Here is a 72,089-nt window from a genome sequence, read left to right as displayed (position 1 = left end):
ATATTCCCAAACCCGATGCCAACTCTGGACACGATGAGCACATGCGCCTGGCAACACGGACCGTCAGTCACTTCACCTACCACTGAGCCCGCCAACGGCGGGGCCGGATATAAACACCGACCGTCGACGATTCCAGTCGGGCACGACACCGCTGCTAGGATGGCCAGCTCACGCCCACTGTTTTTGCAGGTTAGTTATTTGAAGGGCGCTGCGTCTTTCAAGACCAGCAACTACTGCTTAATTGAGGTGTCGTGCCCGACGGATCTCGTTGATGTACTTAAACGAATGCTAGCGTTTTCGGGTGATGTGTTTTCCGCTCTACCTGTACTTTTGCTTGTACTTTCTGGGGATGTTGAGCTAAACCCGGGCCCAATCTCCAAGACGGAGGCGGATTCCTTTGCTATTATATTGGAAACAATACGCAGACTAGAGGCAGCTGATGTCGCTACTACGTAAAAAATACTTAAACTTGAGGAAGGGCAGGCTGCTTTAGTTGCTGAACTAAACTACGTCAAAAATGACCGTGCAGCTGCTTTAGAAACGGTGCGTCGACTTCAAGAAGCAAATGCGACTTTGCGGGCCGATCTAAAGGCAGCCCACGACAGGCAGTCTGCCGCAGATGGCGAGGTCAAGCTGCTGAGTACAAAGCTTTCTGCAGTGGAGTCGAGGACTTCACTCGAATGCCCAGGTGGCCCAGACCCTGGCTCTCATTCATTGCGTAAATTTTCTGAGCAGATCGAAAAAATTTCTTCGAGGTGTGATGAAAACGAAAATAGAATGAGACGCTCAAACTTGCTGTTCTTTGGCATAGAAGATAATGCTCGAGAAGACTGGGCTGCATCGGAGCAGAAGATAATTTCTTTCTGCTCAGAGAAACTTGGTATCACTGTAACGGGCGCCCAGTTTGACAGAGTGCATAGAATGGGTAAGTTCGCTGATGAAAAGCGCAGACCTATCATTGCTAAGCTAACATATTTTAAAGATAAAGGACGCATCTTGTCTTCTGCGCACAAACTAAAAGGTTCTGGTTTCTACGTTCGAGAGGACTTTTCATTTTCTACACGACAAGCCAGAAAACAATTGATCGATCACGCGAAAACACTAAATAAACCATTCAAACTTTCAGTTGACCGATTGCGCATTGATAACAAATCTTATGCATATGTTGCCACAAAGCGTTCAGTTGTGGAAATTAGCAGATAGCTAGACCAAGACACATGTGAAGCGCCGCTAACTCATAGCATTGCTACATCGTTAACAATATCATTCACTAATATTAGAAGCCTGATGTCGAAACGCGAACTCGTCTCATCTTATCTTGAAGACTGCAAATGCACTATTCTAGCTCTCGCCGAAACCTGGCTTTCCTCCGAGTTAGCCGATCCTGAAATTCTTCCCGTAAAACTAACCTATAATATTTATCGCTGCGATCGCTCAGATAGAAGAGGTGGTGGCGTCCTCCTCGCTATTAAAAAAAACTATCGCATCATACATTATTGACACATCTTCAGGTCTGGAGATTGTCTGGGCCGCATGCCGCTGCCGTTCTGCCAAAGTTTTGATAGGCGTTTGTTACCGCCCTCCAAATTACAGTCATTGCTTCATTGATGAACTGCGCAGCAGCATTGCTAAAGCCACCCAGCTCTGTCCAACTGAGTTCACATACCTTATAGGAGACTTTAATCTTCCTCTCATTCATTGGCCAAACTTGTCGTCATCCTGCAGTTTTTCATCAGAATTCATTAGCCTAACATTAGATTATAATCTGTTCCAGATCATTAAAGAACCTACCCGTGGCTCTAACCTCTTAGATCTTATACTAACTAACGCCCCAGAAACTATAGAAGAAGTAATATGCTCGGATGGTTTCAGTGACCACAGATTACTGAATGTATCCATCAGTATCCCATTACCATTTACAGGTATCTTAAGTAAGACAATTCGTGACTACAACAAAGGAAATTATGAAGTAATCATCATTGAGCTAGAATCATTTCTTGAACATCATTTCCTACCTTCGTTCCACACCAGGTCTGTTCATGATAACTGGGTCATGTTCCGAGATAAGTTATGCGCATTGGTTGAGCAGAACATTCCTTTAATCAGAATAACTGAAGACAAAAACAAACCGTGGTTCACTAAGTCCCTTCATCTACTCAGAAACAAAAAGACACGTTCATACAGAACTGCAAAACGAACCGGCACCCCGTCAGCTTGGGAAAGGTACCTTAACTGTTTAAGTTCTTACTGCTCCGCTCTCAATGTAGCCAAAAATAAATATTTTTCCCAAGACCTTCCTTCACTACTCAAATCTAATCCCAGAAAGTTCTGGCAAATTTTATCTCCTGAACGCAATACTAATGACATCTCGTTACACAATAAAGAAAACAACATTCCTATTCCTAACAGTGAGTGCGCTCAAGTTTTTAATACATTTTTCTCATCCGTATTCACAAAAGAAAGTATTACTAATTTGCCCATTGTTGCCGACCTAGATTACCGGTACATGGAACCTATTAACATTACTATTGATGGTATTGTTCAACTTATTAATAACTGGAAGGTTTCATCTTCAGCAGGTATTGACAATATTAATTCTAAATTACTAAAAAATACAGTATCAGTATCTAGCAAGTTTTTATTTCACATTTTTCATCAATCATTAATGACAGGTCAGATACCCCAAGATTGGAAAACAGCCAAAGTCATACCCATTTTCAAAGACGCTGACAAGAACTTAACTAACTACCGACCGATATCACTAACGTGCATATGCTGCAAAATGATGGAACATATTATTGCATCTCATATTTACCAACATCTAGAATCGAACAACTTCTTTTTTCATAATCAACATGGTTTCAGGAGAGGTTTGTCGTGCGAAACGCAACTGCTTGAATTTACGACAGATTTACATTTTAACATGGACTCAAACCTTCAAACTGACAGCATCTTTCTAGATTTTTCTAAAGCTTTTGACCGCGTAGCTCATTGTCGCCTGTTTTTGAAGTTATCATCATTAAAACTTAATTCACTAACATTATCCTGGCTTCGAAATTTTCTTTCTAACAGGCAGCAGTTTACTTTCGCTAACAGCTTCTCCTCGCCCCTTTCAGATGTTTCATCCGGTGTACCACAAGGAAGCGTTCTTGATCCCTTACTCTTTCTGATATACATTAATGACATACCCAATAACTTATCATCATGCATGCGCATTTTCGCTGACGACTGCATTATCTATCGTTCTATTAACACCTCCGATGACCACCTTATCGTCCAAAATGATCTTAACGAAATCACTAATTGGTGTGACACCTGGCTAATGACTCTAAACTCATCAAAATGTAAAGTGATGTCCTTCACCCGCAAACGCAATAACTTGGACTATTCTTACTGTATTAAAAATGTCCCGTTATCTCGGACCTCATCATTTAAATATCTAGGCGTTAATCTTTCAACAAACCTCTCCTGGACTTCCCGCATTACTACCATCTGTGCCAGTGCTTCTCGATCACTGGGTTACCTGCGACGTAACCTTCGGAACTCACCTCCACTTATCTGCAAACTGGCATATCAAACATTTGTTCGCCCTCGACTAGAGTTCGCCGCTCCAATCTGGTCTCCCCATCAAAATTACCTAATTACCATGCTGGAATCAATCCAAAATAGAGCCGCACGTTTCATTTCCCGAAATTATAACTACCGTTCTAGCGTAACTCAAATAAAGATTCACCTATCACTTCAGCTACTAAGTAATCGTCGCGACATAGCCCTTTTGTCATTATTTCATAAATACGCCCACCACACTAACAAACATTCCTTACACCTAGAAACGCCATCGCACACGTCGCACAGATTATACAATCATCATAGCTTCACGCGCATCTATGGTAAAACAGAAGCATTTAACTCGTCTGCAATTCCACGTGCCATTCGGCTCTGGAACAACCTCCCCGACAACATGGTTTTGGAAACTGACCGTGATAAATCCAAGAGCTCACTGAACTCGCTTAACCCATGTTAACCATTAATATCACACTCGCTGCTCTGTATTATTTCTTTGCCTTTTTCTTGCAGTGTTATACGTTGTTACTTATATTGTTCCTTTTAATTGTAATCATATGCAGCTTTATGTAGCTAATATGTTTCATGGCTTTTAGGCTGTGCACTTGGCTGCTGTTTTCACTTGTTATTGTTGTTAATTGTATGTACTTGATTGTATGCCCCCCTTACTCAATCCCCAAGAAGGGGCCTTGTAAGGTGTTTTACAAATAAATAAATAAATAATGTACATAAATGACATTGTTGATATTATTAATGAACCAGTTCAGATTAGGCTTTTTGCCGACGACTGTGTATTGCTTAATGATATTAGGTTTTGTGAACATCAAGTCATCCTTAATTCTAACCTACGGAACATTCATTCTTGGTGCAATCGATGGGACATGAAGCTTAACAATGACAAAAGAGTGTTCATGAAAGTTACCAATAAAAAGAGTAGCCTATCATTTTCATATAACCTTCCCTTTCACCCGCTCGAGGAAGTTAACGAATACACTTACCTAGGTGTTACTATAACCAATAATCTTAGTCGGAATAAACATATATCAAACATATGCACGTCAGCTTTTAAGAAACTTTGCCTCCTCAGGCACAAACTAAATACTACCCCTACTAGCGCAAAGCTCTTAGCCTACACCTGAATCATCAGACCTAAACTCGAGTACGCATGCACCCTCTGGGACCCTTACACCAAACATAACATTGAGGTGGTGCAAATGATCCAGAGAAAATCTGTTCGATTTATCTTTAACAAATACCGCTCTACTGACTCCCCCACCACTCTCATGGCACAACATAACATACAGACACTGGAAATACGAAGAAAAATTCACAGATTGAAGTTACTTTTCTTAATCAAAAATAACAAACTCTCCAGAGTCCTGGTCCATTTATTAAGTCCACCACAACGCATTTAACAAGAAATCATCACGCGGAATCCCTAACACCGTACAACGCTAGAGTCAATGTTTTTAAATACTCTTTCTTTCCGCGCACAATAACTCAAAGGAATTCACTCCCGACTGATCTACTAACCAGTCATTGACAAAATTACTGATTGACAGTTGCACAGTTATTGTTTTGTGTTCCTGCTATGTGTCATTGTTTATATATTCTTTACTGCAATGATTTTTGCTGTGTTTTTTTTTTTGCAGTTGTTATTGTCATTCTCTTATTGTTTTGCCCCTCCTGCTAGGACCCATCTATGGTTTGCAGTATCTGTAAATAAAAAAAAAATTCTTGTGCACAGCGCGCAAAGTCGTGCGGTGCGCGAAACTATAACAGCTCGTGCGCAACGCCGAAAAAAAAAAAAGAAGCGAGGAGACAAAAAAAGTGAAGATGGGATCCGTGACGTAGGTGTCACGCGATCTTCGAGGTCCGGTATGGGAGAACGCAAGGAAGGAATTTCGCTTGCGAAGGCTAGATGGGGCGAGTTGAGAGAGCGCCTTGCTCTGCAGTGGAGCCCGCTTCTGAAATCACGGGTTCGCGGCACTGAAATATTTCTATCTCGGCTATTAATGGATCCGATTTGAAACATTTTTGCGGCAGAATGCTCCCTAGAGGACACGTAACGACTTCCAGCCTATAATTAAAATTTGCTATCGGGCCTGGTGAGGGGCCCTTAAAATCACATCGGGGCCAGAAATTTCTATCTTGCCACAAGTCGCGTCTCTAGCATTGATGGCGCTATCAGGCGCATCGCCTTTTCTGCCCGCAACTACAGTGCCCACGACCTGCAAGCCGTGATTCTTACGTTCCAAGGCCGCTGCATGTTTCTTCTAGTTGCGCCATATTGCGCTTTCGAAGGAGAAGTTTCGGAATCCCACTTTGAGCTGACTGGTGACAACACGTATGCGCAGACGCGTGGAGAGCAGGGTTGCCTTTGTATTGTGTTGCTTCATTGCTCCTCAACTTGATATGATTCTATGTCTGAGACAGGTAAAAGAATTGAACAAGACAACGGAAAATCTCAAACGAAGCTGGATTTACTTAGGAAGGAAATCTTTATACCTATTTAAATGGCGCGCCGATCTCGCCGACAAGAAACATCGGCGGCGGCGGCGCAGCGAGAACAGTGGCGGCGGCGCGCACGCCTCGGCGCAGCCCTCTAGCCACGAGACGTTCATTTGAATAGCCACCATAATTTGAGCGATCGCCAGCCGTTTGTGCGCAGGCGCGAGTACAAGCGGGTGGAGGGAGAAAATGTGGAAGCTTTCACTCCTTGAATATCTGATTTTGCCTAGGCACTGCAGAGGAGAAGTTTCTTTGCGTTTCTCCTCTATGCGTGTCGGCATTGTGGAATGGGGTCGACTTTGTTTACGCTCTGACGCTGGCTGCCCGCATGGAGAGGCAGGGGGCCCGGATGCCCCATTTGGTGATCGCTGTGTATAAAGGTACGTCGGATAGACTTTCTCGCGCCTGCGGCAGAGGCCCGGCCTAGGTGCTCTCCCAGTGCAGTAGCTTCGCTCTTGGCAGGCTTTTCATATGCTGCTGTCCCCGACTTTTCAGGGGCATTTTTGAGTGATCCCCTTTGAGTAAAATAAACGCACAGTGCTTTTTCAGCAACCGCGGCTGAACGCCACTGCCTGATGTCACGCCGTGAGGATTATTGGCTTTGCGTCTCGCCCACGTTCGTGTTCGGTTAGGTTAGGTTTAGCTTACATTAGGTTGACGTAAAAGGCGTTAGGGTGGCACGGCGTATTCTCACAGCGATCAGGTCGTCAGGATTTGTCTTTTCGTCTCGGCCACGTCTGGTTATGTTAACGTTAGGTCAGGTTAACCTTAAGTTAGGTTTGGTTAGGTTAGATTAGCGTAAGAGGCGCTAGGACAGCGTGACGTATTGTCATGGCGCTTGCAGGAGTACGTGGAGCGTCACCGGCGGTCTTTCAGCCACTTGCGTTCAACCGAGGGTTGCTGAGGCGCTCTGCCGTCTATATTTTTGATCATGTGGCCCGGGCTCTACTACGGTCCCTACTGTTCCCACGGAAACATCTGCGATGTTATTTTCAAGGTACATCGCCGTAAGGCGCGAGAAAGCTATGATCCGCCACGACTGACAGCACGAGCGCCGCAGGTGCGAGGCAGTCTGTCCGACACGGCGGTCGTCAAATGGGCGTCAGTGCCCGCTGCTTCACCTATTTTACAGCGCCGGCAGCCAGTGTCCGAGCGTAACTCGACCCCGCTCCGCAATGCCGGCACGCCTATGGACGCCCAACACGCGCCAACACGCGCTATGAAACCTCCTCCATATTATATTGCCTTGGTAGAGTGATATAGTCAAGGAGCAAAAGCCTCCACATTTTCTCTCTTGCGCCGGCCGCTCAGTTGTAATTCAAAATGGTAACTTATGAAGTTTTGAAAGCACCACAAATCAGTCGTGTGTGTGTGTTGTGACGATGGTATATTTTTTACAGCCATGATTTAGGCAAAATACTTTTGGAACATTAGTTACTGTAAATATATATTTAAGAGAGCACTGTGAATGCACCTTTCCTGCCCTTTACGTTTACAGTTCTACTGTAGTTTAGAGTTCTGTTTAAAGTAAGTTATATATTATTTTTCCGGGCTGTTTCGTTTACTTGAAAATCTAGTGTACTACATTTAGTGATGCTCTCAAAAAAGCTACTTGGTCCCTGTATGCATTTTATATGTACTTGAATTACCATTTTTATTTTTTGTTGCATTGATAAATAATATTTCGAAGTTCTCTGTAAAGAAGTTGCATTCAAAGGACTTACTGTATAAGTAATATTCATGACAACCACACTGAATCACATTTATATTTATGGGAAAAAATGCATTTTTACTGCTCCATTAAGCATCTATGAGCCATTGTGCGCTTTCATGCATTGTGTTGCTTTCGATATCCCATGTTTCTTTTTTCCTCTTTCCTTTTCAATTCGTTTCTTCTCGCTCTTAAAGTATATATGTTTTAAGCGCATCTCTTCATACAACTCTAAAATTTCTTGACGCGTTAAGCGTTATCTTTCAGTGCGCTCCTAGTTCATGTATATCTGGTTACTTACATGTTGTTCACTGCTAGTATTATGTTAATTAACTGTCATGTGAAAACATGCATTTTTGTTCCTAAACTAAGCTTCCTTCTTGTATTGCCATCCTTGGACAATTGTTTTTTTTCTTTTTTCAGTAAACTGTTCTGCCTAGATGCGTACTGATATACACGTATACTAGAGAGCTTTAGTTTAGGGGACGCAAGCGCCTTGCGTACGCAAGAACTAGGGGCGACGTTACTTCGCATGCGCAAACCGCTACGTCTACTTGCGTCCTTGGGCTGTTTGGCCGGCCGAAAACATCGCTGCCCCTAAGTGGTCACGTTATCCACGTGACTCTCGCGGTGTAGGAGAACTTACGAGTAGCTAGCAGGTAGATACTCTAATAAATATTTCGCCAAGTGTCGACAGGCGTCGTTTTTATATATATATATTAGAGAGGTTTAACGTGTCCGATAAACGCAGTTGGGGCGTTGGGGTGGAGCCATAAACGGGAGCGACCTGCATGGTGCATCTACCTGGCGACACAAAGCTCAAACGGACAAAAGCAGCTAATATTGCTGTAACCAAGTCTATTCTACTTCGCTGCTGGTGTAAATTTTCGGCACTGGCGTAATTGTGATGCTGCCAAAAATTTAAACCCGTAGCAAAGTAAAATACACTTGGTTACTGCAATATTAGCTGTTTTTGTCTGTTTGAGCTTTGCGCCACCAGGTTGCTGCACCATGCAGGACGCTCCCGTTCATGGCTCCGCCCCAAAGCCACAGCCTGCGTTTACCCGAATACCGGACACTCTAAACTTCTCTATTACCTGCTTTTAATAAGAATAGTTTTATGTGCTTTACTTCATATGCTTGATTTCATGTTTTAAAAAATGATAACACAGCAAAGATCAGACGTTGATGGCGCTGCGAGCGCATGCGACCTCACTGCGGCTTGCGTTTGGGGCCGCTAACCTATAACGTGTTTCTGCTTGCGTACGCAAACGCACCCAAGCGCTAGGGGCCCCAACACCTTGCGTCCCCTAGACTAAAACTCTCTACTGTATCGCCCCACAGCCACGCTCTCAAATGAGAGTAGCAGTATTGCAAATAAATAAAAAGTATGTAAGGCTGTGTTTGTGTAGAGAAAGGAAACAGCCTTTCTGCATGCTGTTTTATCTTCCCTAAAATGCACTCTCGACACATTTGCACTCAGTTCGGCTTCCATTAGTATTATATGCAGCCGTTTAGACGACAGTTTCCCTGAGGTGGTATTGGTTTGTATTGGCTGTTTTCAGTCGTGGAAATGGTATATGTGCTTCTTTCATATGGATCCATGCATTTTTATACCAGTGCAACTCTACCGGCGCATAAGATGCGCATAAAGTAGAACCTACTCACTGCCTGTGCAACAAGGGAAAAAGAACCGTACATTTGTTCCACTATGCCAGACAGGCATGCTTATTAATTGCACTGCTGCAGCCCGGTATACATAGTATAGTATACTAATACTGATCCACTAGTATCACAAAACAACGGGCTTTTCTGACTCTAAACATGTAGAACTATTTAAGGGTATAGTGCTCCAACGTTGAGAATGGCTGAACAAAATGTGCTGACTGCAATGCATTATGCACACTCAGTGTATGCTTAGGCTGAACTGCTACACTTGTTTAAGCTGTATCTTAAATTCTCAAAAATAACAGGGCATAATGTAAAGTCGCTTGATTTATTGCACATACATGGCTGCAGATGTCATACTTTGTAAAAAGATCTCGAATAATGTTTCATTAGCAACTTTGGTACACATTAAATTTTGTTAGTGCCGACGCCATTTGGTCACTAGAAATGCATATACTTGCACGAGCTTACGCGCCAACTGCCTTCTTGCAGTTTACATGACGGGGGATAACAATACAAAGAGCACAAATACATTTCTTTGTAAACGTTGGGATAACTATATCGGTACTAGTGCTATGTATTGACAAAAAGTATTTTGTTGCATAGTGTTTATCACTTCTTTAAATGATTATCAATTTGATATTTGCGCGATATTACAGTGGCATGAAGTCGAGGGCTCATCTGGTTGGGAATCCGCACAAGACACTGACCATAGTCAAAGTGAAAATTTTGTAGTGTTTGTGGTGTCATGCAAAATAAAAATGCAAACTTTCTAGGTCGTAAACAAGGTAAGTAGAGCTAGCTATAGCACCTGCGAAGCTGAAGCAAGCCTGGATATTGAATGTCTACCCCACAACTACAGCAGTGCTTCCCAAGGTGGCTACTAGCCGCAAGTGGAGGGAGTATTAGCTGAGCTACCAGCTGGCCTGTAGTGGTCTAGGTCTAGAATACAGCTTGCAAAAGACTGCTACTAGCTGTGGCCTTGGCTAGATCACGCTGGAAAGTAGACGTCTACTAGCTAGCTACGTGCTTGCTCGGTTGTAAGCATGATCGAGTGCGATAAACAGCAAGAACGAAAACGTGATAACAAGAAATTTCCCTCCGAACACCTGCGATCCATCCCACGATACACAGAACCCCTTAAAACGTCTTGAAACGGCTACAAACGTCTATAGACGTCTTGGTCTACAGTAAGACTGAAAACATAATTTCTTCTCAACATAACCTAAGCAACTGGAATATACTACTATACCTATATACTATCTGCGGTAAAGCCCACTACTGGTGTCACCAGAGTCTATTTTGAGAAACGCATTCGGAATGTCTAATTCAAGAACTTTTCAGATGTTTTTGTCTGAAAGTGCATAAAAGGCCAAACGGCATGGTAAAGTGCGGTGACCGTCGGCCGTCGGCGTTAACGAACAAAAGACGCCATAGACAAACCGAACTCGTAGGAAGCAACATAAGTTGGCATCAATGTTTACTAATTGCACACCTGAACTTCAACATGGTTTTCAGTACGGGGTGTGCGCACGACGCCTGGAAACTATTCCGTTCTCGCGCAGCAGACGCTGACAGCAGCAGGAGCGGAACGCCTGTGTCTCAGTATCACAGTGGTGTCACAGTGCTATCCGCCGCGCTGCGATCACTCCGGTGCACTCTATGCTTCTGCGGTAGTTAAGTAGGCAGGCTCTAAATTTGTCAGGCATGCCTTCCGTATACTGGAAACACCGGAAGGAAGGAAGTTTGAAAAAACGGCCACTCCCGCACGCAATGTCTCGGTCGTGGGTTCGTTACGTTATGCTAGTTGTGTGCCACTATAAGCCATTCTGTACACTTACTGGAAATTAACCGGAATCATTTAGCTGTACAGACGCCGTCTGCCGTGTTTGGCATCGGTGTTTTGTGACATCGGCTGTATTGCGTGTTTTCGCCGACGGCTTACTACCACAATGGCGGAATCTGCGTTCGCCGCCTTCGTTCTCGATGCGTTTTTGTACGTTGCACGTTCGGATAGCACTTTTTCCGGTAATTGAAATACTTTGCACTTCGCTTGTGGTCAACAATGTCTGAATATTTTTACGTCTTACCCGTGACAATTCTTGATGGTTGGGCTCTTCTTCAATGCCGGTTTTCGTCACCTTTATTATTATACGAGAGTACTGCTTATTAGTCTTTATGGTTAACGTAGCACCAATCAAGCGAAGGGAGAGCATTCGAAGAGGACGCGCTGGCCGTAATCATGAACCAGGCTGAACCCGCCCTATTTTTGGTCTTTTTGTTCTTACATGGGTTACAGCATTGAGTGCGCCCGGTCGTGTGTCTGTGAAATATACCGCTTGAAGCGTTCCCACTTTATAGGAAAACAAAAACCCGCCGTGGTTGCTCAGTGGATATGGTGTTGGGCTGCTGAGCACGAGGTCGCGGGATCGAATCCCGGCCACGGCGGCCGCATTTCGATAGGGGCGAAATGCGAAAACACCCGTGTACTTAGATTTAGGTGCACGTTAAAGAACCCCAGGTGGTCGAAATTTCCGGAGTCCTCCACTACGGCGTGCCTCATAATCAGAAAGTGGTTTTGGCACGTTAAACCCCATAATTTAAAGAAAAACAAAAATATAACTGCAATGTTTACTTGGCTTATACAATTCCAAATCCAGTTGTCTGCTGATGTAAAAATTGCACTGGTGCTTTGTTCTAAGTAAGATGCAAGGCTTGCCTAGTAGGTGCTTCATCTGGGAGTGCAATCACGACTGCTTGGCGTTTATTAATGAATGGCTGTGGTTCACCTCATTTGTAATTGCAAATCTGTCTTACAACTGACTTGATGCCCTCATATTTTGTTCTTTTCACTGTATAGACGGCTGGACATTACTACCTCTTGGCGCTATAGCTGGATGACGGGGCCTCATCATGATCAGTGTAAGCCAGTAGTGTACCTCTCTAGTCCTCCCAGTGCTTTGTCTGTGCGTTAAGACCAGGAATCACTTCGCCGTAAAATAGCTAGTTGGCCACTTACAAACAGGTATTTCTTTGCACTGATACCTTATAAGCTGCCACCATTCCCAGTTTCTCAGCGCCATCTGTACACATTTTTTTTCTACTACTACTTAGTTTCCCTAAGCCTTACAAAACTTAACTGTAGGTGCACTCTTAGGCAAATGTACACTCGTGAGTAAAAGTATACGGACCACAGGGTCGCCAACAAAACTGAATTTCTTTGTAATTGACATGCATAAACTGAAATTGACGAGTACACTGGAAAGTTCACAATGTCAAGTTTGGACTGCAGTCCTCAATTTCAAGATGTATTCACAGGCAGAGGAAAAATCGGTTTTATCGCGCAATCCCTGGTCCGTATACTTTTGCTCACGGGTGTACACCCTTTGGGGTGTATATCTGCCGCATAACAATAATCGTCATCTGCCTTGCTTGCGTTTCCTTTATTAGAGAGGTTTAGTTTAGGAGACGCAAGCGGCTTGCGTCCCCTAAACTAAAACTCTACGTTTGCTATTTTCCTGTCGATAATGCTCTGTCACGCTGATAACGCGCATGCCGTTCGTGACTTGGAAGTATCGGGCTCGCAGAGTTAAAGAAAGTAAAGGCGGTCAAGACGGATGACGATTATTGTTGTGTGGCAAATATACACCCCAAAGGGTGGAGTTTTGTTTAAGAGTGTATTCAAAACTACGTAAGAACTCGCAAATTAACTCTGTTGTGTCATTTACCAGTATTCCCTAAATCAGTAAAAATTCGCTACAACACTGAACGTTACACCTTGCTTCCCTAATGTTCAAATGTATTCAAAGCAGTATGTGATGAGTTCTGAATTCGAAAATGTTTTCTGTGTGATTTAGTTTCTTTACATGAATTTGCTGTACAGCATCAGCGAGCGATTAAATTTAAGATTTTTGTGTGTGCTGTAAAAGGTATCCTTTACTGCTACAGTGGATGAAACAGGCCGAGGCTTCCATACAAGAGCAAACTTCAATTTGGCTCTACCACCCTCAGCACTTGGCTGGGGTCTGCTGCATGATTCTCATCAGGTTGCTTGTGCGGACTGTTTTTTTAACCTTATTATGAGGAGATCGCACAATGATATGTGGAGGCGCCTACTTCTGAGATAGAGATTGTGTTGCAACATATGTGCATGTAGAATAGGCATGATGTTGAGGGTCGCAGCAGTTTGCAGAGGTGCTTTTAAAATTTTGTAATAACTATAACTTTATCTGTGCTGTTTTTGTCATCTATTTCAGTAATATCATTGGAGGTGTTATCAGAATTTTGCAACTTACGTGTTTGTCTTGGCTTAATTATTACGCTGCCTCATTTGACCTTTCCCCAGGTAGCACAAAAGAGATACGTAACGTTTTCGTAGCGTTTATCCAAGACGATAAAAACGGTTTAAAGAAGACACGAATGAGAGAACTTCGGCGGGAAAACGTCGTATATCTCTGCTAATGTGCGGCTTAATTACTTTCTTGAGACGATCTAGAACAGGTCTGCAAGACGTATTCGAAAAGCTGGTCTAGAAATAGGATTGGGAAAGACACAAGTAATCCCTTTGCCTAAACTATTCGTAACCAATTTCTAAACGTTTTTAGGACGTTATAAAAAAGCTGGTCTAGAAGCGGTCTTGAAAGGTTTACGATCATCTGAAGCTAATTTTCGCGGGTGACGGGCGCAATCAGACGTCGTTGTTCAAAACACGCGTTTAGTTTCGCCTCACGCGGCTGGCCTATGCCGCGCAGACGTCGTCAGCCGCACCCGTTGGCACGGCCTAGGCCAATCGCGTGAGGGGAAACTGATCGGGCGTTTCGAACAACGATCTCCAATCGCGCCCCAGATGAGTAGAAGCGTCGGTGTTGACTGTAAGAGCCATGGCGCAGTGCCAAACACTGTTCCCGCATGGCCGGCGCATCCTCTACCAAGTCGCACGAAAATGGGCCTGTTAGGAATAATAAATCCTTAATACCGCCTTTAGTAAGCTACGATGCTTACAACCACAATGGGAATGACATCCTGCAAAGAACAAATGGCCACGTCTTGGCAGGTGGCCAGACCAAGCCCTTCGTGCCAAGAGTGCATGAAATGAGAACATTGTGACAAAGCAAAAACACTTTATTAAAATGTAATGCTTATGCAAGGTTCGAACAAACTGTGTGAGAAATGCAAATAGAAGTAAAAGTACATCAACAATGACAAAAGTCGCAGAAAGGATTCGTAATGAACTCGAAAGTGAACATTCACTAGCACATAAACAAAATTCCAAGTACACATACAAAAATGAACAGAAAAACCTGGAGTGTACTAAAGTGTCTTATTTATCATAGTAAAGTGCGCGTGCTATTAGATGGACTAGAGTTATGCAGAAGTGACATCGGAGCGAATGGAAGAAGTAGACTGAAAAATGCAAGAGCATGAATTGGATGGTAACTGCGTCCAAGCAATGTTACCAATCATCTATAGAAGCTTGGAAAGAGCACAAAAAGAAATACCACCGCATACCATCATAAAACAATTCTGTGACAGAAATAAAAAAAATGGGAACAATGCAAAATTAGAAATATTGCCTTTAGGATATATCAAAGAACGTAATGGCGAGAAAAAATAACCATACAACAAAAAAGCAATAAAGTGAAATTAGTACAGAATACTTAAACGGGGGATTCAGTGTAACAAGTGAACACTACTGTAGTACATCGAACGATGAGACAGTGATGCTGCATCTTGCCACTCCAGAACGTGAGAAATGAATATGCAAGCCTCATATTAGAAACTTACATAAACATGGAAATAAACTGGAATGCACTGGAAGCTGCATTTGTGTAACAAAGGATGCAATGGTCATAATAAATAGTAAGTGTTTTATCTAAAAATCCCTTTACAAGAGGCAAAGTTGTACCTCTCTGGCAAAAATAAGGTTGCGACGAATAATTTTCAAACCGGCAAATACATTAATTAGCACACTGACATGTCACACTTTGCACACATCTCCAGTCTCCTAAAGTAAAAAAAAGCACTCTGAATGAGAAAAACGTTTAACACATGTAGCCCAGAGCAAATTCTTTGCCAGTTCACTCACACTTTCACATCCAAAAACATTTGCCACAAAGTCCAGGCACAGTTCCACTGATGTTTACCAATTCACCCCCACTTTCACGTCCAAAAATATTTGGCACACAGTCCAGGCAGAGCTTCATAGATAAACAGCTTGAGAGCACCCTACTGAATATTGTGCAGTCCCGCTGCTGGAAATAGAACTGCCGCACATGCTGGTAGTGGTTTCAATGTAGACACACTTGCTGCCCTGGACAGGTATGCTCAGATATCTGCACTGGTGCTCCATTTTGTCGAAGTAGACACATTGATGCACTACGCTGGTAATTGAAATGTTTTGAATGCACAAGTATTGGCTTCACCAGAAAGACTTGCCCACATACCACCACTGGCATATATATGCACTTGCTCTTCACTCAATAGCATTGAACTTAAAGTGTTCCCTATGTGGGAGCCATGTGTAAAACCGGTGTCACACGACCACTCTCGATCGCGATCAAGCCCGATCCGGATCGAAATTATCGATGTGACTGGCTCACTCTCGTAGCTTGCGCAGAGGAGCCATCACGACCGAGAAATTCGATTTGTAACGGACTGGATAGCGGCTAAAAGAGCCCCGTGTGAAACCGGTATCAAATAATGCACAGACGTACACTAGGAAAATGTGTTGCGCAAGGACAAAGAACTGCGACATGCCCGGTTGTGCGAAGCGCGCGAACAGAACACATGTATATATATATATATATATATATATATATATATATATAAAAACTGCGAGAGCGCTTCGCGAACTCCATGCGCACACATGGCACTCGCACGAACTCGGCAGGCCGCCGTAAAGCGCGAAGGGCGCACAGCGTACATTCCGACACATGTCCCAAACTGCAAACAATCGTACTACCTAAAGCATAAGAGTTATTTTATACCAAGGGCATACTCGACTCACGTATGCAGTATCCACAAGCGAGTTATGCAGCGTACATGCTGTATCCATTCGCCAAATAGTAAAATTGATAACAAGCACGAAGCTACAAGGGACTCAGTACATTACTAGCATTTGAGGCGTCAAATAAAATCGAATTTGGCCGTTTCATATATTGGACATAATATATGGACACATGTGGTACCCGGTAATACCATGAAATACCCGTCACGTGGGTAAAGGGGTCGAAAACACAATCGAGAACCTGAAGCGCAAACGATAAAAGCACGGTATGGTGCACGCAAAATTCTGTCAGTGCGCTGTAGCGCGAGGGAAGAAAATAGGGCGAGCACTTGACCTCACCTTTTGGGATACCGCACTAGTACTGAATCAATAAAAAAAGCCTGTTTGAACCAGTTCCCTTGTCTGCAACACTCTTGCTAAACGGGAGACTAAAATACCACGATGACGGCTCTATTGCGGAGATCGGCAAGGTGCGCACAGACAGAAATTTTGCCGCCTTTCTTCGCATTCTGCAAAATGATTTCTTGTTAGGATCACGCATAGCGGCCGACCCCGACGCTAGGGACACACAGGCACGATTTCGTCCCTCTAACTTTCGTCCTTATACTGCCCTTAACGCCTTAATTACAGCGTCAGTGAAAAGGCGCCTCACATAACATGACAATGAACTTGAAGAGCTGATTAGTGCCCTCCACTCCGCGCCCTCCAATTGAAAACACTACTGATTTCCAAATTAAACTACACAAACAGATCGCACAACCCAAAGTAATCACAGAACGTCGTTTTCTTGACGGCAAAACCCTGCAACATTTACATAACAAAGGGCAGCGGCAGCACATTCAGAACAGCCGCTATCATACCACAGCGCAATGCAAGTGCGATAACGCTATTATGAACGGGTCAAACAGATCGCACAACCCATACTAATCACAGAATGTCGTTTTCTTGACAGCAAAGCACTGCAACACTTACATGACAAAGGGCAGCGGCAGAACATTCAGAACAGTCGCAAACAGACCATAGTGCCATGCGAGTGCGATAACGCAACTATGCCCGGCTTCACGAATAGCGTGGCCGCCTTGGTCACATAACAATTGAAAACACTACTGATTTCCAAATTAAAACCACACAAACATATCGCACAACCCAAACTAATCACAGAATATCGTTTTCTTGACAGCAAAACACTGCAACACTTACATAGCAAAGGGCAGCGGTAGCACGTTCAGAACAGCCGCAAACACACCACAGCGCAATGCGAGTGCGGTGACGCGACGACGCCATGACGACGCGGCTATGCCCGGCTCGCCCGGCTGCCTGGCATCACGAATCACGTGGCCACCTTGGTCACATGATTTGACGACGGTATCGCCACTTTGCGCAAGGTTGGATCGCGTTGATGGGTTGTTGAATATTGTAGAAGCCGCTAAAGAGGCTGACGCCCCGTGGCGTGGTGGTGGCGTTTTGAGTCGTTTGCAAAACGTATTCACCCCTCGTTTTTAAGCTATCTTGTTTGGAACGTCTTTGATGCGTCGATTTTGGTCAAAAATCCGTTTCAGACGTTGAATCCCTTAATACGACGTTTTCAAGACTTTGTGTGCTACCTGGGTCACGAGGCGAACATTCAACATGATTTGTATTCAACATGAACCATTACTTTAATACATCTTTTGTGTGTAGTGGCTTTTCAATTGCGAGTCAATGAAGGTGCACAGAATGACTTGAGGCTATAAATGCACTGATGAATTTGCTACCTCTATAAATCACTTTGCACTTTCTGGCGCAAACAGCGTGTTAACACTTCCAAGACAGGGAGCAATATTCTCGTTTGGTGACATCATGAGATAATTTCAATTCTGTATGACGTATCATCCAAGGTGATGCGTCATTAGTGTGAGCTATTACCCTAAGCCAGTTAAAGTCACATAAAGATATATCAACAAAAGTGATTGATCCAGCCCTGGAAATGTTGCTTTGGGATACTACATTATCATCAGTCATTTGCAAGCTACGTGCTTACGCTGTACTACGTCATGTTTAAGTTTGAAAAAGAAGCAACAGCTAGACAGTGCAAAATGCCGACCTTGCTTTTAGTTTAACAATATAAAATACTAACTTTTTAATCACGATAGTACATCATTTACCTGCAAAATGAATAACTGTATTAAAATGATTATGTTTAGCTGGGAGGTTCTCAGACTTGTTTGACAAGTTGATAAGTGCCTTCGTAGCCGCAAAACACTATATATTAATTTGAAGGCTGGTGATACTCTGCAATTTAATAACTATATGCCAGGAAATATACTAGTAATTTTAAACATCAACACATACATTCCTTAAGAGCCCCGTAATTTAAGAGAATGGAATGCTTCAAATTATTTTTAATGTGAGCCAAACTTCTTGCTTGGCACATATTGCTAATTGAAGTTCCAGTTTGCACATTCTGATTTCCTCCCTCGCCTTTTTTTCTCTTCTGTGCAGATATTGCTTGCCTGTGCCTACAAGAACTGTTGTGTCGAGACACAAGAACCTTCACTCGTGGCCTGTGACAGCAAGCTCTTGTGGGCAACCAGTGCTTTCCTGCGAAGGCTGGCCTGCTCTCCCAGCGGCGCCAATTACCTTCAAGATTCCTGCATGATCACCTTTGCTGCTATTTGTCGCTCTCGTTAATTACACTTTCTGCAACTTTTCTAATTCTTTAGGTAAACCCCGCAGGGGCGTCTGCGCAAGCAGGTGTTTGGTGTGTTGCGACACCACGTACCCGAGCACACGAGGGTTGGACCCTCCCGCGTGTAGCCGTGCGCGGCTTAGCCGTGTCTGGGGAAAAGGGGATCCAGGGGGTTGAGCCGATGCTGGGTGTTTGGACCTTTAAGGCCCCCCGGCGGTGGCAACACACCTCTTCGGCCTCGGCTTCACATAGACGGCACCTCCAGACTGACCCACCTGGAGGAAATCGGCCGTCGCATTTTCCTGTCCTCCTCGCGAATCTTCGTCTTTCTCTCCCACTTTTACACCTTTCCTGTCTTCTCTTCACTTCTTATCACTTCCGTATTTCCTGGCGGCAAGGGTTAACCGTGTGTAATATATCCTTCCTTGAGTATATATATATATATATATATATATATATATATATATATATATATATATATATATATATATATATATATATATATATATATATATTAGGTTATAGCGGCGATGCATGGCTGGCGTCTGCAGGTATTCTTCCAACCTTGTAGCGTCCCCTTGTTGGGCTCGGTGGTGGGTGGCCACCATCGCCGCCGAATTTTCCTGCTCTATATGGCAAATAACTTTCCTCCGCTACCTGATCGCTCCCTGAAGAGGGGGCGCACCGATGAAGGGCCCCCTACCACGAAGGGCCAGCAGACCTCCGAGCCTGCCGGTCCCAGGGCCACTGCTCGTGCAGACAGGCCCGAAAAACCCCCGCGCGTGCCCGCTGAGCGGGCGTCATCCAGCGCCTCCGACGAGGCGATGGATGTAACAAAAACTTCTACGGCGTCTCAGACGCCGAAGGAACGGCGTTGCTCCCTGGAGCGCGCCAACAAAAAAGAAATACCCCGCATCAAGGGGCCTGGAAAGATCCCTTGAGCCAACCTAAGTGATATCTCTTGACACACAGCACATAAACACAAACAATATGGATACACAAATATTACACTGGAACGTGAGAGGTCTGATCCACAACCTCGATGATATCAAAGAACTCTTACACAAATACAAACCAAAGGTGCTGTGTGTTCAGGAGACACATCTTAAATCTACGCAAACAAACTTTGTTAGGCAATACGCTATTTTCCGGAATGACCGAGATGACGCTGTTGAATCGTCCGGAGGGGTAGCAATAATAGTAGGCAGAGGCGTTGCTTGTCGGCAACTGCAACTCCGAACTCCTCTTGAGGCAGTTGCTATCCAAGCAGTGCTATTCAATAAACTAGTTACTATCACGTCCGTATACATCCCCCTAAGTTATCAACTCTCTAGCACAACATTTCAAAGCTTTATTGATGAGCTGCATCCCCATTACATAGTCGTCGGTGATCTAAACGCGCATAGCCCACTGTGGGGCGACTCTCGCTGTGATGCGAGGGGACGGCTCGTAGAAACCATCCTATTCTCTTCAATTTCCTGCTTGCTGAACAAGAAAAAGCCAACATTTTACAGCTCTACACACAAAACATTTTCGTCGATAGATCTAAGCATAGCGTCCAGTACAATTGTGCCATATCTGGAGTGGGATGTCATTAATAACCCTTATGGAAGTGATCACTTCCCCATCGTTCTAAACCTTAAAAAACAAAGTGAGCGTCATGCACATCTTCCTCGATGGAAAGTTGACTCAGCCGACTGGACAAAGTTTTGCGAACTAACACAGCCGCCCTGGAATGATATATCTGAACTTAGCATAGACGACGCAGTAGCATACATTACAGCGTTCATTATTGATGCTGCATCAGTATGCATTCCCCAAATAAATGGGTCGCCCTCGAAACGACGTATTCCATGATGGAATGAGGAGTGTAAGGAAGCCAGGAAAAAGCAAAACAAGGCTTAGAACCTCCTTCGTAACTCTCCAACTACAGAGAATCTGATTAATTTCAAGGCGATCAAGTCGCAAGGTAGAAGAACGTGCTGCCGCGCTAAACGCGAAAGTTGGAAAAGCTACATAAGCAGCATCAATTCACATACAGACGAACGAAAAGCCTGGAACAGGGTGAACAAAATAAAAGGCCGTGAAACTCATCCCTTACCTTTATTAAATACACAAGGAGACACTCTTGAGGATCAGGCAGATTGTCTAGGATCACATTTTGAGCACATTTCCAGTACATCTTATTATACAGATACATTTCTAAAGTACCAGCGACTAGCAGAACAGATGAATTTGGGTCGGAACAGCTCATCCAATGAAGTATACAATTGTCCATTTGGAATGGCTGAGTTCCAGGCCTCACTGAACTGTTGCAACAAGTCCGCCCCAGGAAGTGACAGAATAATGTATGAGATGATCAGACACCTACACCCTGAAACCCAAGAAACACTACTGTCACTCTTTAATTCCATGTTCTCTGCTGGCTACATTCCTTCTGTTTGGAAAGAAGCAATCGTAATCCCTATTCTCAAAGAGGGCAAGGACCCTTCCTCACCCAACAGTTATAGGCCTATAGCTCTGACAAGTTGTATAGGCAAATTATTTGAGAAGATGATTAACCGTCGCCTCGTATATTTTCTTGAAAGCAACAAGATACTCGATCCCTTTTAGTGCGGTTTTAGGGAGGGTAGATCCACAACAGATCACCTTGTCCACATCGAGACAAATATCCGTGATGCCTTTGTCCACAAACAGTTTTTCCTGTCAGTATTTTAGATATGGAGAAGGCATACGACACAACCTGGCGCTTTGGAATCCTCCGTGACCTGTCTGAAATGGGAGTTCGAGGCAACTTGCTGAACGTGATTCAGAGTTACCTCTCCAATCGCACATTCCGTGTTAGAGTTGGTAACGCTCTATCTCGTCCATTTACGCAAGAGGCTGGTGTTCCACAAGGTGGTGTGCTGAGCTGCACTCTTTTTATTGTCAAAATGAACTCTATCCAGACTGCCATACCACGTATATAGTATGTTTTATTCTGTATATGTGGATGACATCCAGATAGGTTTCAACTCATGTAACCTAAGTATCTGCGAGCGGCAAGTACAGCTTTGCATAAATAAATTATGTATGTGGGCGGACAAAAACGGTTTCAAGCTAAACCCACAAAAAAGCACATGCGTCCTGTTTTCTAACAAGAGAGGCATACTTGCGGACCCCGCAATAGATCTAAATGGAGAACGGCTATCTGTGAGCCATGAACACAAATTCCTAGCAATCCTTTTAGACAGTAAGCTGACTTTTGTACCACACCTGAAGTATCTAAAATCAAAGTGCCTCAAGACTATGAATCTGCTGAAGCTCTTGTCACGTACATCTTGGGGAAGCGACAGACGGTGCCCTTTATAGCTTTACAAAAGTTTAATATTAACACGGCTTGACTACGGAGCAATAGTCTATAATTCTGCTGCACCTAGCGCTTTGAAAATGCTAGATCCTATTCACCACTTAGGTATCCGCCTTGCTACAGGCGCCTTTAGGACTAGCCCTGTGCAACGCCTCTACGTCGAATCAAACGAATGGTCATTGCACTACCAAAGGACATATTTAACTTTCTGCTACGCCCTGAAAGTTAGCTCAGAAGTTAAACATCCTTGTCATTCTACTATATGCGACTTGTCCACTGCTAGGCTGTTTCGTAACCACCCGGCCACTAGGCCCCCACTGTCCCTCCGGTTGGAAGCACTCTCAGAAAATACAGGGGTCCCTCTTTTACACAATGTCTTAATAGCTCCTACACGGCTTCCACCGCCTTGGGAGTGGCAGACTATCAAATGTGACATCTCTTTCTTACAAATATCGAAACAAGCACCTGAGGCTTACATACAATCACATTTTCTTGAACTTAAAGAGAGGTACTCCTGTGACGAATATTACACAGATGCTTCGAAGTCTCCTGCTGGTGTTGCTTACGCAGCTCTCGGACCCTCATTTTCAACATCTGGGCCACTAAACCCACACACCAGTATCTTTACGGCAGAAGCATACGCTATACTTTCGGCTATTGAAAACATAAGGCGCAGAAATGTCGCTAAGGCTGTTGTCTTTACAGACTCATTAAGTGTCGTGAGAGCCCTAATTAGCTTACGAAAGCATAATAATTCCGTTTTGAATTAGCTGTATAGCTTGTGCTCCGCATGTGTGTGCAACCAAGCGATTATCCTATGCTGGGTACCTGGCCATAAAGGTATAAAAGGCAACGTAGCTGCTGACGAAAACGCTACGTCAGTGAGTTTTAGCGACACAGATGGAAATATCCCCATTCCTGCCACAGACCTAAAGCCCTTTCTGCGCCGTAAATTGAGGAAACATTGGCAAGCAGAGTGGGATACACAAACATTGAATAAGTTACACATCATAAAACCAAAACTACGGAATTGGATAAGTGAGAAAACAACACGGTACAAGGAAGTGCTTCTTTGCCGATTAAGAATAGGACACACTTACAGTACTACTATCTCTTGACTGGCGGGGATTCTCCTACTTGTAGTAGGTGCGGCGATAGCTTGACAGTGCTCCATGTTCTTATCCAGTGCCCTGCAATAGAAACAGAGAGGAAGAAGTATTTCCCTTCTGCATATCGGGAAAATATACCACTTCACCCTGGATTTTTTCTCAGTGATGAACCGCTTTTTAAACTGCAAGTAGTCCTAGATTTCTTAGCCGAAACCGACATTCTGAAAATAATTTGGCCAGGAAATTTTAACACGTGATTACCAGCCCTTGTATTCAAGGGCCGTCTTGATGCTTTAGTGTAACTGTAGTCTCGTTTTCGTATGTTTTTATCAAAACACAACTGCTATCGTCCACGTCCATAACTAATGAGTGTTATTATTTTACTAGCTATATATTTACGTCATATACAGCGAAAGTTTTTAGGCCCTTATACAGCCATGTCACACCTACGATAATAAATTCACTGTCCACGCCATTCAGAACAAATCCTTTAAATTACCATTTGTCATGGCGCTCTTTGGTCATAACTGGCCCTTGCGCCATTAAAAACCACATATCAATTTTTTAGGTAAAGTTTCGTTATGTCACATTGTGAAGTCAATGTCTTGCTGCCTTTTCACTTGAAATCATGTTTTACGCTCTGCATGAAAACCTCAACGTACACTGTATCAAAAAACAGAAAATAACAGCACATTATGATTTATCTTTCAGTTCCAGTAGCATGTAACATGCAAGAAATTCACTAATGGGTTGTATGCCCAAGAACTGGCCAATATTTCGGCGGTGTGCTTTGCAAGCATATGGCGATACCTTAGAAGGGGCACCCACAAAGTTGCAATTTACTTTTAAATTAGGCATGGGCATCAAAATAAAAATATTTATATTGCAGGATAGAGCGGTGCACAGAGCGGTTTTCCAAATGTGAGCTATTACTTTTATTTTTTTAAGACTTAATTCATAGCACGACGTTCTGTTTCGTATACTGGTGTTATGCTATCCTGCCACCTGTAACTGAAGCAAGGATGTAATTTTTGTTTGAACTGCAGCGTCACTGACAAAATATTTCCCAGCTAGAAACTATTTCATTTAGGTGGAGACCCTGCAGGGCAGTTTTGTTAACAATAATGTGCTTCATACGGAAATATCATTCTTGTTTCAGTCAGTGGGAACACATTGGCATGTTATCAGCATGCAATATATATCTTAATTGTTTTATTCGCAAAATAATTCCGACAGGCGGCATTCAATGAATTGCTCTGAGCAAAATGCACTAATCGACCAATAAGCTGTACTAAGCTATTCCCATGGTTCACATCTGAAAATACCTGCTCATCACTCTATCCGACAATATAAATTTTTGTCTAATCCACAAAAAAATTGTGGGAATTTCTAATAAAATTCAGTTGTTCTTGTCAAGCTGTCCGTTAGCCAACATTTAGCGTAACCTTAGCAGGGCTTACTGGAGTACTTTTAGACGTGCACGTCTACAAACTGTATTAATGAAAACAGGTACTAGACTTTTGAATTAGCCGTTCAAGACATCCTTTGGACATCAAATAGCTGCTTCCGTGTTTCATGTGATTGCTGTCATTGCTCCCGCTCATAAAACCTCGTCGGGAATGACTAGAACCGTGTCGCTGGCAAGTTTGTCCAGGTATTTAAGACACCGCACAACAGTTGTTTTTCGACAAGCCTTGAAGTATTGGCCTAGATTTAGGTGCACGTTAAAGAACCCCAGGTGGTCTAAATTTCCGGAGTCCTCCACTACGGCGTGCCTCATAATCAGAAAGTGGTTTTGGCACGTAAAACTCCATAATTTAATTTAATTTTTTTTGAAGCATTGGCCACCAGATACATGAGAAGGGCACTGCTTACATCGCTACGAAAATGTGAATCAAACAGGGATCAAGTACGAGCTACGACCCACAAAACTACTGTAGTCTACGACGGACAGCTACCTTCCTGCTAGAGTGCACATAGCAAGGCCGCCACCAGTGGCGCGTCCGTCGCAGGCTAGTTCTCGTTTAGGAACGCTTACTTTCCCTAAATAAAATAGTTTCTAAGGTGGCGACACTCTTTGTCCTTTGTGCTATCCTCCTTACTCTCACGCTTACTCTCAATCCTCCTTCATTCGAGTCTGTGATTTGTGCATTGCTTGCACGTGATGTTCTAATGGCTAGAGGTGATAACACCTCTAGACTCTAGACCAGGAAGGGTCAAAACTAATGCGCATGCGCAAGTAATCCGGTCGGATTTTTTCCGAAGTCGTAGGCAAGACATAGAACGTAGTTTTAGACTGCACGGCAGCTGCATAAAAAGGCACACCTCGCTGTACTATTCTGTATCAGAAGCTCGGTGCAACAGCTGCCACCGGCGCTTGGGCCAATGAGGAACGCAAACCCACTAAAATGTTTTCGCCCGCGTTTCGTCGCCTGCTACCAACGGCTGTAGCATCCGAAGGGTCCGGAGAGTCCGTCGTTGCACAGCACTATGCAAAAGCGGCGCACGAGCAGACATGCGAGTTATATTTGTTTTACGCAAGCACCTGTATTCCCATACATTAGAGCCTTGCGTCTGCTAAACGTTGCTTGTGAGACAGAGTATAGTGCACTCAAGACAACGTTTTCGTTTTTCTTTTTTTGGCGCGGAACACAGCCCGCATTGGAACTCTGAAACGTCCGTATTACCAGGCCGTCGGGGCTAACGCGCAGCCGGATCTCAGCGTCGGTGGTACATAGCCTGTCAAAGTAAACAACAAACATTCTTATTTTTCTACGTGCCCTGATAGGTTTTGAGCTTTTCTGGGGGCGCTTCGGTACTGTGACGAGAAGGAAACAAGCAGAAAAGGACGAGTGTTGCTAGCTCAAAAACTTGTTTTTCTTTGGACTTTAGGTGCAACGTGTTCGTAAACTGCACATTTCTTCGCCTGATGGTCGTACGCTACAGAACGGGCTTCTGATAACCACTTTGGCCAAGCTGAACATAAGGTGGACGGCCACGGTACGAACGGCTTAAAGTTTGCTATTGCGAGTTTTGGGAATATGTTTTTGTTAGCTTCAAACACAAGACGTATTTTAGACGTTTTGACAAATGCGTTTATCAGACGTCTTGACATAGACCAATAATAGCTGTTCTTAGCGGTTTCCAGACGCCTCCTAAGACGGCTGTCACACGGCGCACTTTCCATCGCGATCGAGCTCCATCGAGATCGAATTTTTCGGTTGCATTTGCTTCCGGTGTGGAATCTGCTGGAAGGAGCCAATCGCGGTCGAGAATTTCGGTCCGGATCGTACTTGATCGCGATCGAAAGTGGCCGTGGGACATAGGCATAAAGAGTTTTGTATTACATGGGTAGCACCAACAACGTGCCTGCAATTTTCCATCAAATCTCTGACAAATTTCATCTGGAGCAGTCATTTTTCCGACACGCCATCCGACGGATATGATTTGATATTGCCATTCATTTTTTCCTGGAAAGATACGGCAACGCCATATATTTACCCGCCGCCACGGCTTAGTGGCTATGGTATAGCGCTTCCAAGCACGATGTCGCGGGAGCACATCCCGGTCGCGGCGCTCTCCCACCCCACTTTCCTCCCTCGCGCGCGCGAGATTGAGCCACCATCGTTGGCTAGCCTTGGCACGCTTGCACTCGCACATACAGCATACGGAACGCTTTGACGAGGATATTGCACTTGGACTTTACAGCGAATATCACGGCGACGCCGACGTTGGAAATGCGCATGGAGTGTCCATATAATTGCTGTCGCATTAAAACGCCTCTGCCCCGTTCATTGGGAGCATGTTAAAGATCCCCTGGTGGTCAGAATTAACCCGGAGTCCACCACTACGGCGTGCGTCACACTCTAAGAACAGTTTACACCCTTTGGCTTGCCCCTTCTGCCACACAAAAATAATCGTCATCGGCCTTGATGCGTTTCCTTTCTTTATCGCTGCAAGCCCGGAACTTTCCAGTGACGAACGGCACGCGCGTTATCAGAAGGGGCACTCCAAAGGGTGTAAACTGTTCTATGCTGATAACGCGCGTGCCATTCGTTACTGGAAAGTTCTGGGCTCGCAGCGATAAAGAAAGGAAACGCATCAAGGCAGATGACGATTATTTTTGTGTGGCAGAAGGGGCAAACCAAAGGGTGTAAACTGTTCTTAGAGTGTTGAAAACTCGGCGTTTACTACTTTTCTGTCGAGAATGCTGTGTTGCGCTAATAACGCGCAAGCCGTTCGTGACTTGGAAGTACCGGGCTCGAAGCGTTAAAGAAAGGAAATGCGGGCAGGACAGATGGCGATTATCTAACGTTGTGGGACAAGAAAAGCCTCAAAGGGTGCAACATTTTTCAAGAGTGTACGGAATTAGTACCATTAAACTCTAACACAGAATTACACCCTTTGGGTTGTATCTACCCACACAACGATAAACGTCATCTCTCTTGTCCGCATTTCCTTCCTTTAACGCTGCGAGCACGGTACTTCCCAGTAACGAACGGCATGCGCGTTATCAGCATGGCATATAGCATTCCCGACAGGAAAGTACCGGGCGCGGCGTTTTCAAGAAAGGAAACGCAAGAAAGGCAGATGACGATTATCGTTGTGTGGCCTATATACACCCCAAAGGGTGTACCTTTGTCTAAGAGTGTATAACAGCAGCATCCAACTTTCTAGCACGTTCCACATGCAGTCGTAACAATTTTTTTATAGCGCATTCTGAGACAGTTTGCACCCTTCGGGACTTATCTTTTCACACAACGACACTCTAAAGCAAAATCGCACCCTTTGGATCGCATCTTGCCACACAACAATAATTAACGTCTTCTGTCTTGTCCGCATTTCCCTTTCTTTAACGCTGCGAACCCGGTACTTCCCAGTAACGAACGGCATGCGCGCTATCAGCACACTCTAAAAAAAGTTTGCACCCTTTGGGGTGTATATCTGCCACACAACGATAATCGTCATCTGCCTTGCATGTGTGTCCTTTTTTTTAACGCTGCGAGCCCGGTACTTTCCTCTAACGAACGGCATGCGCGTCATCAGCATGACATAGCATTCCCGACAGGAAAGTAGCGCGCGCGGCGTTTTCAAGAAAGGAAACGCATCAAGGCAGATGACGATTATCGTTGTGTGGCAGATATACACCCCAAAGGATGCAAACTTTTTTTAGAGCGTAAGAGTGGATAATCGCGTGACATATCGAAGAGAGTGCATCGAGACTCGTAATAATTTGAATTATTACGTGTCAACTGATATGGCTTTGCTGCACTGATCGGGGTAAGCGCACATTTGCATTATTATCATAACAGACATCATCATCATCGTAATGCGCATCAGCGCCACTCGGTGCACTTGTAGCAGCTAGGGTTGGAGCACGGGCCAGAATTCCAGTTCACGTTGAACAGCCTGCGTGGATCTTCTAAAATCGTGCAGTTGACGCTCAAGACGAAGGTTCTAACATAATGGAGCATCAGCGCAGTGATGGTAAACCCCCTGGTAAACCCCCTGTTGATGGCAACAAAGTAATACCACTGCCGTGTTATGGCCGCGGCTCCAAACTGATTCCCTTGGAAGAGCTGCCGTTTTTTCAGTACCTCAAGCGACAGGCTACTTTGCACGGAGGAGTTGTGAGTTTCATGTGCTAGTTGAGCTCTCAGAACGTGCTCCTTGGCTTAAACTGTTTTTAAACGTGTGTTTTACAGGTTGTCCGAGAACGAGGGCACCCACCGCAGAAGCACCATGTAAGCCTACAATAGCTTTTGTAGCCGATCCTGTAATCGCGATGCGTACAATAACCGCATGCTGCATCGCTAAACGTCGAAACTTAAACATTTTAATTTTTTCGAACATGCGCTCATTTGCATTCGAAAGTGAGGTAGAGTAGAAGATGTTTTGTACGGTGCAGCATTTTTCCACGCTGTACTTCACAGCTTCGTCGTAAGACGATGTGCTAGCTAGGCTAGGCCTAACCATTTGCGAGCATTGATCTACGTAAGCACCGCAAGGGCATAGAACCATTTGTCTGCCGGAAATGTCATGGCTTGACGACCGGTGTTCTCATGTTCCTGCATGCGTACAATATTATTTCTATTCCACTCTTTCCATCTTTTTACTGTTCGTGAACTGAACACTCGGATGCCGTTATGCCGACATTGCGCCGCCTCGTGCATTGTCGTGTGGATCGGCCACCACTACGCCACGTATGTTAAAGAAAAAAAAGAACATGAAATAAATATTTAAAAGATCGACCACGTCTGCATTACCGCGGTATGTTCGTGAAGGCCCGCCAGTTTGCAACGCAGTGTGTAAGTTGATTTGTAATGTTGCGTTCCCTGTTAATGGGAAAACTAGGGATAATAGGAGATATAGCAGAATTATTTCATTATCAAGCTTGATGGAATTCATCCTGTGCTTATATCAATGTAATATATATCTGCTTTCGTTTCTGGCTATAGGACTACCATATTTTGCACAGCAATGGTCACGATGTGAGATGGGCATTGTCAACCATTGTGACTCACCATTATATGATTTGCATTAGGAAAAGGCTTCTTCTCAGCTAGTTGTAGATAATTTTAAGCAAATCAAACGAATGCAATCTGTAACTATGTACAAACTAAATCCAATACCATAGGAGCTCCTGACAGTCGTTTGCCGGTGGGGGCTGATTGTACCACCTGTCACAGCGGAAGCGCAACTAAGGGTCTTAGGGATGTATAGACATCCTGTGAGACAGGGTAGTTCATGGCTTTGAAACTTCCAATGGCACAGCATGGAATTGGCATGTTCAATAACAGAATGAATGTTTTTGGAACGTGAGCCTACGCTTATGCCTTCCACTCCGCGTCATCGGTGATTTCATGGATGCAGTTGTTGAATCACCGGTGACTGTGTTTTTGATGGTATGTTGACATTCCTAATGGCATTGCTGGACGTTTGTGTCATAATTTCGCCCTTCACAAGAGGCTTGGTCAAGATGTCCTCATTGCAGTGTTGGGGCTAGAAAATATTTCAAGAAATCAAGCTTGACATACATACATCTTCTATAGGTTGTTGCTCTGGTCGATATGCCTTGCTCGATTTCCTCGCCGATGCTTCATAGGCTACAACCCCCCTCTGCTCTCTCACTGGCGGTCATAGCAGGTTTCTGTTACTTCAGCATCCGGTGAAGGTATGCACCTGGTAGGTGCTGCTCACATGGAGCAGTGATGACAGCTAACCGGAGCAATTCTCTCTGATTAGGAACTCAAGACGAGTTAATTCTAGTCAGATTTCTCAGTTACCTTTGGTTAGTGTGATGCCTCTCGCCGAGTTGAAATAGCACTGCAATGCCTAATAGTAATAGTGCACCAGAAGTCTACCGGTGAGGCGGCCCGTATTAACAAAATCCAGATTTAGGTCGCCTTTCATGCGCTGCAAAATTTGTTTGCCATTTTGTTTTCTTCAAAGCATGGTCGCAGTTACAGTGATTCAGCGAAAGACATTGACATTCCAATTGCTTGAATATAATGGGCACACTTCAACATTACCTCTGTGCATTAGCTCGAGAAGCGGTTAATCACTTTGAGCACGCTGATAAGTGAAAATTGAGGGCTCACAAGAGCATCAAAACAGTGCCACCAAAGAGCAAGCAACTCGAATAGTGAGCTGATTGAGCTCATAGACTCTGCTGAACCTCTATGTCAAAGCATAATTTTATATAGGCCGTGGCAGCTTCCGAAGAAACACTTTGTGTGTTTCCATCGCTTGGAATGCTGCTACTCCAGCACAAAAATGCCAGCGGTTTTCACGGTGACCACATGTCTAGCGATGTACATTTTTTAGGTGGAAGCGAATAATTTTGCCTTTGGCTTGAAGTTGCAAAGCAAAAGTTGCACCCTTTCTGTAGCAAGAGGGCACATGTAGTTTTGGTGCTAACACAACACTGGCAGACCGGACCCTCCATACCAGTGTTGCCACAACTTGCCATGTAAGGTGCTGAGAGCTCTTGCTCCGACCCACCTCCTGAGCAGTGTCCGGAGCCTATAGCAAATCATAAGCTCGATCATACAACATTATAAAGAACGACCATCTGTCGGTACATATACAGTAGCCATGTAAAACTGAATTTGTGCAAGCTTTTTTCATTGCATACCAGGTATGTGCATTTTGCTCAGCTAGTAGCAGAAAACATACCCACAGTTTTACAGTGCATAGGAAAAAGGGCTTAGCCATATTTCCTCACTATGTATGATACTTTGGTGGCACATATGAGAGTCAGCGTTGTGTGTAATACACTGTATGCAAAACTAATTACTATGAGAGCACCAAGACAGGCATGGTTTTATTACTACAATATGTCAGCTGTGTCCTGCTCTTAAAGTACGTAAACATTTTACACAAAAGGGTCATGTTCTGTGAACATTCTTCTGACTTTCTTAAACAGACTTGCCATTTGTCGTACCGGTGGCTCATACCTGCAACATTCTGCCCAACGCTTCACATGAGCCATTGATGAAGTGAACAAGAAATAGACCATGAAAAGAATCATTATGAGATGTGGTCCCAGACCTATCATTTGAGCAAGCTTTCTCAATAGTTTCAAGCAGTGGCTGCAGCTAAATGAGTAATGCCAAGCTTATGTGGTGTGTCGTGAGTGGAGTTCTGCGGCTCATGTATGTCAGCAGATCCTGCATGCATGTCTTATTTACATGGAAGTTTGTCTTCTGGTGCACGAACCATGTTTAAGATTGTTGGCAATAATGGCAGCAGTGTGCTATTTGTGACTACTTCTGCACCATGCATTCTATGACTTAAGCAGTTTAATTCGAAAAGTTTCATGTCTAATGAATGTTTAATTATACTGTGCATTGTAAACTCAACAGCACTGTTTTGGAACTCTATTTCCCATAATTAAATCGCTTGATAATTGATTATTCATCTCTTGACAGCAATCATCGGATGAATCGTCTGATGCGGAGCACAACAAGGATACTGGTAAGTTCTGGTGGCTCCCATGAGACTCCACTTTGTGCGCCAGCTTTGAATGTTGGCTTGGAACTAATGCAACGTAAGTTTTTCATTTCGTAGTGTAATATAGAGTTACTTTTTTCATGTTAGGTAGAACTCAATTGGTGAACAGGCTGCCCTTTTCTCAAGTTCATTGCCTTGTAGTGTCTCATTCTTTAGATGCATTTATTTCTGTCTTTGAGACTGATGGCAATGAAAATTCGCATGAAATGGGCAGAATAGAATGTATTAGTCAAATGCTGTGGTTCTGTTTCATTCTCTGCTTTCTTTTGCCTGAAGTTGTGCTGCATATATAGCTCAAGCTTCCTGTGATATTCATGGATTTACAGAATAGTATGCATGTTCATTCATAAAATTTGCCTTTGGTACTGCTTCACTCAATTATGTTTTATCTTTGCCTGGAGTTCTACAGCATGTATAGCTTATGCTTCCCATGACATTCATGACGATGAGCAAAACGAGAACAAGGTGAAAGCAGAAGCCAATGTTTCGACTAGTGGACTTGTCTTCTTCAAGGCCTTGAAGAAAAGTCCACTTGTCGAAACGTTAGCTCCTGCTTTCAACTTGTTCTTGTTTTGCTCATCGTCTTGAATTTCCATCTCCCGCCTTCCCAGTGTTTTCCCATGACATTAATCTGTTTGCAGAATAGTATTTATGTTCTGTCACAATTGCTTTGGTTCTGCTTATCTCCTTTATGCTTTATTTTTCCTGGAGCTGCACTGTTTAGGTAGTTCAAGGTTCTCATGCCATGGACGTATTCACATTTGCACAGAAACTTCAATCATTCCAATGCATACTTACTTGGTGTGCTTTACTTTAAATGAGGTTTTGTCCTGTCGGTCACTTCACCAGAGCAGTTTTAGGAAAGTGTGAAATTCCAAGATTTATGGTATCACTTGCATCATAATTCTGCTGTGGTGCCATTTATAGTGCCCATTTCAATCAATCAATCAATCTTTTATTTTTGGCAGGATCGACCCCAGAACCCTTTGAAGGGTTGCAGCAGCAGTCTGTTAACATGTGAGACTGTCAAGGGACTACAAGACAAACAAAATGGATATTGATACTACTATATAATAATTTTTGAGCACAGATTGAGTTAACAAATATGTTTTAATAGAACAAGCTTCATTAACAGTTTTGCAAGGTGAATAGATGAAACTTAACAAGCTGCTTGATTTATATAAGTATTGATTTCTAATCTGAGAGGCTTGTCATATTTATGTTACAAACTCGGCAATGCTTGTGTAAGTTATAAGTGTTTGTGGTGCTCTGTTTAATACTGTTAATTTGAACAGCTGCCCAAGAAAGGAGTGAAGTCCTGTGTCAGCCATCAACCTCACAGGTTTTGCTAGTTTCTTCTTGTAGACACGGAACTGTGTGGCCTATCCTATAAAGATGCATATGCATTCATGCATGCCTATTTGCTTTATTTTGCTTGTTCAGCACCTTGCATGGTTGCCTGCATGATGCCTGCATGCTTTGATTGAGGAAACGTATAGCTATATATTTACTTTCAGGCTGTGAAGCATATATACACGTGGTGTTTCAGAAAATGTTGAAATTTCTTAAATATGGATATAATATGAGATAAATTATTTCCTCAGGATTGCTTTTTTGCCACAGAGACACGCATTTTAATATAATTTGAGGCAGTAACTAGGCAAGTGATTGTGCAAATTAGAATTTCACCAAGAGAGCCTGACGAGTAATGCTAACGCAAGACTTAAATCCTACCATCTGTGAAGTTAGCTATCTTCAATAATGCAAAACCTTGACACTGCTATTTTCTGCAGTCTGATGAATTCTAGCCAGTTGTACCCAGAAAACCAAAAACCTATTAAAGATGAGTGATCCATGGCAGAGGATAAGGGATTTGTAAAGGATGTCATTTGTAAAGCTGTGTTTGAAAGGAAAATTTTTTTGAAGCCATATTAGCAAGGAGGGAAAAATGAGATCTTCTAAAGAGCTAAATAATGACTGCCATTATTTTCTGAAAGGTATGTGTATAAGGGAAACTAGGCTGCAGTTAATGAGGGATCAAATGTTATTGGACTTCTGCAGCAGGACGACCTTCCCCAACTTCCATTTGTAAGAAAGCTATACATTAAATCATCAGCTAGTTGGTTATTCAGGAACTTGGTTAAATCATGTTGGCAGGCTACTTGGTTTGAATCCATGATAGTGTGTAAGCATGACTGAACGAGGATGTAAAAAGAAACAGACAGCACTGTCTCTGTGTATATATTTCTTTCTACGTCCTCCTCTTCAGTCACGCTTATACACTCTATCATGGTTATTTAAACTTATGTGGGAACAGCCTTAAGACAAAGGTGAAGGCATATGGATACTATTACATCGGGATTTTGGTTTCGAAACCGCAACTTTCCTTGTCCTCAGAGGGTGCTGACGTAGTGACGCCGAGCCTATTTAAGGTGCTGCACTTTCAATGAACAGACTCTCACCCTCGGTCCCCATCTATGTCTTCGTCTCCCTTCAGGCCGCCGTCCGGGTGTGCCCGGCGTGGCAATCATGGCGACCACGTCGACATAACGTTTCTGGGAACATGCAATCGGCGCAACATGTCATTTTCCATGAGACTTCACCTGTGTTCATGTCTTTAGTGCTGTTCTCGCCTGAATATGCCAGAAAGCGCTAATTGGCTAGATATTTTTGCTTTGACATGCTAATACTCCTGTCAGATAGGCAAATTCGGTGTTACTTTGAGCTAGTGCACTTCATCATTAGTGCCATTTGGAGGCTATCGCATAGATAGCTTTAGTAATATGTCTGGTTTAGTAACAGTGTGCAATATGGCTTCAATTGGAGCTAGTTGTTACAGCATCGTTTTGTGGACTGCACTGGAATTTTTACACGAAGGACAATAAAAAAGAATCGTGTCTCCTTCCTATTGTACTTTGTGTAAAAATTCTAGCACAGGTAACCTAATCGCTATAGACACTAAAATACACTCGCCAGTGACTGCGTCTGCCATTTGCTGTGTCAAAGTATGTAGCATCAATAGCAGTGATTCAGAAATAATGCAGGTAAAACTATCTTTTATTGTGATAGCAATTATATGGGTGAAACTGTGACTTTTTTTAGATTTCAAGTATTATCAATGTTCCCATGCCACTTGTAATAAAAACCGCCAATACTTAACCACCCTCAGCACTTCACTTTCAAATGCACAGTGCTTTGCACAAGTGTCAGGTGCAATGCAGTCTTTTCTCGGCTTGTGATTATTGATCAGATTGTTGTTGTGCAATTAATACTGCCTAAAATAATTAGATGTGCCTATGGATTTACTTTTGGACACTCAATTCCATATGACTCTCCTTTCATGTGTAGCAGTGTGCTGTCAAAGTGACATTTGCTGCAGCTTCGCTGAATTCGCCTGTGTAACCTAGGTGTAACACAGTTTCCAGGTCGAAATGAACAGTGCATAGTCGTTCAGACCATATATGCTGATGATTAGGCATATTTTTTATTTAGCCTAGGTGTTGTCCATGAAGCTCTGCAACCATGTGGCTCCATGAAAAATGACTAGACTGGTTGGGGTAAAGCTTCTCTTATCCCCAGAAAAAATTTTCATGCAAACATCTTGACATATGCAGTTAATGCAAAAACACAGTTTAGAAAACGATAATTGTCTGCCTGTATTCTTAGCATACTTGAAATGAAATTTACGCAACTTTTGTTTCAGAAGCTTTTTTGTTAGTGTACAATACCTCTGTAAGGTAGCTCCTACTTCTAGCTCTGACGTCTTGTTTACTTTAAACTTAAGCACTGTTCTTTTTATCAAGTGGGCTCACATAGCAACTGCATTTTTATACCAAGATATGTAGTTCCCTAGTAGCAGTGCCCTGCATAATGGCAACAAATTCACAAGAACCTTTCTTATTTTGAACCTCTGAATTCTTCCATTGCTGTCTTGTGCATCCCTAGTTAAACAAAATGAGCTTCCCAGAGTAGAGTGCCTCATAATTTTAATGCCATTTCTGGTGCATGCTTTCATGCAAACCATACTCCGGTGTCACACCAAAGAAGTAGTAACTGTCTGTCAAAATACATTTCTTCCTACGATTGAGTTTCCAATTTGGGCTTGATTGTTTTGGGGCTTACTTTACCTTTAAGGTAATTACTTTAAGGTCATTAGTTTAAAATGTAATTAGTGAACATTCGTTAATTAGTCAATTATGCATTTCAATTTTTTGTGCAAGTAATGTCCACCTCTTCGAGTAGACCAGCTCATGGACTAGAACTGTGCTATCTTCGACAGGCAATCTTTTTTTTAAGTGTTTGCTGAAACACTCGGTATATGAGTCAAGAACTTTATTAATCACTTTACTCTCATTGAGTGTCAAAGTACTTTTACCCGATTGGCTACATTACAAGAATGGATTAGTTAATATAGGATCAAGGTCAAATGTCATTATTTTTAAAATTCTCAAACGTGCAGTCCAGTTTTTGGAAATTTAAGGCTGTACTGCACTTTTGAAGTGGAGCTTGAAGGCATCCAGTGAACAAAGCATTTTTATATATATTGTCGAAAAGCTTACTGGCACCAGTTTTGAAAAAATTGTCCATTTCATTTTCTTAATTTCCTGAAGGAATGACAAAAAGGTGACAGTATGTGCACGTGGGCAAGCAACGTTTAGTGGAGGGCCTGTCTGCCTACATGTGCCTTGAAATACGTGGGCAATCCATTTTGTGTCATAGTGCAAAAAGAAGAAAGGATGTGAAATTGGGGGGAGGGGGAGGCTTTTCACTACAACTTTAATGGCAGAAAAGATGAATCTGCTGGTAGTCACAAATTCCTACTTTACATAGACGTGCCTCAAGTGCTGATCGTTTTCAAATTGTTACTGCAACATTTGCGGTAAAGTGAGTAATTAAAAAGTTAATAATAGTAAATATTAACTTGTTGAACATATCATTCCTCATGCAAGTATGCCAGTATCTCTGAATGATAGTCCAATGTGTACTTATGTCACAATTTTTAAGACTTTGCGCATCTGAATAGCGACACTTGTTATATAAGTGGAGGGTGGGGGGTCAGAAGAATCTGAGAGGGCTTCTGAAATACAGGCAATACAAATTTGGAACATCTTTAGAAAGCATTCATTTATCAAATTGTAGCTGTGTATTTATGTGCACATTACGCTATTTAAGACTTAACATAATTTATGCAATGATAACTGCAGACTAAGCTTCTGAAAAAGCAGGCATACTACATGTTTTATGCAACAAACTATAGAAGCTGCCTAAGAATTATAGTGTGGCAAGAGGAAATGAAACTCTGTCAATGTTGTGAATCATCTCATCCTAGTTTTCCTAATTAACGTTGGTCCTAAAGAGGTATGTCATGTCAAAGAGCAAATGTTAGTTTTAGTTGGAGTAAATCCTGACTGCACTTATCAAGCTATTTAGAGCTCAAGTAACACTTCTGGCTTTTGTGCCCATTCGAAAAAAACCCTCCATTTACCAGTGTCATACATGAAGGATCGCATATGCATGCTGGGCCATGGATAATCTTAACGATTCTATTCCAGTTCTTTTCCTTTGCACAATTTGTCAGTGGTCCTAGTTCCACTCCTCCTCTATAATTACCACGATTGGCCGGATTTGAGCAGTGAATGATAACAAAGGATTAGAATCAAGGTGAAAGAATCGCTAGATTACCATATACTGACCCTGGTTTTCCACATTTCGATATGTTGTTTGCTGTGAGCATGTGGTTGATATATTGTGCATGCTGTTTGAGCTGTTGTGCTTGCATGCCACTCCCCTTTTTTACTTTATATGGTGGTTACTATGTTCACTCTCCTTGCAGTCACCAGGGCCCCAATCTTTGTACTTGGCTGACGGACACCGCTTCATACCACTTACGTCTGGTCCACCAACTTCCTGTCACCAGCAAACAGACAGGCCCAGTCATTCAATTCAGCCATCTCCACCAACCACCAAGCAGTGCCACTTGGTGCCTCCAGTGAAAGGTTTGCCAAAGGGACCATTGGGGTCTGGTGAGCTTAATTGCTTGCCTTTTGTCGCTCTGCTTGCCTTTTGCCTTGCTTGCCTTTTGCCATTTTCAGTGAACTAATGAAATGCAAGAAAATTGACATTTTGTAGCAATTTCAGTGAAACATTTAGAGGCGTCAGCAGATTTAAAAAAGGTTCGTTGTGAAATGTCACTGGTGACCCATGTACATAAGACATAAATGTGTGGTGGTTGCTGCAGCACTATCATTTTCCCATTGCCATCTCTGTGCAACCTAAAGATATTTTTAAATGGTTTATGCAAATGTGAATATTGACTTCTATTTGTGTGTTTGTTTTTATTTGATTGGGCATACTGTATATTTTTGCTTTTTTGTGATTTCACTTGCCCATATCTCATGGTGGTGGTGGCACTGCTGAAAAAAAAACTGCATACATGTGAATGAATACGAACAGCAACTGCCCTGCTGTATCAACTTCTGCATGAACTACACTACCTTTTTTTTATTCAGCTTTTCTTTTATGTGTGTGTGTGTGTGTGTGTGTGTGTGTGTGTGTGTGTGTGTGTGTGTGTGTGTGTGTGTGTGTGTGGAGAGTATTCAGGTCATTGCATTCTGTCATGGAGTTATATCTTGTGCAGATAACTATTCAGTCTAAGTCTACTGACAATTACATTTATATACTGACATCAGCATCCTTACAATGTGAACATAAGACCCAAAATAGCATTCAAATGACTCGCTCACAACTTCAGTGATGCTGGCAGTACATGTATCTCCAGCTAGCACACTTCTCAGTTTTTTTACCAATATCGATAGCATAAAGCTTTCATTCACAAAACATGTGCCACAAACTCCAGTAAAAGAAATTGCTCGAACCAATTGGAAATTTCCAGTTCTTTTTTGGGACACCCATTGGAAAAATAGACAGGTCCAATTGCACCATGTGCTTGTTTAAACACAATTCTACCGAATTGGTCTCTGAAGTGGACTCGTTGAGATTAACATGAAAAACAAAGGAAAGTGGGAAAAAAAACAGATGGGCCCTCAGCTTGACCTGACACCAACATTCTCAAAACTCCTTTCAAGAAGCATACTCATGCATGAACACACTATAGCAATTCTCTTCATTGACGTAACCAGAATTCACCACTTCACTATACGAGGGATAGATGTCAGGCGCTATATATGTAAGTGATATTTGGTTGACTAAGTTATGCCAGTGGTTCATGGGACATTGGTAAAATTTCAAGACATTTTTACCTTGATAGAACGCTAAATGCTAAACTCCATTGATCACACCAAAGTACAAAGATCTTCTACTTGAAAACTAACATGAATAATTCTGCTATTATTATCAACTATTTTGTTGTTTCACGAGGTTACTCGTGACTTCCAATGGGGCCATTTCGCATACCAAGCTCTAGAAATGTCCAAATGGAGCCAACTGGACGTCTCATGATGCCCAATTTGAATTGGACTTAGCATGAAGCCCAATAGGAACTTGTCCCTCCCATGATGTCCAATTGGAACCAGCTGGGTCTCATTAGAAAATCCAACTGAAATAGATTGTTCCTTTTCTCTCTCTCTCTCTCTCTCTCTTAGTTTTTATTTTTGACTGGGACGTCATGCACTACTGCATTGCTGATAAGAGTGGTGTGGGGACCACCTTGATTAATAAAACCACACCTGCACATGAATTGCTTGCTTTGGGGATGCTGTGCTCCTTTGCTTAATACCCAAGGTGTGGCTCGATCTGTTATGCCTCTCTGATGGTGCATAAACTATGAAGGCCTTTCTGGGTTTGCATGTCTGCATAATGCCATACAAAGGCAGAACTGTTGCCTTCATATGCACCTTGTCAACTTGCATCTGTGAACTTCCATTGGCTGCATGTGTCAGTGTATATACACATGCTCTGGTGCTTAGATTTTTGCTCTCTTATTCTTTTTCATTATCCAATACACGGACATAAGCACCTCTATATATATAAAATTCAAAGATTGCGTGCAAATGGTGTAGCTGATGAATGTTGTGTGGGCCACTTAATCTAACCCACTGTAGTGCAGGAAAATGTAGTATAATACAATAAAACTTTGAGTGGAAGGAATTTTTTTGTTTTGGAAAAGATGACTAGGTAGACAATATGGTTTGGCCTGAGCTCATGCCAAATCTTGTGCACCATTTAACAAAGGGCTCAGTAATATTTAGAACTGGTGCAGCAGTCAGTCACTGTGCCTGTGATCAATTCATCTCTTCGTGTCATTGAAACACCGTTACTTTGGAAAGACTGCACTTTATCATAGAATTCAGTTTATTCGCTTGTCTTGTTGCAGCTAAGGAACCTTTGAAGTGTGGACAAAAAGTCTCAATTGTGCAGACAATTTTTAACAGAAACTGCCAAGGACAAGTCCGCCTCTTCCATTGAGTACTTGGAATAAGATGGGAGGAAAAGATGCTGTGTACTCATGGAAGGATTAGGAGGAGGCCAGGCTTATCTCATGCTGAATGCAAATGAGCACAAATTGAAGAAAAATGAAAGGACTGGCCAGCTTTGCTGTGGATATCAGTATGCAGAGGTGCAGATAAATAAATGTGAGGTGCAAGACCCACACAAAGTGTGTGTGTTTTTTTTTAGCCTCGCGCCTTACATCAACCTGTATTGATAGGGAAATAAATTTATCATATGCTGCTTTTGATGACACGATCGTGTTAGCCACAGCAAGCTGACTGGCACATGTGTCACTTGTTTGTAATAACATAAACTACCAGCCTGCTGTTTCAATGATGTAACCTGCAAGTTTCCTCACCACGGCACTGGACTTGGAGTGCATTTGAAACAGGTAGTGTCAAAAGATGCAATTAGTGATCATGATCTATCTGTACCAACTTACCCAATTTTCTGTTTGCTTAAGTAGTACATCTTTAATTAGTGATTGTTGTTGCACTCTAGGAGTTGAGCCTTCATACAAGTTGACATCTGCTTATTAAACCAAAATGAGCAATATGCAAAATTTTCAATACCCTGTTAAGTTATGATGAGAGTCTTCTACACAAGAGTAAGGTTTATACAGAGTCTATACAGTCGTACAAGTGCTGCATCCAAAGACAGGATTTGACTATGCAGATTGTCATGGAGGTGCGCGAAGGAAAATGCCGGCAACATCTCCTAATAGAGGACAAGGCGTGTCTTGGTCTCCGAAGAAGGCACCTGAGCCTCCTGCCAAGAAGGTTGCCTTTGAATCTGACACCTTGAGCCATCCTTACGACCACAGCTCATGGGCAGAGTTCCTCACCAAAGGTGTTGCTGAAGACCTCGTTGATGACTCGGAGGGTGATCTGACCATCTGCAGTGGTGCTGAAGCACAGTACTGTGGTGAGAATTGATCAGTTAAGAAGATTTATGGGGTAAAATATTGTATCTTATTTTAATGCGGAACATTTTTTTTTTTTCTTTGCAAACCCTCCCGGACATACCTGACATTGGCTGCTGGATGCTGCTCTCTTGCCGAATAGCTCATACTTAAAACATGGAATTACGTGCCCGCATGGTGGGATTGAACCTCAACCCCCCCCCCCCCCCGATCCAATGCTTCTATTAGGCCATAATCACATGCGTACTTTTATCATACCAGTGCCAACTTGCTCTTTGAGATGATCACCGTGTGTGTAATTGTGTAGCATGAGAATGTGAGAGCACATACGTGCATGCTAGTTTCCTTTATGCCAGACTCAGGAAGGAAATGGGCAAATTTCCTGCATTAATCACTAGGATAGGCATAATAGGAAGAAAAACAGAATGCCAACCTAAATGGCGTTGTCTAAAATTTCTTAAAGGTTTTGGCTTCCACACGAAAGCCTTGTTCACTATAAGCCTATGAAGCCTCTTAAGCCCTTACTTCCCGACTAGATGAGATTTCGTGAAACTTGATTTCATTCAAGTACGACAGGCATATGGCCAAATAAAAAACTGTGAACAAGGTTTCCATGCGGAAGCTGAGACGTTTAGGAATTTTTAGACAACTCCATCCTGGTCGGCGTTCTGTTTTTTTCTCTGTTATGAGGTACCCAGAGTAGAGAACTCTGGGAACCTCGTAAATGTCTGATCGTTACTCCACAACCAGACATTTTGTCAAGCTCTTGACTTCACATTAGGAAAGCTTCGCTTCACATAGATTTCAAGATGTGGGTTGGATATGGATAATCAATCTTTTAATGTTTATTTTTCTCCAGCTTCCTGCTTATAATTTTTGTGATAAAGAAACTGCTATTTTGGTCATCTGTTTACTATTTCAAATGAAAGCTAGTTGTCACATATTACAACTCATTTGAAGAGGAGAAATGCAACTTCTATTTACAATTCCTCGTGTTGTCACTTTAAAAAGGATGAGTAAGACACAACAATAATGTATTGTGCAGATACGCTGATGTTCCCGCTTGATTTGGAGGATGAGGTGACAGTCTTCAATGAGGATGAAGCAAAACGGCATGGTGAGAATTGACCAATTAAGGAGTTAAGAGTTGAAAGTTAGAACTTTTTTTTCTTTTTTCATATTTTCTGTAACTTTCTGCATGTAAAAATGTGGGGGGGGGGGGAAGCTGCTTTTTTGTCATGTGCTTACCATTTCACATGAGTGCTATTTCATAGTGTAGCTCATTTGCAGCGAAAAACACAACTACTATTCACAGTTCCTAGTGATATCACTTCAAAACAGATGTGCAAGAGACAAGAATGCGTTGTGCAGGTACATTGATGCTCCTGCATGTCACACAATTAGTTTGTAGCACTGCTAGTTTTCAGTTATTTATTTAAAATTGATGAGCCTGTACTTGTTTACAGTATGCTGGGTATGTATACAGGGTCTCCCACGTAACTTGAGCCATACTTTAAAAATATGCATTTGCTCATGGCTAGACCAAGCCAAGGTAATGTTGTTTGCCAATGCTTGGAGATACTCAAATTATTTTGTGCATTCTGCTTAACTAGATAATTAGTCTTAATTAATCAACTCCTTAATTATTATAATTACATGAAAATTGAACGGAAAGGGAGTGGTAAGACTCACATTAAAAAAAGGCATGGTATATGGTCATGTTTGTGTTATGAATTAATGCACTGGATTACGAAAAAGAAGCAGAGGGAAATCGCACGCTGAGAAGACCAATAAACATACAATGCGACGCAACTTGAGAAATAATATTGAAATATCCAAGAATTTAGAAGACAAAAAAAAGATTGAATCGTCGTGACTGTACATCACAGTCACCACGTTGACGTGTCCACAATGAAATTATTTTTCAACAGTTCTGGTAGCGTCCACGCAACAGTGGTTGCTAGTGTAGTGTCAAATGCTCATATACTGCGGCCTAAGGCTCAGGGCACGCGCACACACACGGTGCGATAATGCACTCACTGCGAAAGCAAAACATTGTACGTGGACATGCATGCAGACGTGCAGTCAGTAGCTGCGAACCCGTGCGATTGCTGCATTGAGGCTTCATTCTGTTATGCCCCATTTGGTTATATAGACAGCCCACTATAAGAACATATTTCGCATAGTTTACTTTCAGTGTTTGCCTACCTTTCATGCAAGAAGCCGGTTCGGGAGACTCCATCGCGGCAACCGCCCGTAGTGGCGTTCACTGTACGCATTCGGTAAAAAGATAGTGTCTGTAAGCGATTCTGTGCTTTATGTTTGTCCAAGATTATTATATCGACAGTCAAAAACTTCCCTCATTTTGAGAGTACCTACATAAATGTCCAGGAGGGCTGCCACGTGGTGTTTTTATGAAGCACCGTAAGCGAAACCTATAAGAAGTGCGCCGCGTGATCCCTCATACTATGCAAGGAAGGCGCTTCCGACAGATGGCGACTCCGTAACTCCTCGCCCCCAATATCTCTAATATTTTGTAGGGCTATTTTGAAACTGGTATGTGCAGTGTTTGCTCTGTGTGTTGCCCACTTCAGCCTTGAACACTGCTGTTTCAGTTCACACTGATTTACCAGCCCCTATTGTAGAATCATTGTGCCTTGTGAAACATACTTATTACATTTTGCATTAAAAATCAGTTGCCCTCAACATAAGCAAACTATATCATCTAAATGAGCCCCGCAGGGACGTTGGTGTCAACAGACATCTTGTGTGTGTTGACACCACATACCCAAGCACATGAGGGTTGGACCCTGCCGCGTGTAGCCGAGCGCGGCTTAGCTGTGTCTGGGGAAAGGGGTATCCCGGAGTTTAAGCCAATGCCGGGTGTTCGGATCTTTAAGGCCGCCCCCCCCCCCCTGTCAGGCCTCTGCTTCATGTACTGTATCTTTAAAGAATTTGAGTGTCAAGTCTTGAAACCTACTCCGCATAAAAACAAACCAAGCCATGGCCTCACTGTGCCATGGGTAATTTCGCTCATGCAGAGTTGGACAGTCCATCTACAGAGGGGAAACCTGCAGCAGCGGTCAAGGACGAGCCCATGGAGACAGAAGAATCCAAAGAACCCAAGAAGGTAGGCCGCAGCTAATTGGTTGGCGGAGAGTACTCTTTCTGCCCCTACCTAAGCTGTGCCTTTCAACACGTTGAAGCTTCTGTGTTGGCTGTTGTGCAGGATGAGGTAGAGTCAGAAGGCTACGAGATGATTCGGGACCCTCGTCTTCCTCTTGCACCCCCAGAGTGAGGCTGTCTGCAACACACTTGGAGAGCTCATCCAGGGAGATCAAGAAGGATAAGGGTGCCCAAGACAAGGGCAACTGAAGCAAGGATAAGCAGTAGCCATGCTTGTCTTGACCATGGGCTTTTCCAGCCGTCTTTTTTTTTTTTTTTTTTTTACCATTAGTGGTTTAAGGGAACATGCACAAAAATAAAAAGATGCTTCCCGTTACCCGTGGGATGGGCTGTTGTCATCCTACAAATGTCTATTTGTCATTGTGTGTGTCAGTTTCTACCAACTTTTCTTTTTCATATGAGAGCAGTATAACTGAATGTTCATTTAAAACTTCTTGTGAAATTTTTTATTCCGCCTTCTTCATGTGCACACAAGCAAAAATGTAGTATATAACCTTAGGTTGAAAATTTGTGCATACAAACCAAGTAAGTGTTTAGCAAACTCTTCTACAGTACACTCTCTTTAAAAGGAACCTCAAGAGACCAGGGAAATTGGTTCCATTTATCAGAAGTTCCATTTACTGAGTGATAAAGCTGAATACAATTGTATGAGTACAAAACCAACCAGTCATGAGGATGGTGTTCCGTTTAAGCGATTTCCATTTATTGAGATTCCACTGTATAAGGCAATACGGTGCTAACTTGGGCCGTATATATGTCTGAAAAACATGTACCAACATCTTCCAAGGACATGGCAAGTCAGCGCCACCAGCTCGATCGAGGGGTGCGTTGCAACTCGTGGTGATTGTGATGTTATCACTCGGTGCTCCTCGCTTGGTTAAATTATGGTCTCTCCATATAAATTAAGCTTGTGTGATGTGAATGCGTAATGAACATTGATCACTGTTTACCCACTAATTGATGTGAAAGATGCGATAGGTGCTGCTGTGCAACATAAGTGAATGGTCTTGGGAGTCTCACGTTATGTCACCATGCACTCTGCCCAAGGTTTTGGCGTGTTCAATTGTGTTGCGGGCATTTTTGAAGTAATGTTTGTCAAATAACCTTGGTGGATGTTAATGGATGACGATGGCGTTCTCGCCGATAGGTACAAATGTCAGCACTTGCCCTTTCCCTTTATTTTCTGATGGCAATTCAATGTAACGATGAATGAAGCCTTGGGGGGCATCGGCTTTCTTGCGTTGTTTCCCGTTTTTACTGTAATCATTTCTGCTGGTATATTAACTTCCAGAGTAAGCAGTTTTTCTTCTTCTTTCTGAGAAACAAAGTCCTCTTCGTGTTATTCATGGTAGCATTATAAATGCGCGAATGCAGTATTTATTATCTGTTATAGTACACATTGGTCCAGCTTGTTTTCACCATGCACTGCAAGCTATGTGTTGAACATCCTGAACAACTTTATAGTCATATGCTGAAGGGGGGGGCAGTGTTAGTAGTCTAGTAATGTTCTGAAGATAGTGCTTGCATCAAGAACTGCAATGTGGACATTCTTCTATATATATGTTCTTAGAAAAATTGATGCCACACATCCAACCCGTCTACAACTTCTTCTTGTAACACACACGACAACCGAAAACATCAGTCAGAAATGGTACACATAGGAACAGCAGTAACGATTTCCAATTGACACCTGAACTTTTGCAATGCATAATTAATGCTTCACTATACAAGCTAAGTTGGTAGCTCAGGTTCTGCGTTCATGAATTTTTAGATATTCATAGCTTGAAAGCAGTGTTCACGTGTTTCCTTTGAAAATTGCTCGTTCAGAATTCTTAGTAACGCAGTGCTCCCAAAAACACACAAAATTCTCTAATATTCCTGTAAAAGGGCCCACACTTTGCGTTCAAGCCCACCTTTTACAACAGAACTTCTTAATGGGCTAGTTGGTGGAAATTATTGAACAAGAAACCTACGAAACAAAAATGTGTATGCAGAAGAAGTGGTCAGAACGAGCACTGAACTTGCAACTCTTCCCTTGTAAATCCAGTGCTTGTCCAGTCCACACATGTTCTCCTACGAACGCGTTTGTCTCGCTGGTTTTCCCCATTAAAGCACAGTCGCTGCACAGAACATACACAGTCCAAACCAGGGTATGTCATACAAGCACACAGCACATGTCCTCGAGCACAACCTGAGACCGTTGCAAGCTAGCAGCGAAATCCCATCCTCTCGGTAACATGTAGCCTATGAATGCACTACATAAAAACCACACGAGTGACATGCCAAGGAGTAGCTATAGGATGTAAGTGTAAATTTAATATTGATATACGCGTTATCTTACGAGCACCTTCCCAACCTTTGCCAACTGGAGAAAGCATATGACAGTCCTGAGCAGACAACGCGAACTTGTGTCACAAGTGAAATGTTACACCCAGCTTTATGCGACTGGTGCATCTGTGACCTACTGAGGTCTTGCACTGCCCTCGGTAAGCATGCCACAATCAAACACTGTTGAAACATGACGAACATACTCTGCTCTGCAACGACTTGTATGGAGGTTCGGGCTTCTTGCCTCTAGCAATTTGGATGGCAACGACCTGCTTCACTTTTGACCTCCACTCCAGAACAGCCACATTCGATACTTTGCCATAAGCTCTCACATTTAACGACATCAAATAGCTTCTCAAACTTCACCCAGAGCTCTAGTCATGTTCATCACTTTACTACCACCTATCTAAAGATAAGCTTTAGTATATGAAGCCAAGTCAAATCATTACTTAGTGTCTATTTGGGTGAACTTAGTGCTTTTGGGTCTTAACCGCTGGAACGACCTGGGAAAAATGATGTCCCCCACTCCCATTCAAACCCTCACTCCGTCTACCAAGCCGCAGCATTGGCGAAAGAAAAAAATGAAATATGAAAAAAATTAGTGTTGTGTTTCAATGCTGCTGCCATGTGGACACTGAAAGCGTTACCTGACGCAGATTGAGTCACGGGCGCATGTTTCATGGGGGCATTATTAACACGCATTTTAAGAGCGGCGAGCTGTGCTTTCTTCAGTAATGGGGAAGTTTGGTGATTGCGGTAGTCACTGATTCAGCATTAAATTCAATAATGCATCCAAAGTGCAATATTTGTGAATTTACAATTCAATATGGCAGTATGCTTGTATTGTGGAAAAAACAAGAAAGGGCTTAGCTGATGTGTAACCCCGTGGTCGCAAGATGTCCACCCCTCAAAAATTTCTGTGGAGAACCTACTATTCTATTTTTAAGATTTGGTTCCAATTACATGAAACAAATCATACATACACGAAATTTTGCAGCCTGTGCACGTGTAGTTGGCTACCTGCCTCAAGACGCAGCAAAAGAAATCAAGCGAAAAACAAGAAGCTCTGAAACGCAGGGTTCTTTCGTGCCTTCTCATCCTCCGATGTATTTTATCTTTTGCCACACTGGGAAAATCCACCTCTGCGTATGGCTCAAAAACAGCTCTCTGACAGCTCAATGTAAGGTGTAACACATGTTACCAAATCTTGTAATTTCTGCTGCTTACCTTAATCTCTTGTTTGTGCACCACTCCTGCGTATGACATTGCACTGTTCAACCGACAACTCGCAACCGCAGTTCCTGCAACGAGAGCTTGGATGGCTGGCTGCGACATTGTGTGCATTATTTAAGCTCTCCCGAAGTCGAACATTCAAACATCGACCGGTCTGGCTGACGTACTTCCTGCCACATGATAACCGGAGCAAAATTAATAAACATATATGCCCGGTTACATGGCAAGAAGCACCTTCTGTGTCTTGTTTCACAGCTGCCAAACACAGCATCCCCACGGATGGTTTTGCACAAACTAGACGCACTGAAACCACCTACACCTGGATACGCGTAGTTGGCTGTAACACACGTGCATGTGTCTTTAGTACCAATACACATCTGTTATTTCGGTGTTGATAAAATCAACATTACATTGAAATAATTCACAATACCACACTTTAATGTTCACTAGCACAGCACGCATAGCGTGAAGTATTTCTCTGGTGCTGAAGAGAGCTAAAACAAAATATTTAGTGAAAAGACTGTAGAAAAACGGTTACTGATAAATCCTCTAAGGCTAAAACTATATATTTTGCCATTGCCTTTTATGGCTGCACATAAGAAAGTTTTTCCACATCTTCATCGGTTTATTTTATGTCCACTGCAGGACGAAAGCCTCTCCCTACGATCTCCAATTACCCTCGTCCTGCAACAACTGATTCCAACTAGCGCTGCGAATTTCCTAATTTCATCACCCCAGCTAGTCTTCTGCCGTCCTTGACTGCGCTTACCTTCTCTTGGCACCCATTCTACCGGTTATCTATCCTACGTATTACATATCCTGCCCAGTTCCATTTTTATCTCTTAATGTCAATTAGGATATCGGTAGTCACTGTTTGCTCTCTGATCCACACCACTCTCCTTCTGCCTCTTAATGTTAAGCCTAGCATTCTTTGTTCCATCGCTCTTTGAGCGGTCTTTACCATGTTTTTGAGCTTCTTTGTCAGGCTCCAAGTTTCTGCCCCATATGTTAACACCGGTAGAATGCATTGATTGTACGACTTTCTTTTCAATGATAGTGGGAAGCTTCCAGTCAGGAGCTGGCAATGTCTGCCATGTACACTCCAACCCGTTTTTATTCTGTGAAATTCCTTCTCATGATCAGGGTTCTCTGTGATTAATTGACCGAGGTAAACATACTCGTTCTCAGACTCTAGAGGGTGACTGGCGATCCTGAACTCTTGTTCTCTTGCCTGGCTATTGATCATTATCTTTGTCTTCTGCATATTAATCTTCTACCCCATTCTTACACTTCCTTTGTTAAGGTCCTCAATCATTTGTTGTAATTTGTCCCCAGTGTTGCTGAACAGGACTGTGTCATCTGCAAACCGAAGGTTGCCGAGATATTTGCTGTTAATCCTCACTCCTTAGCCTTCCCAGTTTAATAGCTTGAGTACTTCTTCTAAGCATGCAATGAATAGCAGTGGATAGATTGTCTCCTTGCCTGACCGCTTTATAGGTGTATTTCTACTTGTGGATAATCAAGGTAGCTTTGGAATCTTTGTAGATAGTTTCCATGATATTTACGTATGCCTCCTGTACACCTTGATTACGTAATACCTCTATGACTGCTGGTCTCTCTACTGAATCAAGTACCTTTTCATTATCTATGAAAGCCATATAGAGAGGTTGATTGTACTCTGCGGATTTCTCGATTACCTGAATGATGACATGGATGTGATCCATTGTAGAGTATCCCTTCCAGAAGCCAGCCTGTACTTATGGTTGACTGAAGTGTTGCCTTTATTCTATTGAAAGTTATCTTGGTGAATATTTTATACAATACAGTACTATGAATTTGTACCACGTAGGCTATCAGTGTTCCTGTACGGCTTTCAGAAGGGTCTATACAAGGCTATGAAATATTGCATGGTGACGTCCATTTTTCGTACTTTAGCATACAGGACACGAAATGTGTTTCAATTCATCAAAGCGTTTTGGTGAACATCGGCGCAGCGTAATGCTTTGCCAGTGTTACTGGAGAGCTGTCACAATGATTTACGGCTTATAAAGTGCTCAGCGACGTTCAGTTTTATTACTTTTACATACAAACAGTTGAACTCAACTATTTTCATTCCCGCACAAATCTCCTGAATTGTGCAGTATGCTCAACAACACTAATGAGCAATTCATTGGCACAATGTAATGGTTTGCCATTAAAGTCATCCGAGAAGAAACCTCACTTCCAAACGTATCCCCCTGCAGCTATCAGAATTTAATATGTTACCGTCACAACAAAACTCAACAAACTCACCACTGACACGGCTTCTTCGCCACACCAGCCACAACATCACACATTCTGTCGATTTCGTGCTGCTAGCTAAGGACAAACGGAGCAAACAACGTTCTCCCCCATAGTACCTAGGTGAAGACAAATCTCAAGGACTGAAAGTCCCCACATTTCTCTCTGGAAACCATTGGCCCTTACGCATGCGCAGAAAGAGCGGTTAAATCCAATTCTGATGTGCTCGTACTGCGCTTGGCTCATGGCGACGCGTACGGTGATATGCCGAGATTGTAGTGCCATATTTTACACTGCAATGTCGTTACATGAAGGACCTAATAAAGAAATGACAAAGATTGAAACTGTCCAACTCAAGAGATGAATGAGATAGAATTCATGGAACTGTCAAAACTGTTCAACTAGGAGAAAGTAAGGGATATTCAAAATTATAATGTGAGAAAGACTGAGGATCGAAGCAGTAAAAAAATGAACGCAGCAGGAAATCAGTGAGAAGAAAACTTGGAATAGGACAGGTCGAGATGTATGCACTCAAAGATAAGCAGGGTAATATCATCAGCAACTTCGAAGCTGCAAGGTACCCAGAGCAGCCACGCTACCTCCATTTGAAGTAGTAATGAACAGGGTACAGAGGCTCCTTCTATAACTGGCAATGAAGTTTGAAGGGCCTTGCTAGACATGAACTGGGGAAAAGCAGCAGGAGAAGATGGAATAACAATCAATTTAATCACAGATGGAGGAGATATGCTTGAAAATTAAGCTTGCGGCCCTTTACACGAAATGTCTCACGACTTCAAGGGTTCCAGAGAACTGGACGAATGCCAACATTATACTAATCCACAAGAAGGGAGATATTAAAGAATTATAAAATTATAGACCCATTATCTTACTTTCAGCTCTTGCAGTGTAAAAAAAAAACAATATTTATGCAGGTGTCCTTGCTCCTGTAAGAAACTGCAATTTGGTAGTGACCCAGTGGAGCTGGATCCGGCCTTGTAGAAACACAGCCGGCTCATCAGCCACAAAGTAGGGGCTGAAGAGTACACTCTAAAGGTGATATACGCACCTCATTGTTAGTGCTTAGCCAGTGACAAAGGCATTGCATCGAGCCTTAATACACAGCGCTTATGAACAGGAGAACAAAGAGCAAGAACAATGTTTTGAAATGAGGCAGCAGTACTTTCACCTGTGTATTGAAATCATGTTAATTATTTCTGTAATGTCAGTGCATCTACTTTGTTAAGTCTAAGTTTTCCTCTGGTCTTTTAGTCTTTTCTGAACCTGGAAGATCTGGCTGAATGCATGTGCATCAGAGTTTGTTCTCCATTTGATTTAACGGTACATTTCACCCCGAGATTGCCGGCACACTTCCAGAACCACAGGATAATGCACAGGGTTCAGTGCAGGTGAGCACTGCGAATTGAACTATGTTTATGAAGCAGCTTGCTCTTGCTGCTCTCAAAGCTAGAACAATGGCAAAGTGATTTAATCGTTTACTTGTGGAGCATTTTTTTTTTGGTACATGCTGTACATTGTCAAAGCTTGTGCAAACAGTTGCAGAAACCACAACCTCTTGCCTAGCATGCGTGATGTGTGATTGTGTCCATAATTTTTTCTCTGTGTTTTTTTTTCATCCTTTGCCACCACACCCATCTTGTTTTGTTTTAATTTTTTGTTCATGTAAGAACCTGCCATTGCTATTTCCTGTGCTTTCTCCTTTCCTGTAGCAGTCACTGCCATTAAATGTGCAACCCTATGACTTGCTATAGCTGCCATAGACAATTTAATTACATGGCATTGAATCTCTAGCACATCAAAATTAAGAAAATTATCTTTTAGTTTTTCATTCTTTCTTGGAAGGCCTTTAACCTAGTGTGATGAAATTTCACTTTGGTAGCAAACAACTGATCATACTTTTATTTTTTTATTTACAGAATTCCGGTGTTGCCTTGAAAGCATTATCGCAGGGGGTACAGTTAGAGAAAGATGCATTAAATCATTCACGGTAATGCTTGAGAAGTTGTTTCCAAAGACTACATTTGTTGTACATCGAAAGTTCACACAGTTGCCAAGTTCCAAAGCGCACACATGCCTCAAAGAACTTCACAGCTTTATAGGTCTTGTTTCATACTTTTGCCACTTGATTCGGCATTTCATGCTCATTGTTGACCTGGAAGCTTTTTGGCAATTCTGAAGTTACAACTTATTACTCAGCATGAAACAATGCTTTAAAACCGTTGTGCTGTCCACTTGCTTCATCATGCCGCTGTCTCATTTTGATCTAACTTCTCTATTGGAAGTACATTGTTCACCCAGTACAAATTTAGATATGACGAGGACATAATCGCACATGCAAGCCATGCAAGGTTGAAAGCTCAGTCACTTGATCAAAAGAACTGCTTCCGCCTTCAGCTTTTTTCCACACTTCTTAGTCTGTTTAAAGGCCTCACCAAATACCGTGGTGGCTAACATGTTGGAAAATGTTTGCTGTCAGATGAACTGAATTGTTGATGTCAGGCAGCAAAAGTGAAAGACAGTGTACTGGCTTGAAGCTGTGCTACAATGGTGTTTTCCTCACCTTTTGAGTTGCCAGGATGTCCAAGTTTCCGGGAAACCATAGTAGTAGTCAGAAGAATGGCAGAGTCAGAATGGCATTTATGAAAGCTCCATCCAGATGCTGCAAGACATTTTCCGGCCGAGAGGCCTGGCACTATTGGTCAATTTTTGAAGCTCTGAGCTAGTTTGATGTCATCTTTTCACTTCATTTTTCTTCGTTGCTGTTTCTTGATTATTTGGATAGTGGCACAGGCTTTCTTAGAAGCCATTGCTTCAGTAGGTGTTCCTTAGGAAGGAGAATGTCACTTTTCTCTATATCTGCTTCGCACTCACAAACATACTTTTGTGACATTTTGCCAACTGGCCTACATGACACATTGTGATTCAGACACTTATAATTAAAAGGCAGTGTTTTTGGTACTTAGTGCAGAAACTTCAGTCTTCTTTTCTGTAAAAATGTGCTGAAAATCACTGTTGCTCGAGTACTGTCATTTGTGTGAACCTGAGACATTTGACAGGCACTCATATTGTGCACTTGTTCTTGTATCTGCTATGGCATCAGACTAATTAATTTGCTTGGCACAATTCATTTGAACATCACCTCCCTATCACTTAAGTACTTAGCTCTCCCTGTGAGTGCGCAAGTGCAGAGGTACATACCAATGACATAATGCTTGTTGATTGGGATGACAGTAAAGTATAGGAGGCACATTTGTGGTAAACATATTTCGCATGCACATTCAGAATGTTAGCATTTATGCTCATGGACACATCAAGGATCTCACGAGTATTATAAACTTTCTGGATCTTCCTTTATTCTAAGCTTGAATAGTTGGACGTCCTTAATTGCCCTTATTTAGCTGGGCGAATGAGATGTTGAAAATTTGTTGAGTATTAATCTAGCACCTTTTCTCTGGATATTTGCAGCTGCTTTCTCTATGAAGAGGTGATGAATGTAAGTAATATGTATACAGTAGCACTGATTTCTGACACGTCATGCAAAGTATACTTTTATCAGTGTCAAGTGTCTTTCCACAGCACCATGCAAGAATTTTATTCAAGATACTGCACAGGTTAGTTTCAAACGTGTTTAATGTGCTTTGAATTTAATGTTAACCTTCTCACCCCTTCTTCATCTTCTTTTCCAGAAAACTATTACAGGTATAGGCTCTGTATTTATATGTGCTGCGTTGAGGCCGAGATCGTAAAGCGATGCGTCTCTATTTTGTGCATGTCTCTTTGGGCAGATGGCACTAAGCAACTGCCTGCTGACATCATATGCCTACGTCACCTATACCTGACTATGTACTTAAAAAAGCGTGCAATAAACATATACAAAACAGTTTTGCATGTCGCCCAGTTGTCTTGTTTAACTCATTGCTTCTCGGCAGCTATGCAGCATAGCTCAACTAGTTCGAGCATTTTAGATTGCCTGCATCGTCCCCCTACTCGGCAAATTAAAGCACAATCTGTAGTGAACGCTTCGCCAGTGATAGACGCTTTTGCAGTGGCAGCGTGTTGAAATACTGACTGCAAACTAAGGCAAAAAATAGTTTTTTTTTCGGTTTTCTGCACTAAACATCACCTGCTTCCTGCAGAAACGGTGTCATGCGGCTTCCTGTTTGACTTTCAAAGTTGAAGTAGCTGAGGCTCGAAGCTTTCTTGTGCTGTTATTCACAATGCAGTGGTATTAAGTATATATGTGTCTAGGCTACAAGTCTTTTGGGAACCTCTAGAAAGTTGTGCATCGATACTTGTGCAAATCTTTGTATACGCGTCATACCGGGAGGTAAGCAAGCCATCACTGTCACCTGTGCCAACTTGCCGCAACCTTCGTGGCAAGGTCAATATTTATTGGTAATTTTAACGAAATGCTTTACCAGCATACGGCTGCAAGTTACCAACATTGTGCTTCCTTCAGGGCATGACAAAAATTGAAATTCAAACCAGAGATATTACTTCAGTTTTCATTTAATTTCGGTTCACATTGGTCATTATTTACTAAGCATGCTGGCTTTGTCCAATTCGCGTATAAAAAAATTATCACTGTCTAACGCATACCTCACCATCGGAGAAGCTTGTAGGTGCGTGTGCTGTTCTCGCTGCCTGTTGAAAGTCTGCATGTACGACACAGATAATGGCGCCAAGTGTGTTTATTTTAATAGGGGGGGGGGGGTAACAAATGCAGTGTTGATGCAAAATTTTAGTGAAAACAAAGTAGAGGTACATGCAAAGTTCTTCAGCAAAGTATTTGTGCACATGTGCATGGACTTTGTAGCGTCAGCGTAGTTTCTTATAGCATAAAATTGCTGCCACTACTTGCTGGATAGTACAAGCTTGATGCAGAAGCACAGTGAGATGCCCAGTTATTCTATGGCATGGTAAAGGCAGCACATATGGTTGGGTTGTCAATTGCAGTCGGCGAAAGGTTCTGGTTGTCAGACTGAAATGGTATTTGCGGATATTCACCTCTTGTAAAATCAGTGGTAACACAGCTACAGAAAGCTGGTGCTGACATATTAGGTGACAGCAACTTGGTGTAAGGTAAGGAATGTCTGAAGTGCCAGAGTTGGTGCTACTAGCTGTCTCTTTGTTGGTATGCCAGCAGCTAGAACAGCCTGTGGGCTTCTAGATGGTGTTAGTAAGATGTTTGAAGACTTGAAGAAAAGAGCAATACGAAGACGTGGACTAAAAAAGGAACATGTAACAAGGTGCTACTTCCAACGAAATGTTTTTTTGAAGAAACAGGATTTTAAATAGATACAACCTAGAATGGCCCATCGGACATCACGACCTCCCTATCTCATTAGAAAAGCTATCTCTTTTTCGGTAAGCATCACTGAAGGGTAGCTAATGCACATGGTGCCCTCGGCCTTTGCAATGTAGAAAGCTTCTAACATCTCCCGTTCTAGTCTATCTCTAGACCGTGCCAGAAACCTGGTGTCACGAAGATATGGACGGCAATTGTGACGTTTACATTGTTGTGCCAGATGGCCCCCCGCATTGTTATATTTACTGCCCAATTGTGCTCACGCGCCCTTTCATGAAAACACCGTCCGGTTTGACCGATATAAACCTGTTGGCAACTTAGAGGTATCTCATACACGACATTACTTTTGCAAGCCGTATACTGTGCTGCATGTTTCTTAGAGCATGGTTCGGGTTTGGTCTTTGTCAACATAGGGCATATCTTGGCCAACCTACATGGTGCACTGAAGAGAATATTAACACTGTGCCTTTGCGCCAGCTTCTTGAGGTTGTGAGATACCCTGTGCCAATAAGGAATCACACGTAATCTCTTCCAATCAAATGGCTTTTTTGTGTTAGTGCCCTCTCTTGCCTGTTTGATCTTTGAAGAAGCTTATCGCAGACGCTAGAGATCAAGAGTGAAGGGAAACCGGCTAGGCGTAGCCTTGAAACTTGGTTATTGAAACTACTTTCAACTTTGTGGTTGCAAGATTTATTTAGAGCTTCTTTTAGACAAGTCATTGCGACTCCTCTTTTTATTAGCTTGGAGTGTGCAGTGTCATATGAAATTAGTAGAAAGTGGGGTGGGACTCTGTACAATAAATGGAAATCGTGATTTTGAAGCATGATGGAAGAGCTTGGCGCTGTCGTTGGAAGGAATTAGAATAAGCGTGCACATTTGTAAACGTGAATGTGGGACGTGGAATAGACAGATGTAGGCATCGGTATCTCGACCAACCAGCAGCCAGCATCGGTGTCTCGACCAGCCAGCAGCTGATCGAGATGTCGACGCCAGATGAACTTGCCTCGGGGTGTGGTTACCATGACTTCGTAAGAGACTGGCCCAGTCTTCAGAACGGTTCCACGAACCCACTTCGTTGAGCCTCTGTAATTGCAAACTAGAACACTCATTAACACAAAAACAGTCTCTGTTGCTCCTCCGCTGCTGCATTTGGGTGAACTGACTGTGCATCACCTTCCCCTCCACTGTAGGCTTCATTGCATCCAGCTTGGTGCGCAATGTTCTACCCATCAACAGGTTAGCTGGAGCTTCTCCAGTCGTAGGGTGAGGCGTATTTCGGTACGCCAATAAGAAGTTGCGAAGTGTTTCTTCGAGAGACTCACCGGAAGATGACTTGCGTAGAGCAGACTTCAACGTTTGCACAAAACGCTCCGCCAGACCATTTGTGCTTGGGTGATAAGGGGCGCTCACGACATGTCTGGCCCCGACGTCCCGCATAAACGCCTTGAACTCTTCGTACGCCAGTTGTGGTCCATTGTCAGACACCACCATCTCCGGCACTCCGAATCTGCAGAAAAGTTCGCGCAAGCAGGCAACAGCACGCCCAGACGTTGTGCTTCCCATAACGAACACTTCCGGCCACTTTGAGTGAGCATCTACAACCACTAAAAATAGTTCCTCGGAAAGGTCCCGCGAAGTCCAAGTGAATTCGCGTCCATGGTGCGGTCGGCCATGCCCAGGGAGGCAGAGGTGCCTTAAATGGATCATTCCGTTGTTCCTGGCAGGCTTGGCAACTTCGTACCTTTGTCTTTAAGACTGCATCAATTGACGTCCACCACACATAGCTGCGAGCCAGCTCCTTGCTCCGCACAATGTTGGGATGACCTAGGTGCAGTTCGTCGAGCACGGATTCCCTAAGAGGACGGAATAAAAACCCTCAGGCCATACATGAGGCACCCTTGATGCACGCTGATCTGCAAACGTCTGTCGAAAAATGGTTTTAAGCTCGCATCTCGCAAGTGCAATGGTCAGCCTATGCTTGTAAGCTGGAGCACTTTACTGAGCACCGAATCACGTGCTGTAGCGAGCGCAATCTGTTTGGCGTACACGGGCATAGAGTCCAGACGCAGAGCATAACACGATTCCTCGCCTTCGGATGTGCCGTCTTCAGGACCCTGGAGCGTAAACCTTGAAATAATACCCGCTTCTGCGTTATCACTGGACTTTGTACATGAGCGAGAACTTGTAAGCGGACAACGTGACAGCCCATCGCTGTAAGCATGCTGCTGCAATTGGTGGAATGCCTGTATTTTGCCCCAGAATTGTTTGCAATGGCTTTTGATCAGTAATGAACGTGAAACATCTTCGATAGATGTAGAAATAAAACTTTTTCATGGCAAAGATAATGGCTAGCGCTTCTTTTTCTAGCTGACTGTACTTTTTTTCGGCGTCAGTTAATGTGCGCGACGCATACAACACAGGCAGAGAGCTTCCATCTTCAGTTACATGAGAAAGTACTGCACCCACACCGTACTGGGAAGTGTCACATGTCACTTGCAAAGGTTTAACTGGGTTGTAATGCGCCAGGATCAAGGATGACGCCAACGCATTCTTGATTTCCTCGAACGCCCCTTGACACGATTCATCCCAGAGCCATGGCTGGTCGCGATGCAGCAGTTCGTAAAGTGGACTCACCAGAGTAGACAATCGAGGAACAAGCTTCCAGTAATAATTTACAATGCCCAGAAATGATTGTAGTTGCTGCTTGCCTGTGGGTGCGGTAGCTTTCATCAGTGCTTCTATCTTGTCTGGCGTTGTGCTGACACCTGCTGCACTGATAACATGACCAAGATACTGTAATTCCATTTGGAAAAATGAACAGTTCTTTCTTTACTCGAACCCCGCGCTCAGTCAACTGCTTCGAGGTTGGCCAAATGCTCGTCTGACGTCTTCCCGGTGATTAGAACGTCATCCAAATAGCAGCTGACGCCTTTCAGGTCTTTCAACATTGTGTGCATAATTCTTTGAAATATGGAAGGTGCCGGAGAAACCCCGAACGGCAGCCTGTTTACGGAAAAAAGTCCTTTGATTATTTAGTGTCAAGTACCTTCTTGACGACTACGACATTACTACCTGCCGATAGACTCTATTTAGGTCAACTTTAGAAAATTCTTGGCCCCCTGTGAGCGCTGTGAACAACTCGTCGATTCTCGGAAGTGGATACCGATCAGTTTCAAGACAAGGGTTTAGGGTGGTCTTATATTCGCCGCATAGTCTTATGCCGCCGTCCTTCTTTACTACTGGCACAACCGGCGTGGCGTAGTCACTTGTCACGACTGGTGAAATGACTCCCATGTCTTCCAACTTAAGTTCAGCCTAGACTGCCGGCTGCAATGGAAAGGTGCACACTTCTTGCCTTCATAAATTTTGGCACGCTACCTTCTTTCAGGGACAATTTCGCTCTTCTGTAATTGTCCCCACTTCGTCCTGAAACAAACTCTGGTACTTGTCTAGAAGAGTGTGCAGTCCAGAACATGCAGTATCATCCCACCTGGGAATAGCGTTGAGCTGGAACATACGGCTCCAGTCGAGTCGAATGGCTTGCAACCATTGTCGACCTAGCAGAGGGGGTCCCATTTCTCTCGTGATGTAAAAAGGCAGCTGGGCCCTCGGATCTCCGTACTGCATGGCAACGTAACTCCGACAGGTTGGATGATGGCTCCATCGAACGTCCGCAGCTTCAGCGTCGTTGGCATGACCTTGATTGGGGGAAACATTTCACGAAACTGATCCAAAGACATTACAAACACAGTAGCCCCAGTATACAGCTCCATTTCCAAGGGTACGTCTTGTACGTGCATTGAAATTTTTATCGGCTCCAGACCAGGCGAAACAATTTCCTTCACGCTAACAGAAGCTTGAACGGCACTCAACACCATCGCGTTTCAACGCGCTCCCTTCGTCGTTCTCTGCTTGTTAGCTTGGCACACTCTTTGAATATGCCCTTTCTTATCACATTTGAAACAGATGGCCGCAACGTGCGGGCACAGTCTGCTTGCATGCTTCGCAGACCCAGGTAGCAATTTCCCTGCGTCATATCAGTTTCCCCAACCATTCCGATTTTGTGAACGTCTGATACGCTTGATTCCGAAGCGTGCGCTTCTGCCACGCTCTTTTTCGCCGCTTTCATGGCTAGCGCTTGTTCTCAGTGGCGTAGCTAGGTCGTCTAGCACATTGGGCCTATAGGTCTTCTGTCACCCCCGGGTGTAGCTGGCAGAAAGACAGGTGTGTTCAGACGTATATCACTGATCAGTCAGTTATCAGTGGTTATTACTGCATTGCAATGAATGCGGCTGCAAGCCGTCTTTTAAAGATGCGACCTATAACATACCACAATGACCTTGCACGTCTTATTTCTGAAGCTTTCCACATTCATATTAGCGCCGAAGCATGTGTAAGCCTTCCCTCTATTTTTCTCCTTCCCCAAGGAGATTGCCTTCCTATCGCATTAATTGCATTTTTTGCCCCTGCGCATGTGGAATTCTGTTGATTCTGTACTTTGAGATAGCGGCGGAGTATATATATGCTGACTGTCTGTGTCATATCACCTTGTCCTGTTGTTTAGCGCTGTTTTATTGCTCATAATCATGAACCAACCAGCCCAAATGCGTACTGTTCTGTAATTTTACTGCTAAGCATTGCATTCGTGTCGAAAGACAAGTCGTGCTGTTGGCTTATTTCACCTCGTCTTTGATTGAAGAATAGGCCTTTCTGCGAATGTTTTCTATGTGCTGCTGCAAAAGCTGACTACCTCCTGCTCCCCCTTGCCACCGTTACTCAAAATGTGGCCAAGTGCAAAATAATGTGATAATGTGTATTTCCGTTTTTACTACAATGTTATTTTTGTTCTGCCATGTCTTTTTCATTTTGTTCAGTAGTAATGAACAATATGTCACGCATTTCATATACCTTTGTGCAGGTTTATAAGTAAGTTCTTGTTTTTTTTATTGGTATGGCTGTTAATAAAACGATCTTAGCATTTTCATCTATTTTTTATGTATTTTGCGTGTCATTGTTTTTGCCATTACCAGTGAATTTTCCCTTTCTTTAGTTGTCATGACTATGTCATACATGTTGTCCAGTTTTGTGCAATCTCTCAATGAGCATATCAGAAGGTCTCAGTGCGCATATCAGAAGCTCTTCTACACTTTGGTCTTTAGGGCATCATATAAAAATCTTTTATATGTGTGTACATGAAACGGCCTTCGCTTTTTCTTGAGTTTTATTTTATTTATTTTTTGTTCTTATTTCACTGTCTGTGAACTTTTGTGTTTAGTAGTCATGCACATGTCATTCATTTTTCACTTTTGTTCATTTTCTGAGCGTGTATCATACCAAGTTACGCGAAAATATTTGTTTTCGGAAAGGGACGTCCATAAAACGAGGCCAAAGATCTGTTGTGTTGGAAGTGGAATTTTTCTGCAGTCAGGCGAATGTTTGCCTTAATTTAGCCGTGTCCCCTAAGACAATCTCTGCAATGTCTTAAATAAATCAATAAAGAAAAAAAAATAATATATATTCTGGCATATGCTGGCATACTCAAAGTGTGGACAAGACTGCGTGCGTGCTAACGTATAAAGAACCCACGGCGCACCACGCGCCAGTTCACAAAAATGCCTGGGGTAGCGCGTACGCGCGATAAAAAAATGAAATAAATAAAAATACGCGCCGCGTACAGGCAAAAAGAAAAGGTGAAGGTGCGCGGGGCATGGGGAAGAGTGGAGAGCAAACGGAGCGGGTCGTCATAATATAAACAAAGAAAAAAAAAAACAAAGCGCTAGGGTGAGGAGGCGCCGCGCAGCTGCTGTTCCTGTTGCCATGGCAATGTAAACAATCGTGTGCGCCGCCATTTTGCCAAAGTATCGCCCTCGTGCTAGAGACGTAACTGAAGGGGACCTTGGGGCTAGCATCGAAAGAGCGTCTGTTTAAAGATAGCCAATGGCTGCGATGCGGAGATTCACCCCTGGGGTGCGGCAGCCATGCGCTCCTAGTTCCTAGTATCGCGTTTCAATCGCTGGGCACTGTTCGCTGGCCGCAAACAGCCAGCATGAGATTTGTTTCTTTCGCGGCAGGGTGGAATCAATCGCCGATAAATTCGATGCCGATCTGGCTCGATCACCAAAAATGAGAAGGGAGGGAGAGAGAGTAGTGCACAAACAAAAAAAGCAAAGGACTTAAGAAAAAAACTTCACCGGAAGCTTCGTGGGATCAGTTATCACGGCCAGACATATTGCTTTACTTCTACATCATGGAGGGAATTTCGAATTATTTAATGTCGATACGCGACGTGGTGGCGAAAAAGGAAAGTGAACGCAATGGCCCTAATTCCTGGGTATACTGACCACGCCGACCGCAGTATAATGCTACGCATATATACAGGGTGTTTCAGCGAACACTTTCAAAAATATGTAAAGGTTGCCTGTGGCAGATATCACAATTCTAGTTCGTGAGCTGGTCTACTCGAAGCGGCGGACAATACTTGCACAAAAAATTGAGATCCAAAATCGACTAATTAAAAAAATTCACTAATTATGTTTTCAACAAATTACATATTATGGTCCATATTGCAATTTAGAAATTCTAGCCATGGAGTTCGCAAGGCGGATCCACGGGGAACAAATTTTCAAGATGATGCCAGTTTCGAGATATAAATTTCCGAACTTTGCAGAGAAATGCATTGGCGTTCCAGTTAATTTGTTAACAAAACGTCGTTTCATGTACCGAAGCACACAAGTAACTGGAACGCCAATGCATTTCTTCGCAAAGTTCGGGAATTTATATCTCGAAACTGGTGTCGTCCTGAGAATTCGTTCCAAGTGGATCCGCCTTGCGAGGTCCACGGTTAGAATTTGTAAATTGCAATATAGGTCATAAGGTAATTAGCTAAAATTTAATTTGTGAATTATTGCTAATTAGTCGATATCGCATTTCAATTTTTTGTGCAAGTAGTGTCCACCGCTTCAAGTACACCGGCTCACAAACTAGAATTGAGCTATATGCCTCAGGCAACCTTTAAAAAATGTTGAAAGTGTTCACTGAAACACCCTATTGGACAGTTCCCGTTCAGGGATGTTCCGCTTAATTTTTCTATCATAGCAGACATTGTAGTACACTCGTTGACAGCAGCAAGAGACAGGAGCAGTGCATCATAAGATAAGAAAAATTCACAGACGCGTGCGATGTAGGAGAAATTCACACGGATGCGTTCTGGAATGATAGGATGTCATAGTACCATCGTATAATAGTCACTCGGGTGAAGCACGAGCGCCTGTGAGTCGTTTGAAGATGGGACTGTGAGACTAGTTGCAAACGCAGGCGGCGCTATAATTTTTGCCATGAGCGTTACTCTCTCTTACCTTCATACAGCGTTCGTACTTTAATGTAGATAACCACCCCCTTCTATGTGCAAAGCAGTGAAGCGGACACATCATAGGTCATCGTCGTTGCTATTTAGGGTTTTTAATTTACATGAACTAATATTGATACCACATCAAACGTGTGCACCATGGTTTGGTCATCTTCAGCGTCCTTGCTCGCCGGTTCACTCAAAGCTGACATTACCATGACAAAGTTGTTGGATCGACTTCTCACTACCCGTGCCTCTGTACATTCATTTTCTTCTGAAAAGATTATTTCCAATCGCAAACAAAAAAGAATACTCAAAATATCGCTTCCAAACATGTATATGTTTAATATACTTTTCTCCGGCACAATAAGAACACTTTTCAATCACGTAAGAATCGCTGCCGGTTTGCTGTGTCTGCTCAGATACGACCTGATTTCGCTGACTGCTCGCTATATACCGTATTTTGACAACAATACTGCCTCCCCAACACATCATTCGAGACGGGGCCCGCTAGTACGCTCGGTCAAACCGAAGTGGTCTTGTTGGTGGAGCCCACGGATGTGCTTCGCAGGGTCGAGCTGCGCTTGGCCGATTGACCTCGGCTGGCCAGGGAGGCTGGCTTCATGAGCGACTGGTGTAGCCGCCTGCGGTGCGTGCAGTGCAGCAGGCAAGTGAAGCAGGCCAGCGCACCCTGGCGGAACTTGTTGTTAAGCCAGCAGTAGATGAACGGATTGTAGCAGACGCTGCTCATGGCCAGCCAGTGGAAGAAGATGAAGAGGCTCGAGTTATGCCGGTCGGGCCCGTCATCGGCACGGAAGTGGGCCACGAGGTGATACACGTTCAGCGGCAGCCAGCAGACGGCGAAGCACAAGACTACCAGCACGAGCATCTTAAGCGACTTGCGCTTGGAGCGCGTGTGCCAGGCCTGCTGCTCGCGCGTGGTCGCGCCGAGCGCTTTGCGCGACCACAGCGCGTAGCTCACGCGGCTGTACATGAGGGCGGTGAGCGTGAGTGGCAACACGTACTGCGTGAGGAAGGTAGCCAGCGTAAGCCACTTGCGGAACTCTGCTGGCGGTGGCGGATACTGCACCTGGCAGCGCACCAGCGGCCGGTAAGTGAACAGTGACACGACCCGGTTGAAAACGGCGTGCGGCAACGACAGGGCGCCAGCCAGCGTCCAGATGCACGCGATGGCCCGGTGGCTCGGGCAAAGGCGCCTCAGGCGCAGCGGGTAAACGATGACGCTGTAGCGGTCGCACGCAATCCACGCCATACTAAGCGTCGATACGTACACGAACGTCACTTGCAGAAATGGCGCGAGGTAGCATAGCGCCTCGCCGAATGGCCAGTTGTCGAGCAGGAACCGTGACGCGCTCAGCGGGATTGTCAGCGTGGTCATGAGCAGATCTGACACGGCGAGGTTGGCGATGAGTACATTTGTTTTGGTGCGCATCTTGCGCGAGTAGAACACCACGTGGCACACGAGCGCGTTGCCAAACACGGACACGAGGACGACGAGGCCGTAGAGCAGGATGACGAGCAGGTCACGCGGCTGCCGCAACAGCGGTCGCGCCTCGAGAGACAGGTTGCGCAGCAGCGAGCACAGCGCGCTCAGGTTGGCCTTCTGCTCCGCGTCATCGCACAGATCCTCGGGCGATGACCACGTGCCGTTGGCGAAGCCGTCCATGCCGCTGGCTCCAGGTCACTCCTCAGCAGGCAACTCCAACTCGGTATTGCAGTCGTATCAGGACGATACGCCTGCAGAGGTGCACGAGCGATGTGTGGAACGCGCTACAAAAAAAGAAAAGAAAAAACGCTACGTTCATGTGTCTGCGTACGCAAAACGTACGCTCACCTTGACCTTCCTTTACAAGCAGCCCGCACGCTAGAGTGGTTTATGAGAATTGTCGTTGGCCAACCTTGGTAGCTAGCTTGCCATTGGAATAGACAACCGGCCAAAGACGAACAGTATTTGCGAACAGAAATTCTACCCCCGATCCCTGTTCAAGCCAATGCTTCGCAGAGGCCCTTCTTACAGCTGGAAATGCTTTACAGCTGGAAATGTTCTCTGAAAGCTATTGTCTCTTGAACAATGCTGGGATGAAAGACAAGAGGACGCACACCGCAATTAGCTGCTTGCGTCCTGTGTTTAGCCTTCGTCTGAGCTAGCGTCGTTCATTTCTCAAGGTGCCATACTCGCAAGTCCAAATCTTACACCTTCAAAGGCCGAATTCACGATTCTTTTCGTTCAGCAAGTGTTCTTTGCCGTTGGCCGGTAGCCTTCGCTTATAATATGTCTCTCTTAGAAAATGTTCTCTTTTGAACAATTCTATCGTAATAGCTTTTTGGGAATACGGGCCAAAAATATTTGACGGATGTAATAATAATGCTCGTGCACGCGCCTGTAACTTTGACTTCCAGCTCCACCGAAACGCCACATACATCTTCGCTTATCTCCGTTGTAAGGTTGCCGGCGCGCCTGTTGTTTCGAACCAATAATAATAATAATAATAATAATAATAATAATAATAATAATAATAATAATAATAATAATAATAATAATAATAATAATAATAATAATAATAATAATCTTTTATTTCCACTGCAGGACGAAGGCCGCTCCCTGTGATCTCCAATTACTCCTGTCCTGTGCCAACCGATTCCAGCTAGCGCCTGCGAATTTCGTAATTTCATCACCCCACCTTGTCTTCTGCCGTCATCTGCCTCATGCATATACAGCTCTCAACGTCTTTTCCTACATTTGCTGCCTTAATCCTGTCTATATAGAGACGATAAAATGGGAGCAGCTGGTGTTTACGCCCTTTCGATGGTTCTGAGGAGCTGCATTCAGCGTGCTCCAGCACGGTCACGGTGTTGGACTGAGGAACCCTCAGTGTAACCTTCTCTGCAGATAATTCATAAAGAATACACACACTGTCGTCGTGAAGCCACAGTCTAACATGAGAAACTTGAGCTCTGAAAGTTACCGGTTAGAAGCCAGCTCTGGTTACCATTTTCCAAGCCGCCGTCTGCAACAACGCAGCGCTACAGAGGCACCGTAGCCCGCCAATTAGGCGCCTGCAACGAGAAGTTCAAAGATTAGCACAGAAAGGAAAAAGAACAAAAAAGTTACCATCGATATAGATATCTGATATCAAGGCTTATCGTGAGCTGAAAGCTCTTGATTTAGGGGTCGGTATAACAATATTCCTCGCCTGATTTTATTCTATATTCACGTTAGAAACTCATCACTGACCGATTCTAATGATAACGGACATGCAGGGCACCACTCAAGACACTAACGAAACGCGCAAAGGAATGCAACTAGAATAGAGTCGCTACATCATTTCCGCCATACTTTTTTAGTAACGACCATCCATTGTAAAGATACAAGCCGGGTTTGTGCTACAAGCTGGTGAATCTAGGGTTGTGTAGCGCACACTGCAAAACAAGAACATTAATAACCGCAACCAATGCTATAAATATAAAACAAGTGAGAAATTCAGGAAGGTCACTGCCGACGTTTTAATGGCTGACATCTGAGACGGCGGACAGCCGTCTTGACCTACTTGTGCCGGCTGATGAGGCTGCTGCATTGATGCTTCTGCTGCATCAATGCTTCTGCTGACGATGCTTATGAACAGCGTTTCAAAGAACTCTTATAGTATAATACTTTGTTGGCCTAAATGCGCTATATATGTCAAGCAGTACGTCTACCGTGCTGTACATTGTCTGATAACCTCGCTACATTGCTTCCAGCCGCATTCTCAGGTTGGTTAGTTCGCGGTGGAAGGTGCACGCGCGCTTCTAAGAGCAAACTTTTTTCGTCCGTACGATGGCAATTCATTAAAAGAATCGACCCCATACGGCCGCGCTGCTTCCTATGTCCTTAGACCATTGCCAAAGGACGGCAGTGGCAGTGGGAGAGAGAGGAAGAGAGAAGTGATGAGTGAACGGCAGTGAGGTTAATCAGGGTGAGCCCGGTTGGCTACCCTGCACCGAGAAAGGAGTAGATAAGGTTGCAGTATACATAGACAAGCACGCAATGAAGCGTTCATCGTCCAGTTCACCACAAGCGGTCATACAGGCTGCTACAAGTGGCAGTGAGGATGTACAGAGAATAAGCACTTGTTAGCACGTTCAGACACCGCAAGCAGAGCTTCTGCGTATAAATGCTTCTTAGCAGCGCTGAGGAACGACATCAATACATAGCGGAGGACCCCCACGGTTGAAGGCAGCGTCGTGTGCCGCTCTCGTCCAGTCACGAGACGGGTGTGCTGCCGGAGGCCGCTGTTCCATCGCCACTGATCTAATGCTCACATGCCACCAGTAACTGTGCGATGACAGCTTATGGGGGCGCGTAAAATTGTTCGAGAAAATTGTTGCGAAAACAACTCAGGTTTTGTTTCTCGGTTCGCCATTTAAGGACACGCATCGGTATGGTGTTCCGCGCATGGTTGCTCTATTCATGGCGCATACTAATAGCGGACGCCGCCCAATGGAATAAAAGTTTAATAGAAGCACACGACGTTTCGACTGCCGTAAGGAATGCAGTAGATTGTCAACAAGGCTTCTGTACAGGTGCCGAAACGTCGTTTGTTTCCTTTAAACCTTTATTTTTTTGGGGGGTTTGCGTACGCTATTCTGTGCAATAATTATCCCCTAGTGGATAACTTTTCGTCAAACCTTATATATCACTGCTTTATGCAATGTCACCGTCACTTTTAAGGAGTCCGTGCCATACCGTCCGCCGTAAATCGCCAAAAAGAAAGACCCAGACGCTGACGTACTATTTGAAGTTCGTTATAAGCATTGAGTCTGTTCTCTTCGGTTATACATGGGTTGCTGGGGAGAAATTGAGGTAGAGCACTTAGGCTACCTCATTCCTCTATATTATAAAACAAAAGAAAAACAAATAAATAACTAAATAAACGACAAAATGACAACGAAACTAATAAAACCACCAACGCCGCAACAGAGGCTTTACCTGACGTCTGTCTATGCTGCTAACCGAATGACGCCCATTGGCTCAAAGAGCCCTCAACGTACTAAATTCGTGGTAGGTCCGAACACAGATCTCAGTTCAAGATTTTGATAAGTACTCCTGTATAGTTCTCTATAAAGTTACTCTCTTCACATATGAAGGGGATGTTGTGTAAATAGTAGCATTCCGTTCAGCCTCAGATAAAAAAGGTGGAAGTTTCGCCCGAAAGGCGAAGCATCGATTGCAATAGCAAATTAGTGGACAGCTATATATACTGAGTAAGGATAGTAGTTTTATTAGCCGTATAAACTTGTAAACGTAGACATACTGACTAAATTAACAAGCATGGTGTCACGCGTGCACGAGCAAACATCAACACATGTCGCTCGATGACCGCTGAAACTCGCTGTCAAAACGCTGCAGTGAGGAAACGTGACAGCAGCAGCGAGCCAATTGACTTTCGTACGTCAACGCATCGCATCAACGCGAACTCGCGAAAACACAGTGGAGCGCTGACTCTATACCCGTCGCAGATCGTTTTCAATATACAGCGGCCCGGCCGGGCGCCCGGGCTGCCCGGAATAGAACGCCGTGATCGCCGGCTTCCTCTCGCACGCTTTCACTCGCTCATACAGCAAACGGCGCGCGGCGACGATTTTATCGCCCTTGGACTTTACGGAACCTCACGGTGACGCCGACGCCAGAAATGCGTCTGGAGTGACCATATAATTGCTATCGCAATCATAATTCGGCCCACACACACGAATCGTCAAGTCTGTCCAATTTTAGTCGAGAAAGACGAAGTAGAAAAGACACCGCGACGATTCAGAACAGGCAGCAAAAGACCGTGTGGCCCACGCCTCATGATGAAGTTTGCGATGCCGGCATCAGCTCTTCGTTCAGCTCTTGTCCCCTGTGGAATGCAGTTCGTGCAAGGCTTGAGGAGTAAGAAGAAAAAAAAACGGGGAAGTAAACTGTATGTGTTCTCACAGAACACTAAAAACAATATAATTGAATGTCAGCAGAGAAAAGAGGTCAGCAGCATTTTGTCTAGGAAGACTGGTGCCTAGATTTTACTTGGCTCAAGTGCTAAACGTTTCAGATGTCGTCATTCCCCGCCTCCTCGTCCATGACAATAACGTCGTTGGTTTATCGCGATGAAAGACGATAGAGCGTGTGCTTCTCCCTCAGTGACTAGGAATGAGCTCGAACGATCACTCTCCATTTTTGTATAAAACATTGCAATGGTGTTTTTTTTCTTTTCCTTTCATGCACTTACCTTTCTTTCTTGCCCTTTTTTTTCTGTTTGTTAGTGAGTGCGACTGCAGAGACCTCGTTTCTTTCTTACAAAGTACCGACCAAAGCAGGCAGACCTTTCGCGCATAGCAGGCAGTTTCTCTGGATCTCTGGATTGGATAGCGGTGTCCGAAATACTGTATCGCTGCCTGGTTTTTATGTGCTTTGAACGACTTTCCTGTGTTATTGAATATTTTGTATTGCGATAGCAATTGTATGGATACGCCAGGCGCATTTCTACCGTCGGCGTCGGGATCGCCATCGCCGTGAGTTTCCGTATAAAGTCCAGAGGAGATAAAATCATCGCTACGCGCCGTATGCTATATGTGAGAGTGAAAACGTGCGAGAGTGGGCGGGCGATCGTGGCTAAATCTTGCGCACGCAACGGACGAAAGCGGGGAGGAAGCGCGCCGCCTTCCATCGCACGCAGCGGGTACGGTGGGGTGGCGCGTTCTACGGACGCGGGCGCCCGGTCGGGTATCTGTATCTTGAAAGCCATGTGCGATGGGTACAGAGGCCGTGCTGCGCTGTGTTTTCGAGACTTAGTTCGCGTTGATGCGAGCGGCTGTATGAAGGTCGATTCGCTCGCTGCTGCTGCCGCGTTTCCTCACTGCAACGTTTTGACAGCGAGTTTCCGCGGTCATCGAGCGAGACGTGTTCATGTTTGCTTGTGCACGCGGGATACCATGCTGGTTAATTTAATTAGTGTGCCTATGTTTACATGTTTATGCGGCCGATAATACTAATATCCTTACTTCGTATATCCATTCATTGTAAGGTTCGTAACAGCGCAACACAAGACATGGACAAAAGGAAGGTAAAAAAACGACAACACGGCGCTGACTCTCAACTGATCATTTCTCAATAAATCACTCAATCAATCAATCAATAAATAAATCTCAACTGATCAGTAGAAAGTCAGCGCCGTTGTCGCTTTTTACCTTCCTTTTGTCGGTGTCTTGCGTTGCGCTGTTACTAACCCCACAAGGAATCCTAACCAACTGGCCCAACTTGCCGTCTTGATTCGTATAGCTAGCTGCCCGCTAATTTGCTATCGCAATCGATGCTTCGCCTTGTGCGCAAAATTGAGACTCCTTTAGCTGCATGTTCATTCATAATTCGACTGTTCTAACGTGAAAAAGACATTCTTTAAGATCTAATGTTGGGTCAGGCGTCTGTACAACCATCATGGTTGATCTTTGATCATAGATGCTCCCCCGTCTCCAGGCTGCTACCTTCAGTCATTCATGTGTTCCAACGCTGAATGGAAGAGCTGGGCAAAATGAGCAGTGAAAAAGACAATAAAAGCGGAGCCGGGGCTCATTCCGTCCTCGCATTCTTGGCATACTTTGTTTTTGTTATTGCGAAATCGAGGCTTAGCTTAATATATCTGACAGGCGGAACGGTGTGGGACCTCTCCCATTCCCCCTCCTTCCTTGCTTGCAATATATCATTTGAGAACGCGTCGTCATCGTCGTCTTCATTGCTGTTGTTGGATACCTTTACGGTTGACTGCATCCTAAAGCTGCCACTACACAAAAACAGACGAGCTCCTATGGCCGCGAATCGTAAGACCCAGCGCTGCATTGCACTTGTAGAGTCGTGCACACGCACAAGTATACCTCTCCCGACAAGAGTTGTCATCGAAGCGAGGAGCGTCTCGCACATCTGTGAACGCCATGTACAAAGTGCACTTCACTGCAGCAGGCTCCTGACATGGAGCGGTGCCTGAGTTATGCGATGCTGTTCCAGCGGCACTAGTGCGGCGGAAGGAAACAGAAGAGGTTAAAAAAAAAATCTGCCTCCATTCCACCCTGTGAAAGTGGATGTACACCGAAGCTATTGCCGACATTAGACAAGCACGACCGACGTTAGGCGGTGTTAGACAAGCACCACCACCACAAGCGACGTACGTCACGCGCGCATGCATGTGTGCGGAAGTGCAGCATACATAATCATTCCTCTAGGGCCTCCGCCAAGCGCAAGTGGCTTATTGAACTAATTCAATTGTTCCAAGTGAATTGCGTCAGATAATTCGTAGAGTACGACTTACACACAAGCTGCAAACCTGATAGAGCTCTTCGAATTGTAATTCAACGTACGAGAAAACATAATTTTGTTACGCGGAAACTCAAAGACA

General features: G+C 43.7%; 2 protein-coding genes across 6 annotated transcripts; one reads left to right on the top strand and one right to left on the bottom strand.

Annotated features, from left to right (window-relative positions):
• The first annotated feature begins 28,961 nt into the window (after positions 1 to 28,961).
• Positions 28,962 to 45,510, top strand: LOC142566258 (uncharacterized). 4 transcript variants are annotated; one of them, XM_075677103.1, is made up of 9 exons: positions 28,962 to 29,216; positions 29,292 to 29,330; positions 32,520 to 32,565; positions 33,897 to 33,943; positions 38,435 to 38,597; positions 41,725 to 41,973; positions 43,017 to 43,088; positions 45,013 to 45,101; positions 45,201 to 45,510. In XM_075677103.1, the coding sequence occupies exons 1-9, from the start codon at positions 29,052 to 29,054 to the stop codon at positions 45,267 to 45,269; spliced, it is 939 nt and encodes a 312-aa protein (XP_075533218.1). In that variant the 5' UTR covers positions 28,962 to 29,051; the 3' UTR covers positions 45,270 to 45,510. The 4 variants fall into 4 exon arrangements, with proteins under 4 accessions (XP_075533218.1, XP_075533217.1, XP_075533220.1 ...); XM_075677102.1 differs by having other exon boundaries at positions 28,963 to 29,216; positions 38,435 to 38,624; XM_075677105.1 differs by lacking the exon at positions 41,725 to 41,973 and having other exon boundaries at positions 28,963 to 29,216.
• An 18,414-nt stretch (positions 45,511 to 63,924) lies between these two features.
• On the bottom strand, positions 63,925 to 66,743 carry LOC142565846 (G-protein coupled receptor 83-like). Of its 2 annotated transcripts, none has more exons than XM_075676389.1 (2): positions 66,657 to 66,743; positions 63,925 to 65,460 (listed from the first exon to the last, which is right to left on the bottom strand). In XM_075676389.1, the coding sequence occupies exon 2, from the start codon at positions 65,354 to 65,356 to the stop codon at positions 64,193 to 64,195; it is 1,164 nt and encodes a 387-aa protein (XP_075532504.1). In that variant the 5' UTR covers positions 65,357 to 65,460; positions 66,657 to 66,743; the 3' UTR covers positions 63,925 to 64,192. The 2 variants fall into 2 exon arrangements, with proteins under 2 accessions (XP_075532504.1, XP_075532505.1); XM_075676390.1 differs by having other exon boundaries at positions 66,681 to 66,743.
• Between the last annotated feature and the right edge of the window lie 5,346 nt (positions 66,744 to 72,089).

The sequence above is a fragment of the Dermacentor variabilis genome, unplaced genomic scaffold (assembly GCF_050947875.1).
Source record: "Dermacentor variabilis isolate Ectoservices unplaced genomic scaffold, ASM5094787v1 scaffold_12, whole genome shotgun sequence".
NCBI lineage: Eukaryota > Metazoa > Arthropoda > Arachnida > Ixodida > Ixodidae > Dermacentor > Dermacentor variabilis.
The sequence above is the reverse complement of the archived record's forward strand: the minus strand, read 5'-3'. Positions and strand labels throughout refer to the sequence as shown.

Bases quoted from the DNA above. Each gene is read 5' to 3' on its own strand.
- LOC142566258 (XM_075677102.1), top strand. From the start codon at position 29,052: ATGGAGCATCAGCGCAGTGATGGTAAACCCCCTGGTAAACCCCCTGTT. The intron at 33,944-38,434 runs GTTTTGCTAGTT...CTCTCCTTGCAG, and splicing joins GTCAGCCATCAACCTCACAG to TCACCAGGGCCCCAATCTTT. The intron at 41,974-43,016 runs GTGAGAATTGAT...TGTATTGTGCAG, and splicing joins TGCTGAAGCACAGTACTGTG to ATACGCTGATGTTCCCGCTT.
- LOC142565846 (XM_075676389.1), bottom strand. From the start codon at position 65,356: ATGGACGGCTTCGCCAACGGCACGTGGTCATCGCCCGAGGATCTGTGC.